The sequence below is a fragment of the Pinus tabuliformis genome, chromosome 6 (assembly GCF_031772625.1).
Source record: "Pinus tabuliformis cultivar Carrire ecotype Pingquan chromosome 6, CPIR1, whole genome shotgun sequence".
Classification (NCBI taxonomy): domain Eukaryota; kingdom Viridiplantae; phylum Streptophyta; class Pinopsida; order Pinales; family Pinaceae; genus Pinus; species Pinus tabuliformis.
Genome location: NC_142292.1, coordinates 857,484,712 through 857,556,800, shown reverse-complemented (window position 1 = coordinate 857,556,800; position 72,089 = coordinate 857,484,712). Strand labels below are relative to the sequence as shown.

General features: G+C 36.9%; 1 protein-coding gene across 1 annotated transcript; it reads left to right on the top strand.

Moving 5' to 3' along the window:
* Window positions 1-34,170: 34,170 nt before the first annotated feature.
* On the top strand, window positions 34,171-45,609 carry LOC149261595 (pleiotropic drug resistance protein 1-like). Its single transcript, XM_089422407.1, has 24 exons — window positions 34,171-34,634; window positions 34,741-34,861; window positions 37,378-37,466; window positions 37,571-37,655; window positions 37,866-38,025; window positions 38,112-38,188; window positions 38,435-38,488; window positions 38,583-38,673; window positions 38,777-39,078; window positions 39,359-39,640; window positions 39,732-40,048; window positions 40,839-40,999; window positions 41,134-41,237; window positions 41,337-41,496; window positions 41,598-41,726; window positions 42,138-42,295; window positions 42,404-42,736; window positions 42,858-43,148; window positions 43,323-43,406; window positions 43,523-43,656; window positions 43,814-44,041; window positions 44,356-44,527; window positions 44,614-44,868; window positions 45,015-45,609. Exons 1-24 carry the CDS (start codon window positions 34,288-34,290, stop codon window positions 45,279-45,281), a joined length of 4,401 nt encoding a protein of 1,466 aa, XP_089278533.1. The 5' UTR covers window positions 34,171-34,287; the 3' UTR covers window positions 45,282-45,609.
* The last annotated feature ends 26,480 nt before the right edge of the window (window positions 45,610-72,089 follow it).

Sequence of the window (72,089 nt, the reverse complement as noted above, 5' to 3'; positions counted from 1 at the left end):
GGTGAGAAGAATTACTCCAGAAGGTGTGAGAGACCATGTGGTCTCAAATATCCATGGAAACGAGACACCATTTTCTATGTGGAAGACACTAACTAAGATATTTGAAAATAATAGTGACCATAGAAAAATGGCCCTAAAAGACAAAATTTGAAACATTAGGATGTAGAAAAATGACATTATTTTGCAGTATCTCTCCAGGTTTACACAAGTTCTAGATGATATTGGAGGGGTTGTGGTGAATGTAGCAGAAGATGACCTGGTGTGCCTAGCTCTTCTAGGCCTTCCGAAATCATAGCACAACTACTAGGACTCTGTGAATGGAAGATAAAAATTACAAAATTGGGAAAGGTTGTGGTCATATTTGGTTCAAGAAGAGTTTAGGATAAATAACTGAGATGGAAAATCACCCAAAGAAGAGAATGAAGAGAATTTTACCTTGGTGGGAAAGGGGAAGAAGGGAAAAGGAAAGAAGACCCAGAGAAAACCTAAACCTAATGGAAAGAAGAAATACTTGAGCAAGCAAAATGCTTCCACTGCCACGAATACATGCACTATGCAACAAAATGTCTGCACAAGAAGTCTAAAACGAATCCTTCAGGAGGAGAAGAAGGTGAAGCACTATCTTCACAATTCAAATTAGAATTCACCCTAATAGCATGCATGTCCAACATTGTTATGGGGAGTGTGTAGTAGCTTGATTCTAGTGCCTCATTCCATATGACAAGGTGCAAGGATTTTTTTAGTAGCTTGTAGGAGAAGGATCTCCAAATACATGTCGTGTTGGGGGATGATGGGAGGTACGGTGCTACAAGAATTGGTACTATCTCCTTTGAAAGGGAGAAATCCTCCCCTCTTCACCTCAAATATGTTAAGTTTGTAACTGGGATGAAGAAGAACCTGCTATTTATATCAATTTTGCAGGATCATGGCTATGATGTTATTTTCAGTAAAGGGAAATCCTTTCTGAGACACATAGCTACCAAGAAAGTAAAGTAGATCAGGGTTTGTGTGAAGAACTTATACAAACTTGAGGTGGGTTATTGCACTGAATTGAGCAGTGAGGTTGAAAAAAGTGCAGAGTCGATATGTTGGAGAACTCTGGCACAAAGGATTAGGTCATATACACCAAGGTGCCTTAAAAATCATGTAGAAAATTACCACCAACCTCCCTAAAGGTTCCCTTGACCAGCAGGATGTCTACGAGGGCTGCACATTGGGGAAATATATCAAATTCACTTTCAATGGTCAAGATATTAGAGCAGATACAATCTTGGAGTGAGTCCACTATGATGTTTGTGGACCCTTTTCTACAACCTCCACAGAAAAAACATAAGTATTATGTTATTTTTATTGATGATTTCTATAGAAAGTGTTGGATCTTCTTCATGTGGAAGAAGGATGAAGTTTTCTAAAAATTTGATGAATTCAAAGCATTAGTAGAGAATGATACTGGGAAGAAGGTGAAGGATCTCAGGAGCGACAACGAAGGTGATTTTTTTTCCACATGCATTCAAGGTTTTATGTGCGAAATAAGGTATTTGAAGAGAGATGACAACACCCCATAACCCACAACAGAATGGGGTAGCTGAAAGGAAGAACAAGAGCATAGGGGGAGCAACAAAGGAGATGTCGCATGATCGAGGGCTTCCATTGCATCTATGGGTAGAAGCATGCAACACAATAGTCTACTTGCAGAACTAGAGTCCTCATAGAACGAAGGTGAAATTTTTTCACATGCATTCAAGGATTTATGTGTGAAAGAAGGTATTTGAAGAGAGATGATAGCACCCCTGGAACCCACAAAAGAATGGGGTAGATGAAAGGAAGAACAAGAGTATAGTGGGAGCAATAAGGGTGATGTTTCATGATTAGGAGCTTCCATTGCATCTATGGGAAGAAACATGAAACACAACAATCTACTTGCATAACCAGAGTCCTCATAGAATACTTGACATGATCACACCGAAGGAATGTTTCTCTGGGAGAAAGCTTGATGTGTCTCATTTCATAATTTTTTGAGCTTCAATTTATTTTAATGTCTCCAAGGATTCGAGAAAGAAACTTGAGTGTATAACAGAGTTGGGAATTTTTGTAGGATACACCAAAACTCCACACAATTACCGAGTTTATTTTCCTTCATTGAGGATGACATTTGTAAGGAGAGATGTCAAGTTTGATGAGGACAAGGCTATGAGATCCCACGTGAGCAGGAGTTTCTAGCTCTAAAGGAGAAGCCACAGGATGAGATTTAGGAGGTTGTGGAGCAGCCACATGCAGAGGAGCAGACATGAGGCAGAGTGGGGGCACCTACTCAACCATAATATTCCATATAGGGGAAAAAGAAAATCAGAGAAGCCGATAGATTGTTGTAGGATGCTAGGGAGAATGTGGGAGCCCACACTCACAATGCATGAAGATTATGTCACTTAATAGGTACACCGGTTACATGTCTCTCATGACAGAGCTCATTGAGATAGAGTCTTCTTCAATTGAGGAACCAATTTCTCAACCTGCTTAGGTTTATTCCATGGTGGAAGAATATGAATCCATCATGAAGAACAATGTAAGAGAGGTGGTACCAAGACCAGAAGGGAAATCAATGGTTGGTTCAAGATGGATCTACAAAGTGAAGCATGCAGCTGACGAGAGCATCAAGAAGTACAAGGTCAGATTTGTGGCCAAAGGATTCTCTCAAATAGAGGGAGTGGACTGTGAGGAAAATTTTGCACTAGTTTCAAGATATTCCTCAATTAAATCCATTCTAGCATTGGTTGTGTAGATGGGTTGGAAAATCCACCAAATGGATGTGAAGACCACCTTTCTCAAAGGTTTTGTTGAGGAGGAAATTTACATAGAGTAGCCAGAAGGATTTGAGACATATGATCTGGAGTCACATGTGTGCAGACTCAAGAGGGAATTGTATGGTCTCAAAGAGGCTCCCAGAGTATGGTACAGTAGGATCGATAGTTATCTCATTGAATTGGGCTTCACAAAAAGTGAAGCATATGTGAACCTCTATCACATTGTGGTAGAAGGTAAGTTGCTTATTCTTGTTTTGTATGTCGATTATTTAATATTGACATGTGATGAGTAGTTGATCCACTCTTTCAAAGAGGATCTTGCAAGTGAATACGAGATGAAAGACATGGGCCTCATGCATTACTTCCTCAGGTTGGAAGTATGGTAGGGTGATGGTGAATTGTTTGTGTATCATGGAAAGTATGCTATCGAGATACTTTAGATATTTCACATGGAGAATTATAAGCCCATGGACACACCTCTAGCTACAAACTAGATGAAGGAGTATACTTCTTTAGGTGAGGAATTTGATGCTACCATTTATAGGCAACTTGTGGGTTTAATGATGTATCTTGCAAACACACTACCCGACATGTGCTATGAAGTCAACCAACTTATCCAAGCTATGGTGAGGCCTACCAAATTATATTCGAAGGAAATAGTACCTCAGAGGCACTACCCATTATGGATTATGGTACAAATGGACAAAGGAGTAAAGCTTCAAGGCTTCATCGATGCAAATTGGGTAGGGTGTCCATCAGATAGGAAAAGTACATCAGATGTTATCTTTAGTTTTGGGTCCATAGTTATTTCCTAGTACAACAGGAAGTAGAGGTTTGTGGTGCTTAGCTCAGCAGAGGATGAATACATGGCTGCAAGCCAAGCAACATGTGAAGCAATATGGATGAGGAAAATACTTGTGGGACTATTCAGTTAGGAGATGGATCTGAAAGTGATATATTGTGATAAAAAGAGTTGCACTAATCTCTCTGATAATTTGGTATTTCATGACATATCCAAGCACATTCATATTTGGTATCATCATTTTCAGGATTGTGTGCAAGGGAGAATTATGTTCCTACAATACATTCCAACTGAGGAGCAAGATGTTGACATCTTGTCAAAGGAATTATCAAGAGGTAAATTTGAATTTCACAGGTGCAAGATAGGGGTGGTGGAAAATCTCTTTCTTGCTAACAGAGAGTGTTAAAAATTGTAGCAAGAAAGGCGCAATTTGACTTTAGCCTTAGTCAAATTGAGTAAATCGAATTTCCACATGAGCAAGACAACTTGGAGGTAGTTAACTAGTGTGACATGGCTGTTGTCAATTAGTTAGCTCAGTAAATTTGAGTTAGAGGGCTTGTAGTTTAGTTATGCATGTGTGATTGCTAAATTTTAGTAATCCAATTCAGTTATTTTCAGTTGTATTCAGTTAACTGACCTCTAACTATTGATAGAGTTAGTTGAAGGTCAGTGGTGTAATGTGATAGTAGTCTAACTTAGAGATATTTCAGTTAATTGATCAATCAGCCCATAATTGCAAGTGCATGAAAGGAATTTGAATTCCTTAATTGAAGTGAATATGACAAAGAAGTGTAACATCAGTGGTAAACTAGTTTGAGTGTACATGTGTTGCATGTAGCTAGTGATAAATCCTTGGGAATTGTGCAATAAATTTGGAGGAAATTCCTATCTTTTAGGGGCCAATTTAATCAGGATTTGCACAAGGAAATACGAGGCTTGGTGAGAAAATAATTGGCTAAGTGTTGGCCAGAGTTTCTCATTGAGCAGAGAGAACAATTATTTGTTTTGCAGGTTGAGCTCAGAGATGGAGCTAGAAATTGTAATAGTTTCTTTATTCATCTGATTCATAAAAAGAGGCTTGAGGGGTTTTTCAAACAATTGAGTTCCTCTAGAAATCATTGTTGTTGGGTTGTGTTATATTCTTTCCACGATTGGCCCACGTAGTTAACTAGGGGGTTAGAGGGGGGGTGAAGCCCCCCCCCTTCGTTGCATCGATTGCGTAGAGGGGGGGTCACAGGGGGTTTGAGGGGTGTAGGTAACCCCCCTCTATGGGGTCCGAGGTAGAGCCCTTTTTGGACCTTATATTAGGTTGGGCATACCTACCTATGGTTTTGTGCATGATTTTCGCACATGGTTTCAGATGTGATGGTTTTCGATCCATGGTTTTGGACGCGATGGTTTTCAGTCCATGGTATTGGATGCTTCAGCATGTATAAATACGTATTATAACATTGAAAGGAACATAATGAAAAATCAAGCTGGTAGGCCCAGTTTTGGGATCCAGGGGAAAATCTCTGTGTATATGTGTTTTATGTGTTATGCTCTTGCATTGTTTATTTTTTGTGTTTTAGAATTCGTATGCAGGGAATTTCTGTATAGGGTTAAAACCTACATTTGGTATCGAAGCTGTTTTGGCTTCAAGGGGATGCCTTTGTTGCTGAGGGGTTTCGCTCAGGCCTGTGGCAGACCCTATTCAGTGGGAGATCTACGAGATCAATTTTGGTGGTGAAAGAAGATGGCGAGCAGTGGAAAGATAGAGATCGAGAAATTTAATGGTCAGATTTTTGAGTTGTGGAAACTCATGGTGGAGGATTTGTTGGTGGATAAGATCAGTGGATCGTGGTAGATCTGGGTACTAAACCAACAGGAGTGTCCATTGAAGAATGGAAGAAGTTAGATCGGAAAGCAGAGAGAACAATACGATTGTGTGTCTTAGATTCAGTATTGCTGAGTGTATTAGGGGAAGCTACGACGAAGGCTTTGTGGGACAAGTTAGGGACTTTGTACCAATCTAAGTCTCTGTTGAATAAACTATTCCTGCGGAATAAGTTGTATAACCTGAGGATGAAAGATGGAGACTCGGTGACAAAACATCTGAATGCATTTAATACTATGGTAAGTCAGTTATTATCTGTTGATATTAAAATTTCAGATGAAGATAAGTGCATCATTTTTTTGTGTTCTCTACCAGATTCGTGGGATAGTCTGGTTATTGCAATAGGTAGTAATACAACTGCCTTACAGTTCGATGAAATAGTCTCATCCTTGTCGACGGAGGAGATGAGACAGAAAAAAATATGGAGAGCCAGAATGGTGATGCCTTGTCTGTACGAGGATGGTCCCAGAATAGAAACAAAAATAAGTCATCGAGTGGAGATCTAAATCTAAAGGGAGATCTAAATCTCCAGGAAAACCTGTAAGGGTGGAGTGCTGGAAATGCGGAAAGGAAGGGCACTACAAAAGGGATTGTAAATATAAAGCTCCCGATAAAGGAAAGGGATCTAATGATGCTCCTTCTGCAGAGGCGAAAACCACCTCAGATGAAGGTGGGGATGTGTACTTGGCTTCTTCAAGTACACATGTAGATCATGAGGCATGGTTGATTGACTCAGGTGCATCCTTTCACTTCACTCCCCATAGACAGTGGTTCTGCGAGTATGAGAAATATGATGGTGGTGATGTCTTCTTAGGGGATGATAGGAAGGCTAGAATTGTTGGTCGCAAAAAAGTAAAGTTGAAGTTGCAAGGTGGAAGGGTTAGAACACTTCCGGGTGTTCTACAGATTTATGCATTGGCCAGAAATATGATTTCTGTAAGCAAGTTGGATGGTGCAGGTGTAAAAATAGTGTTCGAGAAGGATACCTGCAAGATGGTTCGGGGAGCACTAGTATTGATGTCGGGAGTTCGGATTGGAACTCTGTACAAGTTGCAAGGTAGCACTGTTGTTGATGGGTGCAACAACTCTGTGGTTCCTGAAAGTGGAGCAGAAAATCTAGTGGTCTTTGGAGAGAAGACCATGTTGTGGCATCAAAGGCTTGGACATATTGGAGAGAAGGGCCTTCAAATACTTCATGGTAAAGGTATGGTAAAAGGTATGAGTAATAGCTCTCCGTATTTTGATTTCTGTGAAAATTGTGTATATGGGAAGCATAATCGGGTGAGTTTCCCCTCTGGTGGTAAGAGGGCGAAACAAATATTAGAACTTGTGCATAGTAATGTGTTTGGACCTGTGAAGGTTCCATCACTAGGTACGTCTGTGTACTGTGTATCATTTATAGATAACTTCTCAAGGAATACATGGATATATTTCCTTAAGAATAAATTTGAAGTCTTTGACAAGTTTAAAGAATTTAAGGCACTAGTGGAAAACCAGAAAGAGAAGAAGATAAAGGTGTTGAGGACAGATAACAGTGGAGAGTTTTGTAGTAAGGAATTTGAAGAATCTTGTAAGAAGTGTGGTATAGCATGGAAGAAGACTACTCCATACACACCTAAGCAAAATGGAGATGCAAAAAGAATGAACAAGACATTGATGGAAAGGGCAAGAAGCATGCTCAGTGGTGTCGGGTTAGGACAGGAATTCTGGGCAAAGGCGGTGGAGACAACATGTTACCTGGTCAACAGACCACCTTCATCAGCGTTGGAGGATAAGACTTCACAAGAGGTATGGACTGGTAAGAAACCATCTCTTTCACATCTGAGGGTATTTGGATGTGATGCATATGTACATGTTCCAGAGGAGAAATGAACCAAGTTAGATAGTAAATCTGAAAAGTGCATCTTTATTGGGTATAAGGATGGTTTAAAGTGTTATAAGCTTTGGAACCTAGTAAAAAGGAAGGTTGTGTATAGCAGAGATGTGGTGTTCAAAGAGGTAAATGATGTTATTAAACATGAAGTCCAACCAAAGGAACCTGAGATATAGAGTTTGATCTTAAGGAGGAAGAAATAGACCCTACAACAGAGGAGGAATCAGAAGATGAAGAGCCACAAACTCCAGGTGTGAGAAAATCAGTTCGAGAAAGAAGGCAGCCAGAAAGGTATAGTCCATCTACTTTTTGTTCAAATTTTGCTTTATCTATTACTAATGATGATCCCAGAACTGTGAAGGAAGCAGTAGATTCAGAGGATGGCAAACTCTAGAAAGAGGCCATGGTTGATGAAATGGTATCTTTGCACAAAAATGAGGCTTGGGATTTGGTGGAGTTGTTGGGTGGAAGGAAACCCATTGGCATCAAATGGGTGTTCAAGAAGAAGACAAATGTAGAAGGAAAGGTGGAGCAATACAAAGCTCGGTTGGTAGCAAAAGGATTCCTAGGTGTCGGGAATTGATTTAGGTGATATTTGTTCTCCTGTTGCAAAGGTAACTTCTATTAGATCACTTTTATTTGTTGTTGTTGCTTTTGATTTTGAGGTAGAACAAATGGATGTGAAGACAACATTTCTTCATGAGGAACTGGAAGAGGAAATCTACATGAAGCAACCTGAAGGTTCTGCGGTGAAGGGTAAGAAAGAATTGGTATGCAAGTTAAAGAAGTCTCTGTATGGGTTAAAACAGTCACCAAGGATGTGGTATCAACAATTTGATACATTTATACGGGGGATTGGCTTCACCAGAAGCAAAGCAGATCACTGTGTGTATTTTAAATTAATTGTTGACCGTGTTATTTATCTGGTCTTGTATGTGGATGATATGTTGCTGGTTGGAAATGACAAAGAAATTATCCAGGATTTGAAGACCCAATTTTCCTCCAAATTTGACATGAAAGATCTTGGTGCTGCAAACTATATTTTGGGCATGGAAATTAAAAGAGATCGGGAAAAGATGAAGCTCTGGTTAAACCAGAGGAAGTATGTCGAGACAATACTGCAGAGATTTAATATGCAGGATAGTAAACCGGTGAAGGTTCCTATTCCTATAGGTGTGAAGTTATCTGCTGAACAGTGTCCCAAGACACAAGAATAGGAAGAGGACATGTCCCGTGTTCCATATGCAAGTGCAGTCGGTAGCCTGATGTACGCAATTGTCTGTACTAGACCAGACATTGCACATGCAGTGGGAGTATTGAGCAGGTTTATGTCAAAACTAGGGAAGGAGCATTAGACAACAGTGAAGCGAGTTTTCATGTATTTGCATGGCACTAGTGATTATGGTTTGTGCTACCAAGGAAGACCAGGATTGGATAGAGTGTTGGATATCCGTGGCTGTGTTGATGCAGACTAGGCTGGAGATTTGGATCAGAGAAGATCTACAAGTGGGTATGTGTTTGTTGGGTCCCTATAATACTAGTGATCACCCCATTACTATTGTAGTTGTATCCCTTATTAATATTGTTGTGCCCCTGTTGCCCCCATATTGTTATTACTGTGCCCCATAGAATCCCTCTATTGTTATTTTTGTGGCTTTATATTATTATTATTAGGTCGGCTGGGTTATATTGTGACTCTTTAGACTCCTATATATAGAAAGGAGGTTTTTTCATTTGAATCATCCAAGAATTGTTCATTTATGCAATGTAAAGGAGGTTTCCCCCTCGAAGAGGCTGAATTCTAAGGCGTGGATCTATCTTTTCTATCTTTTTCTTGAGTTGATTTCATAACATTTGGTATCAAAGCTTTGGATTCTAGGGTTTCGCTGCTCCAAACAGGTCATCGTGGCATTTTCGCTACAACTTTTTTTCTGCGACGTTTCAGAAGCTTAAAAAAACCCATTGGAGAAGAAAGTGCACTGAATCTTGGGTCTAAATTTTAGATCTTTTCACGCTATATTTGTGGAGATATGATCTGAGGAAGTTGGTCTTTTTGCAAGACTCCTGAATTACATTCCAAACAGGTGACCTGGGGAAAATCATCATAACTTTCTCTCTGCGCATCGGATTGAAATTTCGTAAGAAGGTACAGAAAGAGGACGGATTGTAGTTTCTTGTATATCTTTTTTAGAGCCAAAGGTAAAAACAGGGACACGTGGCACGTTGTACAAGTTCACTCTACTAAACTAGTCTACAATTAGGTCACTGTGGGAGATTTGACATAAATCTTCCTTGGAGAATCCAATTGGGATCAGACTGGTGGCATTGGAAAGAGGACACACAGAGCTACTATTGACCACAATTTTAGAACTGGATGATGTTGAAAAGTGTGCAACAAGAAATGCTTGTTGAGAATGCAACAAGATGATGGAGCTTAGTGGAAAGGAGTTGCCTTCACTAAGTGGGCCCGCAGGCAAATTATGGCGCAAGTTATATTTTTGATCCCAGCAGGGATGATCACAGTATGGGTGATCACAGTATGGGTGATCACAGTATGGGTGACCACAGTATGGGTGACCACAGTATGATTACAGTACGATGATCACAGTATGAGTGATCAAAGTCTATTTTTAGACTGGCTGTCAAAAATAGAAAAGTCAAATATTATTGTCTCATAATAATATTTGGACTATAAACTTGATCTTATTCTCTTAGAGCACTTCAGGATGAGCTACGGATGTGGTACATGCAGATCCCAGAAGGAAATACGTGGTCACCTATGGGATGACTAATATTTGCATGCAGGACTTCAGTTAGAACTCAAGTGAGTTGAGTTTAGTGGACTGGAGGTGCAGTTGATGGAGTTGTGTTCAGTTTAGCTTTGTTAAACTAGTTGTATTTATTCTAACTGATCAATAGACTAGAGATGAGTTGGGTGAATTAGTTATTAATTAATTCACAAGTTATTAGCTCATAATGAAACTATAGAATACATCAGTTAACTTAGTTGCATGTTAGTGCATGTTCAGTTTAGCAGGGACAGGTGTTAGAGGATCAGATTGCTATCAGTTGTGACTATAGCTATGCATGATGATTTGCACAATGAGAGGGATTGAGTATGCCAATGAATTGGCCAATACCAAGAATTTTAGCCTATGCTCATGTCCAACACAGTGTGAGTGATTATTTTCAGGTGAAATACGAGTTTGGTAAACCATTCTCATCAATTCTTGAGCAGTTATTGAGCTGTGGAGGCAGGCAAGCAGCGGGGGAGATTTGGAGATCAAATTTGAGCTGTATTGTGTGTAGCATGTGGAGATAGTACTGAGTACTTGTGAGGAGTATTGTACTATTTATTGTTACATGATTCAATCACTATAATATACAGATAGTTTGGGTTTTTAGCGAGATGCTTTCCCTGGGAAAATACTGTGTTGATATGTGTGATTGATGCTTCTATGTACCCCTGTGAATGTTTCTGCTTCTGTAAATTGATGATCAATGTAGAGGAGGTTATGTATTATGCATGTTCCGCTTATAAGTGTATAATCAGGATAATCTCTGTGAATATGTGTCATATTATTCAAAATTTCTGCATGGTATCAAAGCTACTTGATTTGTAGAAGATATTTTTACAGGATATCAAGCGAGGATTGATCATCGGATCTATTATTCAGGAAGTGTTTACATTTTATTTCTTCAGGCAGAGTCTGTAATCAGGCCAGGTAGCCTCTGGATTCATCCTTCTTTTGGAAGGTGAGATATCCGGTGAATGCCCATACAGTCGATCTCTGTACAAGAAATACTTTGTTCTCACGAATTCTAGATCGGAAGTGGTTGAGATTTTGAGCTGGTGGAATTCGAATTTAATTCCAAAGCAAGAGATAAAACTCAGAAACATTAAGTGTGAGAATGGAGACAGTATGCCCCGGTATCTCACGAAGTTCACCCAATGCCGGGATGAGCTGGGAAGTGTGGGGGTGACTGTCGGATGAGGATGGTGAGTCTAGCACTCCTTGACCTTTCTAAGAGTTGGCATAGCTACCAGGACTCGGTGAATGGAAGGGAGAAACTGCCAGGATGGAAGATACTTTGGTCGGATCATGTGCAGGAGGAGATTAGATGGCGCACCAGAGACAGTTCTTCATCTATGCATGATGAGGAGAACTGTGCCTTAGCGAGTAAGGCGAAGAAGGGGAAGGGGAAGGTTTCTCTTTCTGAATCTAGTTCTTCCAGTGATGGGAAGAAGGTTGACAAGTCGAAGGTGAGATGCTTTCGTTGTCATGAGATTGGTTCATGGGTCAGGAACCTGTATGCTCTTGAGGTTCAAGATGCATGCGAAGCCTTGAGTAGCGAGGCAACTGATGGAGACTTGGTGGTTGAGAGGGAGCGTATATTACCTCTCAACATGCAGAGCCAGAAGAAGTCTCAGACGATTGTGGACGAGCCACGATTGGTGCAGCAACTTCAGGAGGTTGTGGAGGAGCAAAAACAAGGGAAGCTGAGAGGAGATCGAGTAGAGACATCTACTCATCCAAAGACCTCCAGTAGGGGGAAACTTCGAGCAAGGTGGGCCGAGGGATCGCATGCATCCATACCTCCAGGTAGGAGGTGGGGTGATGTGGATTGATTGTCCCAAGGAGGAGGGGCAGGATCCTTGAGGTACCCAACCTCTTAGATGAGACCTTGCTACGGGAGACCCAATGTGTAGTAGTAGGAACTGATTGATTGGGTAGAGACAGATGCGGATGGAGCGGCAGAGAGAGCAACAGTGCAGGGAATCCCAGGATAGCGCATAGCTAGCAGGCTGTAGCAATGCGAGAGGCACAAGTGTTTTGCATAGTGCTAGGTGGCACAGAGAGGTGTGCAATGGTGCGAGATGCATGGAGATGTTGCAGTAGTGCAGATGTCAGAGAGGGAGCACTTGTCAGCAGCAGGTATAGCTTCAGCATCAGAGGGTGTTTCTAGCCCAACAGGGAGGACAGTTGGGAGGTGCAGTGCAGATGCAATGCTAGGAGATAGAACCAGCAACAGCACGGATGCAGTCAGAGATCAAAGTGACAAATGCTAGAGCAGTCAGATACTGAAGAGCACAGAGATGCAGAGTCTTTAGTCTACAGAGGCAATAGCAGTCAAAAACTTTGATGACAGATCAAGTGGACCGGCCAGATGTGTTGCATGGAGAACATTCCAAAGTTACAGGATCGGGTTTGAGAGGAAGCCTTTCTTGTTGAGAGGGAGTGTTGAAAAGTGTGCAATAAGAAATGCTTGTTGAGAATGCAACAAGATGATGGAGCTTAGTGGAAAGGAGTCGCCTTCACTAACTGGGCCCGCAGGCAAATTATGGCGCAAGTTCTATTTTTGATCCCAGCAGGGATGATCACAGTATGGGTGATCACAGTATGGGTGACCACAGTATGGGTGACCACAGTATGAGTGATCACAGTATGGGTGACCACAGTATGGGTGACCACAGTATGAGTGATCACAGTATGAGTGATCAAAGTCTATTTTTAGACTGGCTGTCAAAAATAGAAAAGTCAAATATTATTGTCTCATAATAATATTTGGACTATAAACTTGATCTTATTATCTTAGAGCACTTCAGGATGAGCTACGGATGTGGTACATGCATATCCCAGAAGGAAATACATGGTTACCTATGGGATGACTAATATTTTCATGCAGGACTTCAGTTAGAACTCAAGTGAGTTGAGTTTAGTGGACTGGAGGTGCAGTTGATGGAGTTGTGTTCAGTTTAGCTTTGTTAAACTAGTTGTATTTAGTCTAACTGATCAATAGACTAGATATGAGTTGGGTGAATTAGTTATTAATTAATTCACAAGTTATTAGCTCATAATGAAACTATAGAATGCATCAGTTAACTTAGTTGCATGTCAGTGCATGTTCAGTTCAGCAGCGACAGGTGTTAGAGGATTAGATTGCTATCAGTTGTGACTATAGCTGTGCATGATGATTTGCACAATCAGAGGGATTGAGTATGCCAATGAATTGGCCAATACCAAGAATTGTAGCCTGTGCTCACATCCAACACAGTGTGAGTGATTCTTTGCAGGTGAAATACGAGTTTGGTAAACCATTCTCATCAATTCTTGAGCAGGTATTGAGCTGTGGAGGCAGGCAAGCAGCGGGTGAGATTTGGAGATCAAATCTGAGTTGTATTGTGTGTAGCATGTGGAGATAGTACTGAGTACTTGTGAGGAGTATTGTACTGTGTATTGTTACATGATTCAATCACTATAATATACAGATAGTTGGGGTTTTTAGCGAGATTCTTTCCCCGGGAAAATACTATGTTGATATGTGTGATTGATGCTTCTATGTACGCCTGTGAATGTTTCTGCTTCTGTAAATTGATGATCAACATAGAGGAGGTTATGTATTATGCATGTTCCGCTTATAAGTGTATAATCAGAATAATCTCTGTGAATATGTGTCATATTATTCAAAATTCCTACAGATGATCCAAAATTATAGAGATACATCGGAGGAAATATCGAGCTCCTACAAAGTGAAAAAAGGTGTGTAGATTTTTTTAAATTTTTGCTTAAGCTTGGTTTGAAAAGTTATTTTGAAGGAATTCAAAGGGCATAGTAAAGCATTGTTATCAGTAACTGATGCCTTGAGGAAATAAAATGCAAACACCTAGTAAGCAACCTAAAAGCTCTAGCATGTCTCATGAAGAAGAGGAAGAAATGCTACATGATATATCAAAATTACAAGACCAAGTGCAACAAATTTCACTCTCACAAAAGCTAACAGAAGCTAAGATAAATGGCGTGGAATCTAAGATAAAGGGCGTGGAAGCTAAGATTGATGATTTGAAGACATATTTGAAGAGAGACATGGCAGATTTGAAGACAGATTTGACAAATTTTCTACAAGAAATACTTACTAATGGTGAAAAGGTAGTAAAGGAAACTCATGATGCGAACAAAAGAAATGTTAATCATGATTTCATAGACTCTAATGTGGGATCGAAGACCCACCATATTCCAAAAATCGATATGAGGAAGTTTGATGGCAAGGATCCCGCAACATGGATATTATAGATGGAGCAATTTTTCGATCTCAATAATGTGAAAAACACACAAAAGGTACGTATTGCAACTTTATATTTGGAACAAAATCAGTTTGTATGGTATCAATGGCTTTGCTCTCATAAAAAAATTATCACTTGGGCAATTTTTACGGAAGAATTAACAGCACATTATGAGGATACAAAAAGCAACACTTTTTTTAGCCAATTGATAAGTCTCAAACAAAAGGGTTCAATAATGGAGCACATTGAGGAGTTCCAAAAATTGAACATAAGGGTAAAAAATATTCCAGAGGAGCATAGGATTGATGTGTTCATAGGGACTTTAAAGGATAATATCCAGCATGATGTTCACCTTTGGGAACCTGATTCATTAGAGAAGGCATTCAGGTTAGCAAGAAAAATGGAAAGAAAAATTATGGCAACCAGGAAGCATACCACTCACAACTATAAATATGGAAGTGTTGTTGCCCCTAGTCTTCCACAACCTATAAGGCTGACACCACAACAATTGGAAGAAAAAAGAGCAAAAGGGCTTTGTTACAGTTGTGATAGCAAATACACTAAAGGTCATAAATGTGCTGAGAAGAAATTATTCTACATAGATTGTGAAGAGGAAGAAGAAAAGGAGCAAGAAAGGTCAAAAGAAGAGGATATACTCCAGGAACAAAGCCTAGATAAAGAAGAAATGAATCCGACCATATCTTGTAATTCATTGGTGGGAATTACCACTCCTCAAACCATCAAGATCGAAGGACAAATCAAGAAGAAAAAGGTAATAGTGTTGATTGATTCAGGAAGTACCCACAATTTTATTCATTGTAAGGTAGCAAAAGAATTGAATTGCTTCTTATATCCAGCACCAGAGTGTCAAGTGATGGTTGCAAATGGAGGAACAATAAATTGCTCCGGAAAGTGCCATAATATCAAGCTATCCATGGGAGAATATGTATTGACTAGCCCAATGCTTTCCATTCCAATGGGAGGTGCTGATGTTGTACTAGGAGTCCAATGGCTACAATCCTTGGGTACAATAGCTTTTAATTTTCAAGAAATTTTCATGAAATTTTCTGTGGAAGGAAAGGAAGTTGAATTAAGGGGTATTGCAGGGAAACCGGGAAAGATAATCAGCTCTAACGGTATGAAAAAGCTTCTAAAAAGGGAACAAAGAGGTGTAATTGCACAATTATGTTCGCTAGATGTTTCCACATTGGAATCATCTATTTCTCCAGATCTCCAAAAAGTATTGGACAATCATTCCAAGGTATTTGAGACTCCCAAAGGTCTCCCACCTATTCATGATCATGATCATGCTATTCATCTGATTCCAGGAAGTGTTCCTCCAAACATCAGGCCATATAGATATCCCTATTTCCAAAAGAGTGAAATTGAACGTATGGTTGCCGAAATACAAGAGGCTGGTATAATTCAACCAAGTCAAAGTTCTTTCTCTGCTCCAGTAGTATTGGTGCACAAGAAGGATGGATCATGGCACATGTGTCCGGATTATAGGGAGCTCAACAAGCTCACTATTAAAGATAAGTTTCCCATTCCTGTCATTGATGAATTACTGGATGAATTGCATGGATCAATTTACTTCACCAAGTTGGATCTTCATTCAGGATATCATCAAATCAGAATGAAGACTGAAGACATTCTGAAAACAACATTTAGAACTCATGAGGGTCATTATGAATTTTTGGTCATGCCTTTTGGCCTTACCAATGCACTTTCAACATTTCAAGGTTTGATGAATTCCATTTTCAAACCATTCCTTAGAAAATTTGTGTTATTATTTTTTGATGATATACTAATCTACAGCAAGTCTTAGAAGGATCATGTTGAACATGTTGACAGGGTGCTACAACTATTGGAGGAGAAACAATTATATGCAAAAAGATCCAAATGTTTCTTTGGAGTACAAGAGGTGGAATATCTGGGTCATATTGTATCTCATGAAGGAGTTAAGGTAGACCCTAGCAAAATTAAAGCCATTAAGGAATGGAAAATCCCCACATCCATAAAGCATCTGCGAGGATTTCTCAGGTTGACAGGGTATTATCGCAAGTTTGTTAAGAATTATGGGAGAATAGAAGCACCTCTAACAACACTATTGAAGAAAGATGCATTTTCATGGACTCCAGTAGCAACAAAGGCCTTCAAACATCATAAAGAGGCAATGTGCCAAGCACCGGTCTTAGCTACACCAGACTTCACCAAAACCTTTATTGTGGAATGTGATGCTTCAGGAAATGGAATTGGTGTTGTTTTAATGCAAGATGAAAGACCCATTGCTTTTGAAAGTCGTCCAATCAAGGGAAAGTTTTTACACAAAGCTATTTATGAGAAGGAAATGTTGGCAATACTCCATGCACTTAAGAAATGGTGACCCTACCTAATGGGAAGACACTTCAAGGTAAAAATGGATCATGATAGCCTTAAATACTTTTTAGAACAAAGATTATCCTCTGAAGAGCAACAAAAGTGGGTCACAAAGATGTTGGGTTATGACTTTGAAATCATCTACAAAAAAGGGAAGCAAAATGTGGTGGCAGATGCACTCTCAAGAAAGGATGAGGATGTGGAAGCATTGTTGTGTGCCATTTCTATTATCCAACCAGATTGGATAAACGAAGCAAGGGAGGAATGGAAGAATGACGAAGAAGTGTGGGCACTTATTCGAAAGTTACAACAAGATTCCAATACGTCTGATACATTTAGCTGGCAAAAGGATTTGTTATGGTACAAAGATCACTTATACCTCTGTAAGAATTCCCAGCTAAAACAAAAGATTCTTATGGAATTGCACCCTCTCCCTTAGGAGGGCACTCAGGATTTTTAAAAACTTACCACAGGGTTAAGAAGGAATTTTTTTGGGATGGCCTTAAATCAGATATTCAAAAGTTTGTGGCGGAATGTTTGGTTTGCCAACAAAATAAAGTTGAAACAATTAAGACACCGGGTCTATTACAACCTTTATCCATTCCAAGCCAACGTTGGGAGGAGGTTTCAATGGATTTTATCACAGGTTTACCCAAGTCTGAGGGAAAGAGTGTCATCATGGTGGTAGTTGATAGACTTACCAAGTATGCACACTTTTGTGCATTATCACATCCATTTAAAGCCAGTACAGTTTCTTCTGCATTTATGGAAACAATTCAAAAGCTACATGGAAACCCAAAGATTATTGTAAGTGACAGAGATCCCATTTTCACTGGAAATTTTTGGACAGAATCATTTTCTTGTCTTGGTACTCAGTTAGCTCATAGCTCATCTTATCATCCTCAATCTGATGGGAAAACTGAGATAGTAAACAAATGTTTGGAAGGATATCTTCGTTGCTTTGTATCTGATAAACAGACACAATGGGTCAAATGGTTTCCTATGGCTGAATGGTGGTATAACACTTCCTTCCATATAGCAACAAAAATGACCCCATTTATGGCACTTTATGGATATCAGCCACCATCCATCACATCATATGTAAGAGAAAATTCTAAGGTTCAAGCAGTGGAACATCACATCGAACATCAACAACAAGTCCTCCAACTCTTAAAGGATAACCTCGTGTTGGCACAAAATAGAATGAAACAACAAGCAGATCAACATCACAACGAAATAAGTTTTGATGTAGGTGATTGGGTATTCCTATGGCTACAACCATATAAGCAAATGTCCCTCAAGTAAGCTAAGAAGGATAATAAATTATTACCAAAGTATTATGGTCCGTACAAGGTGTTGCAAAAGATTGGTACTATGGCATACAAATTGGAGCTTCCTGCAGCTTCCCGATTGCACCCAGTTTTCCATGTTTCATGTTTAAAGAATGTTATAGGCGACAAGCTCCCAGTTCAAACAATATTGCTAGAACTTGACGAGGAACGGAAAATTATATTGGAGCCAGAAGCAGTCACAGAAACAAGAACTCAGCAACTACGAAATCTATCAATTTCGGAGTATCTTATCAAGTGGAAGAACTTATCCGCTGAAGATTCCACATGTGAGGATGAGAATTTTATACAGAAGCATCCAGAACTACTCAAGCGTTGAGGACAACACTTTTTTGAAGGAGAGGGGCATGTTGGGTCCCTATAATACTAGTGATTACCCCATTACTATTGTAGTTGTATCCCTTATTAATATTGTTGTGCCCCTGTTGCCCCCATATTGTTATTACTATGCCCCATAGAATCCCTCTATTGTTATTTTTGTGGCTTTATATTATTATTATTATTAGGTCAGCTGGGTTATATTGTGACTCTTTAGACTCCTATATATAGAAAGGAGGTTTTGTCATTTGAATCATCCAAGAATTGTTCATTTATGTAATGTAAAGGAGGTTGCCCCCTCGAAGAGGCTGAATTCTAAGGCATGGATCTATCTTTTTCTTGAGCTGGTTTCATAACAATGTTTAACATATTTGGAGGTGCAGTCAGTTGGAAGAGTAAGAAACAATTTGTAGTGGCACTATCAACTACAGAGGCATAATACATGGCATCCACTCATGCAAGCAAGGAAGCAGTTTGGTTGCAGAGATTGTGTTCAAGTATGGGGTTAGTACAGGGAGCTATAAGGATAGACTATGACAACCAAAGTGCAATTTTCTTAGCAAAGAACCCTGCATATCATTCAAAGACAAATCACATTGATGTTCAGTATCACTTTGTGAGGATATGATAGAAGACAAAAAGGTGTTGCTGGTAAAGGTGGACACTTAGAAGAATACTACAGATGCATTGACAAAATTTGTGAGTTCTGAGAAGTTCTCTTGGTGTAGAGAAACAATGGGCATTGCAGGGCTAAATAAATGACTAAGCTCTCTTGTGGTCCCCTGTGGAAAGAAAACAACAAGTGGGAGAATTTTGGGTTGTGTTATATCCTTTCCAAGACTAGCCCACATAGTTAACCGGGGGGTTTGAGGGGGGCCGGTCATAGGGGGTTTGAGGGGTGCAGGTAAGCCCCCTCTATGGGGTCTGGGGCAGCGCCCCGGAAAATTTTGTTTTTTGGACCCTATATTAGGTTGGGCAGACCTACCTATGGTTTTGTGCATGATTTTCGCACATGGTTTTGGACGTAATGGTTTTTGGTCCACGGTTTTGGACGCGAAGGTTGTTAGTCCATGGTATTGGATGCTTCGGCATGTATAAATATGTATTGTAACATTGAAAGGAACATAATGAAAAGTTAAGCTGGTAGTCCCATTTTGGGATCCAAGGGAAATCTCTATGTATATGTGTTTTATGTGTTAGGATCTTGCATTGTTTATTTTCTGTTTTTAGAATTCATATGCAAGTAATTTCTATACAGGGTTAAAACCTACAATTGTGTATTTGTGGTTTTTCTTGTTGCATTTATATGCATGTTGTTCTAAATTTTGAATTTCATTCCGCAAATCAGTAGAGTAGAATTATGTCTCTTGTTTTTCAGTGTGAAATCTTAAACAGTTGCAATTTCTATCAAAATTTCTACAATCACAAGGGAGGTGAAAAGTCACCATATTTGTTATGTACACACTCTCATGACTCAAGAAAATTAATTTTCACCTTGGCTCCTATATCCAGGCATTAGAGAGGAAGATAATTCTTTTGAGAAGCAAGTGGCAGCTCTGACACTCCACTATTGGAGCTAGTGGTGTTCATTGTACCGATGTATCTTTGAACTTTTGCTTAATAATTGATGCTCATTGAGCCAACACACTTTCATGTGTATGTCATATATGTTGTAAGACTATTCTTTGAATGTTTGTGATATATGTTATTTTCATCTGTACTAAAGAGATTGAACTATTTTGGTGGCTTCGGTGCTTATCTTGTTGAAGGTTTGTTGTACTTGTTTTAATGATCATTGCTTCTATGTGAACTATTTTTCTATTTGTTCAACGATTATTCCATATATGTGCTTGTGTTTCTTTATTATATTAGCAATATTATTCTTCTCTTAAAGGCTCTTTTTTATTTCCCCTCCGATGAAAGAGCCTTGATATATTCTTCAACAAAAAATTCCACAAGGCATACTCACTTGTTCATTCAAAAGTACATGTACATTAATCTCTTGTGTTGACCATCGTAGCCAATGAAAATCTCTAAGAAAAGTGGCAGTAGGGCCTTATTTCCTGAAGGGATCTTATACTAAATAGTTCTAAGTCTAATTTGGACTTTTCATCAAGGAGACCCCTTGCATGTTGCCAGGTTCCAACACAATTAACAAGAAGCTAAGGAGAAGCTAGAAAAAAAAAAGGTACACTTGTCCAAGGCATTACAACAACTTGTGGTAGGGTTAATATGGCAACATGCAAGGTCGTAGGGTTTCTTGTAGTTGTAAAACAAGGTAAAACACAAAAAAAACAAACAATGAATGATGGACAACAAATAAACAAAAAAAGGGAAATAAACTAAATGTAAAGTAAGAATCCCTTTAAATAATGTAATGACTACAATTGTTATCATTAGATGCTAAGATAAAACATCGCTCATAAAACTATATAATTAACCATGCAAGAAAGTAACCTTCATAAATAATTTGTAGAGATAAACAAATGCATGAAAAAAAAGGTACAAGAGGGATCTTGAGCACCTAGGTTGGGCCTTAACCCAAGGAAGCTTAGAACCCTTAGAAGAAATCCAGACTAAGAGATAAAATCAAATATCACTTCCATTCAAAGTTACAAAAATTGCTTGAAATCTAAACTTCTCCCATTATTTACATGCTCTACTATATTTTTCTTCTCTACTAGGCTAGGAAAACCTCTTATTTATACAATATGGGTAGAGGGAAACCTCCATGAGGGGAGGATTGATTTCCCTCCAAAACCCCTAAAAAATAGATCTTATTTCTTAGGTCACCATGCAACAATAGGAAGGAGTATTTACTATCCTCAGCCAGTCGAGTTGGGAATCTTCTATAGCAGGGAGTATGCCCCACAAATATCTATGGCTAGATCTCCTCGAAATCTATGCAAAATCATTTTAATATCCTGCACAATAGTCATGTTAGGCACATAAAGCATGAAAAATATCTTTAACTCTCCTAAGAACTCATTAAACTAGGAAAGCATTAGTAAGTGCAAAAACGAAGGTAAAATAGCCTTTATGTGCCTAGGCGTGGTTATATGGGCCTTATGTTTTACATATTTGGGAGGCACATTAAAGTTGTTACAAGTTTAGTATGTAAGAACTGGTGCTTGATTTATCTTCTTCTTTAACTCCACAAAGGAATTTTGTTGACCCTTTCACCAATGGAAACTCTTGTTGCTCACTATTATGGCATGGAGTGGTATTTCTACTACTAAAAATGAGGCTATGAATTTCCTTGGGTATTATGTTTCTTCAGTGAAACTCTTAACCTCAGAAACATTAGTAGGAACTGGCCACTTTATGATAGCCTCCATATTGGTAGGATCTACTAGGACCTTCAAGTCATCTCCACCAATCACATATCCTAAATACAACAAATAACGTTATGTAAAATCACACTTCTTGAGAATTTCCAATAACTAGTGCTAATTTAATGTCTCTAGCACCTACATTAAATGTGAGTTGTGCTCCTCCCACGTAGAAATGTATACTAGTATATCATCCAAATAAAAAATAACAAATTAATCTATGAAAGGGAACAAAACATTATTCATTAATCTCATGAATGTAATTGGCGCATTGAATAGGACAAATGGAATGACTAACAACTCATACAAACCTTGTCTAGTTTTGAAGGAAATATTATAGGTATCTTTTTCTCTAAATTGAACTTGGTGATACGTTGACTTCAAGTCCAGGTTGGCGAAGTATTTTTCTTGTTGAAATTGATCCAGTAAACCATCTATCCTTAGTAGGGGGTACATTTTATTGAGCATAGTTTTGTTTATTTCCTTGTAATCAATAAGAACTTGACAAGTCCCATCCTTCTTTGGCATAATGTTGATGGGTAACCCACAAGGAAAGGTACATAGTCAAATGACACCCTTTTCTAGTAGTTGATACAACTAATTCTTCACCTCACTTTCCTCCATACTAGATTGCATTTACAACCTAAGTTTTGACAATAGAGAGTCCAACAACAACTAGATCTCATGCTCCATTTCCCTCTTGGATGGTATCCATTTAGGCTCCTAGAACACACCCTATAAGCTTATATCGACTCTTATAGTTGCTATTTTTTTTCTTAGTGAACCCCTCTAGGTATGACTTAGCTCTCATGGACTCCTCTACATACTGATTTTCTCTTAAAAATAACAAAACATACTTGTTAGAATTGATCATTTTTTTTCCTAGTTAGGACATACCTATGAGATATTCGACTTGCCCTTGTGCATGTTGATAAATAAAGGATTTTTTTTCCATGAAGAGGTGATACTGGTTGGCTCCTCAAATTAAGACCACATCCTACATATACATATAAAGAATCCCAAACACAATTCCACATACATCAAGTGGAACTACATCCAACTTTACTTCATCAATAAAATAAACACTAATAACAAATTCGATAATGCATTATTCATTTACCTTTATATTTGCCTACTTTTTGACCTAACCTAGTGGATATGGGATAGGATGATCATGGGTCTTGATCAAATTTGTTGCTATGAGTTTCATGTGTAATCCTGAGTTGAATAGAGCATCAATTTTCATATAGACTTGTGTCTTTATATGGAAGAGTCTAGTCATTTCCTTCTCTTCTCTTTTCTAAAGGCTACTAAAATTAACTACCTTATTCACTTATGTATAAAAAAGTATTCTCAACCATGTATGAGCTTCTTTCCACCTGATTACTGAACCTGTGGCCATGATATTTTTCTTCTTAACATCTTTATTTCTATTCTTCAAGTTGAGCTTTGGATGCAACTTCTAGCACTTCCCCTCTATATGACCATCAATGTTACAGTGGTTGTAGGAATATTTGCATTAATGTTATTTGGTTTTTGTATTTTTGTCTTTCCCCTTTCTACTTCTTCTTCCCTTCCTTGGAAGATTCATAGCGCTCCTTCTTCTTTGACCCACTTTATTGCCCTTTCTTCTAGCCCATTTTCTCCAAGTATTGTGCATATACACAAGCTTCATCCATTGTTTTAGGTTTGAATAACATCACTTGATTATGTAGATGGTTGTGTATACCTCATAGATAATTGAAGGGTGTATCTGGGTTCTTTGGGGAGACACCCAACATTATTTCCAACATCCTAAATTTTGTGGTGTACCCTTGTACGCTCTGCCCCTGCCTTTGCATAAAGTAATGCCACTAGATCCATTGGTTCTATACATACTTGATAGGGTATAACTATGACTTTAGGAGAGTTTTGAAATACTCCCACTTCTTCTCTCAAGGATCTCCCTCGAATCTCAAGGTTCATGTGTGGCTTTCCCACTAGGTCAAGGCATGGCCCTCTAATTTCAACTGTGCAAATGAATTTTTCTTTTATTTCTCTATGTGGTGAACACTAAGATAAACCTCTAACAAATACAATAAATAATTTAATTTCAAATAATCAAATATATCATCTAGATATATCTTAATGTCAACCTTCACTTCCATCTTGAATAATAAATGTGAATGATTCATGAGACTTGAACTAGGTTGTTCCTTTTTAGGTTCTCTCTTAGAATTCCTCTCTAGTTCTTCATGATCCTTGGTTTGCCCTTTGATTTGACATGTGAGTTGCAACCTCCATCTTCTCTAATTCCCAACTTATTTTCTAGAGATAACACATGGATATTCATGTTACGGCTAATATATGCAACATGTTCTTCCAGCCTTGAGAACCTATCCTCTGCTCGATCTCAAGAGTTATTAATAGATTCATTGGCCACGACTAGGGTTTTATGAAGTTATACTTAAACCAATCTAGATCTCCTACAACTTCCCAAAAAATACCCAAAGAAAACCTACTATGGTACCAATATGATTTGTAAACTATCATGGATATTCCACTAGACAGTTCATTGCAACATACCTTATAAAATCATACTAAAAATATGAAATCTATATTATGATGGTTAATTTTTGCTTAGATTTCTAGATTGTTAATTATTTTGTTATGCTTATACATGCAGTAGATCAAATATGGAAAATAGAAATAGAGAAATAAAACTCACAAACCATAATAAACACAAGATATGATGTGGGAAACCCTTATGGGAGAAAACTAAACTTGTTGGTGAGTCCACTTTGCTCTCTCTTTCTATGAATGGAAATGGATGAAAGTACAAAGGAGTGAGGGTGGCCCATGAGATGATATTTACATAAATCCTATCTATTTTATTTGTCTCTCTCTATCCACTCTTATCTAGTCTAATCATTTATTGAACAAAATTCCCATGAATAGAATGGAACCCATTTTCCTAATGGCCTCATTATAACACGACATGATAGCCTACTTGTGGTTAAGTTTGATTCCTTCAGCTCTTAACTAGAGTTGAAATATTGACTCTTCTAGAGTCTTATTCGTCATCATTACATGGATAGCCCATTTACATGAGTTTACATGGAATTCTCTCAAATCATGGTGGTTAAAATAGGAAGGTCAACTTATGGGTGTCGTAACTTTTGCATATTGACCTTATTTCAGGTCTTTATTGCATTGTTGGAAAGGTATATTAGTGTAGAATAGTGTTAGGGGATGAATAACTTAAGTGGAAATTTTTTACCCTCTATAAATTCCATTTAATTCTTCAAAATACTTCTTGAAGGTTTTAGACCCCAATTTGCTAAACTGGGACCCACCGATAAAAATGGTCCTGTGAGTTGATTCCTCTAAATTTTCCACTTGGAAAGCATCAATATGGATGAAAAATAATATAACTATCTAATTTGGATCACTCCAAAGTTGACCTATCATGATCAACCATCATAATTCGAGAGGATGCCATGTCGGCCCCCATTACTCATGGAAAAGGGGTTAGGCATGTGGGCCTTATGTAGAAGACTCTAGAAGTGTTAAGTTGTAATTCATATTGATGGTTTAATATGTCAAATTTAACCCCTGTTTGGCTATCAGTTTGTGTTATAACTGGGCCATTAGGAGGAAAATGGGTTTGATTCTTTTCTAATGTATTTTTGCTCCATAATAGATTAGAGTAGTTGAGATGCACATAAATAGTGGAAAAAAGAAAGGGTTTGTGTACTCTAACAACCCATGGGTTACAAGTATCCCTTATTTGTATTTGAACCATTTTCGTTCAAAGAAATAGAGATAAGAACAACCTAACCTTCCAACTAGATTTTCCCCAAATGGGTTTCCCGTATCATATTTTGGTGTTATTATGGTTTGTGAGTGATTGTTTTTATCGATTATCTATTTTCTACATTTTTATATATTGCATGCATAAATAGAAAATAATAATTAAATAAATCCATAAATCTAAGGAAAAATTACCCTCATTATACAAATTTCAGATTCAATATTTTTTTATCAGTTCTCTTGTAACAAGTTGTCTAAAGGAATATCCATGATAGCTTATGGATCATATTGGTATAAGAACAATTTTCTTTGGGTATATTGTAGGGAGTTGCAGGAGATATAGATTGGTTTAAGTAGAAAATCATAAAACCCTACCCATGGTTGATGAATCTATTAATAAACCTCAAGATATAGTAGAGGGGATATTCATAAGGTTTGGAAGAGGAGGTCATAAATATCAGTTGTAATATGAACCTCCTCATGGTGGCACTCGAAAAATAAGCTTGGAATCGAAGAATACAAATTCTCCAACTCAGATTTTGTATTAGAGGGAAAATCGAGGAATCAAGAAGAGTCAAAGAAGGACTCAGAGAAAGAACCTAAAAAGGAACAACCCAGTTCAAGTGGTATGAACCATTCACAATCCATGTTTATGATGGAAGTGAAGGTAGAAATCAAGCCATATCATTGTGAGATTGACACTTTGAAATTACATCATTGTTTGCAGTAGTTTTAGGTTTATTTTGTTGTCCATCACATAGAGGAGGAACAAAAAATTTCATTTTCCCACTTGAAACTAGAGCGACATTCCCTGATCTAGTGCGAAAGCCACACAAAAACTTTGAGGTTGTAGGGGGGTCCTACAATAACTAAGTGGGAGAATTTCAAAATCATCACAAAGTCCTAATTCTATATTATAGAGTATGTAGAGGACCGATAGATCTGGTGGCATCACATCAGGAAGAGAAAAGGGAAAAGTGTACAAGAGTACACCACATAATTCAAGAATATGGAATAATTCTTGTTATTTCTCCTGAAAACCCACATGTACTCCTTAAGTAGCTAGGGTTTTGACATATCCATATGTAGAATAAAGTGATGCTTTTCAAACCTAGAATGGTGGATGAGGCATGTGTATAGGAATAATATGTAGAAAACATAGGTTGGAAGAAAGGGCAGTCAAGTTTCAAAGCAGAATGAACACCACAAAGCTTCCAAAGGAGGGAATAAGAAATGGGGAGGGGGGGACACAAAAATTAACAGCCAAAATCGACCGCTGTAAAGATCCCAACAACCACTGCAACTATGGTAACATTGATGGTCACACAGAGTCGAAGTGTTGGAAACCACATCCAGAACTCAACTCGAAGAACTAGAAGGAGGAACAGAAGAAGAAAAATATCACGGTCATAGATTCGAGCAATCAGGTAGAAAGTATCTTGGATTTGGATAAGAATATTTTGTATACATCAATATAGAAGGGAGTGAATCTGAGTAGCCTTCAAAAATAGGAAGAGAAGGAGATGACTTAGCTCTTTCATATAAAGATATAGGTCAAGAATACCAAAATTGATGCTATGTTCAACTCAAGATCACAGGAAAAAAACATTGCAATAGAGCAAGTGAAAAAATAGGGATTGGAGGCTTGAGATCATCTTAGCCTATATCCATTTGGATGGTTAAATAAGGATGCAAAAATCAAAGTAACAAAATAATGTAAAATAAAATTTGCTATCAACGTCAATTAATTATTGATGAAGTAAAAACGGATGTAGTTCCACTTGATGTATGTGGAGTTGTGTTTGTGAGTCCCTATATGTACATACATGATGCAATCTTCATGAAGAGAACCAAACAATATTGCCTCATTAAGGATGAAAAATTCTTCAGCATCAATGTGCACAAGGGAAAGTCCAAAATTTTGCAAGTAAATGCCAACTAAGCCAAGAAACTAATCAATTCTAGCAAGATGTATGATTTACCATTTTAAATAGAAAATCATTATATAGAAGAGTTATTGAGAGAAAATGCAATCCTGGATGGGTACACTAAGGAATAAAGACAACAATTAGGAAATTTGCTATGAGCATATAAAGAAGTGTTCCACTAGCCTAAGTGGCTACCACCCAAGAGGGAAGTGGAGCATAAGTCCAAGTATTTGTGGACTCTCTATTTCCAAATGTTGGGTTGTATACGTAGTATGCAATATAATGAAACGAGGTGAAGAATTAGTTGTTGTTGTTGAAAATGCAATAAGTAAAATCCTAATTTAATTGTGTCCTTGAATTAAATTAGGAATAAAATTGTAATTCTACATCACAAGACAACTTGTATGAGTTAATTAAGTTAATTTGAATTAGTTGGCTATGTTAATCTGAGTTGAGGGTCTAACTTGAGTCATGTAGAGTGTCTCATACTTTATAGGAGCCCTGGTTGAGTTTATATTGAGTTGCAATTAATTAATTCAGTTTAACTGAGTTAAAGTAAGTTAAACTAGTTCCAACTCATGGCAGAACTAATAGGAGGTCATACAGTGGGGTGTTGCTTCATGTGTTCAACTAGTTAACTAATGATTCACTCATAATTAACTCATGCATGTCAGATCTGAGAGTTACCCAGTTGAGATTGGAGTTCAAGGGAAGTGTACTATCATTTGTATAATCATCCGAATTTTACAGGTGGTGCATTCAATTAGAGGAAGGCCTATGGGGATTGCACAATTCATATTGAGGTATTTCCCTAATTAATAGGGGGCTAATTCCTAAGGAAACAATGCAAGGAAGCAGGGACTTGGGCAAGCCAAAGTTTGGTTAAGTATTGGCCTAGGCTTGTGTAAGAAGAAGTGAGACATATAGAGATAGTGCAGAGGTTGCTCGGGCTTGAGCAAAGCATTGTAATCTTCTCATATTTTCTAACTAATGCAATATACAGATAGTAGGGGTTTTTAGCTGTGGCTTTCCCCAGGAAATCATTATGTAACATGTTGATTGAATTCTTTCTCTTGTATGCTTCATGATTTCTCGATCGATTAATTGTTTCCATTGATGAGTAGAGTAGATCCAAGTCTTTTGTTTTAGCATATCACATAAGCAATTTGAATCTACAAGGGATTTCTACAGTTGTAGATACTAGAGCAGGGTGTCATTTGACCAAGTACCTCACAATAAGGGTCACTCATCATAATTGTGCCTAAGAAGGATGTGATTTGATAAATGTGCATTGATTACAAGGTGTTAATAATTCTCAAGAATAGGTACCTACTGCTAAGGATAAATGCCATTTATTGGACTAGTTCCAACGAGAAAAATACTTTACCGAGCTGGACTTAAATTCAAGGTATCACTAGGTTTGAATTAGAGAATAAGATGCATGGAAAAATTCCTTCAAAATATGACAAGGTTTGCATGAGTAGTTACGCAATTCACCAACGACATTCATGAAATTAATGAATGACATAATATACCCTTTTCTAGACTCATTTATTTTATTTTATTTTTGGACAATATACTAGTATACAATGCTACTTGGGAAGAGCACATCTCACATTTGATGCAAGTGCCATAGACAATAAAGAAGCATCGAATTCTAGAAAATCTCAAGAAATTTGAGTTTGCATAATAGTCTTGTTGTAATTAAGATATGTGATTGGTGAAGGAGCCTTGAAGATCGATCCTACCAAGATGGAATTCATCATGAAGTGGTCAATGCATACCAATATTTAGAAGGTTAGGAGTTTCGTTGGAGTATCATAGTACCTGAGGAAATTCATAGCCTCATTTTCAATAGTAACAACACCACTACATGCCATAACAACAAGTGGCAAGTGTCTCCATGCCATAGCAACAAGTAGCAAGTGTTTCCAGCGAGGAAAGTGTCAATAGAAAGCCTTTGAGGTGTTAAAAAATAAAATCAATCTTTCATAACCAAACTTGTAGTAGTAGTATTTTAAACAACAAACGATCACATTCTTACTTGAATTTATATGGCCAAATTCCGATGAAAAACGATATTTTGTCTATGAGTTAGACTAAACCTTTGTATACTACCAAGGAGTGTGTGGTCTCTTTACTTCTTTGAAAGAAAGCTTTTGTATACACCTAAGTGTTGTGTGGTCTCATTAATTTTCCAAAAAAGAGTAAGGTGTGTCATCTCATTAATTTACTCTTTTTATATATATTATATATATATATAATAATGGCGACTCATATTAATTAATAAATTATAAAAAAAATCTCCTCATATAATATTACCTTATATAAAACATCATTAAATTAATTTGTATTACTCTATGTAAAACATTATTTGATTAATTCATATTATTATCTATAAAGTATCATTGAATTCTCTATTATTATGTATAAATTATTATTACATATAAACTATTATTAAATAGTGTTAATTGTGGTTATTTTAAGTAGTTAAGAGACAAGAATAGAATCTTGCGCACCAAAATTCAATTTTTAGAAATAATATGATGGATGTTGAAAATATTGAATATATATAATATTTTTTCCCATTATAATATTACCATATATATTATTATTAGATAAATCTTTTCTTAACAATATTTATTTTTATAATTTTAATTTTTTGTAAGCTTGGTAGGACTCTCCGATTTTTGGGTTTACATGTTCATTATTCATGTCATTACTAGGGGAGGATAGCACAAGAGTCAAACCCAATATCTCTAATTAGATAAGACTTGAACTACCTCAAGAGAACATTTTTCATAAAATTTTAATTTATATTTAATAAATTATTTTTTAATTTAATTTAATTTATTTTATATTTTATATTTTATTATATCATTATTTTATTATTGGTGGAAAATAAATAATAAGAAAAACCATTATAGGATATGGATGGATTCATATAGATTATTCCAAAACAAAATCAAGTATTCTAAAATAATTACAAAATGTATATTAAGTAGTAAACTTTTATATTAAATACCCTTAAATCTTTTATTAACTTATTTGTTTATGATAGAAAGAAATAAGTTCTTAAACAATAAATTTAAATCAAAACACTTTTAAATTTCAAATAAAATAACATGTCTTGCTTAGTAAATTAATATCATTACTATATTAATTTTAATTTATATCCTTTTAATAAAATATAGATGAAAAATATATCTATATTATAAAATATAGTGAGTATCTTTTTCATCCTCCACTTTAAGAAAATTCCACCATAGTTTTTGTATCGGGCAAAATCATAAACTGTGTCAGGAAATATAATTTTAGGATCTCTTTTTGGCCACATAGCCTCATTGTGGGTAGGCCAAGACCATGTTAGATTTTTGGTACGATGAATGCAAAAATATTTCTCATATATTCCGCTATGGGCTCCTCCATGATACCATATGCCGGATATATCATGAAAATTTTGTTGCAAAGCTACTTCTGCAAATCTGGCTTCTCTTTTTGCTTTTTCATAAATCATATCATGTATCCACTTGCTTCCTTTTGGATACACTCTCCTTTTTGGTACAAGATGTTGGATGTCTGTATGCGCTTGCAGATTGGCATCTAGTACTTTTGTATTCCTTAACTGCCAAGTGGGTTTCCAATTTTTCTTGTATTCTTCCCATTCTTGGTTGTCAGGAATAGTGCGAAGGACCTCTTGTTTTTGGGCTTGGTCCCATTCTGTCACTATGACCATTATGTGGTCTTGAGGCTGGATGTACTCTCTGCTGAGAAAGTTTGGAAGACAATTCTTTTCTCCCTTTATGTGTTCGACCTGAAAGTCGAAATTAGCAAAGAGTGCTTGCCATCTGGAAAATTTAGCTTCTCCTGGCTTCTTGATGTCTTTTGTCAAAACTTTATGAAGTGCTGAAATAGTTCTACTCAGTTGGATTCCAAGTTCCAGATGCATATTGGACAACTTGTTCAATATCGCCAATTCTTTGTTTTAAGATGCCTCCCCATCCAATATTGCTTGCATCTGTTTCAACAATTTTGAATGCATTATCATCTGCAACATATAATATGGGAAGAGACTTTACCTTGGCTTTAATATTTTGGACAGCCTTTGTATGAACTTCTGTCCACTCTAGTGGATTCTTCTTAAGTCTCTTATTTAACACACTCCTGTCACTGGCACAATCTTGATAAAAATTACTGACATAATTCAAACATCCCAAGAATCTTTGCAGCTGATTCTTGTTTGAGATAACATCAGGAAATTGTCAGCAAATTCCAGAGCATATTTTTGGAGAGATATTTGGCCATTGAAAATGGTATGGCCGAGAAACTTGATAGTATTCTGGAAGACTTCTATCTTCTTCTTACTCAAAACAAGACCATTATGCTTGACTAATTGTTTGAAAGTATGCACATGCTTAAAATGATCTTGGATGTTCTTGGAAAAGATCAAAACATCAATCTATATATACTATAAGCCAATCAAAGTATGGCATCTGGAAGACTTCTTGTAGTCTAATATAATCAACAAACCTGGATGGGAGTGCAGCAAGATAAACTTGTTTCCACAACAGATTTTTGGAATCTTTTACCTCATAGATCCTCTGCATCCAATCTCTATGAAAGTCTTCGTACTGTGACATCTTGTGACATTTCAAATTCATAAGAATGACTTCATTCTTATCTGCTATTTTAGTTTCACTACCACACCAATGTTCAAGAATCATAGATGTGAAAGCACCAATCATATTGTTGATAATTGTGCCATCTGGATTATGGATCACATCTCTAGTCTCATCTTTTAGCACTTCTACTTCCATTTTTGCGAGTAGTTTTGGAGATGATTCCGTTTCCCACCACTTGAGTAGTGTTCCTGTAAAACACTTGATGATTGTCTTGCAGGCTTCAATTTCACTTTTCCCTCTTAAGCACACGAGTTTATACTCTGTGAACATCATATCTATCAACTACCTAATCTGGCCAACACTTAGATTATCTATATTCCATTCTCTATGAGATTCAGGGAAGAAAGTGTGAGCATCTGGAAGCTTGCCTTTACCTTCTAGATCAGGTGCAGGGTACTGACTGAACCTACTCTCAAGTGGTTCATAGATAGGAAAGATTTGGGAGTTAGGATCTTTCTTTTCTTCTTCTTCATCTTTAAACAAAGATGCGATAGTGACTTTTTCTATAGCCTCTGGTTCTGCTGCTGTGGAAGTGGCTACTTCTTTAGGAAAGAGTGCCAGGAACCTGTGTATTGGCTTAACATGATCCTAAATCTTTATATTTCTTTTGTACAGAAAAGAAGTAGGAACTGGTTTGTCAGTTTTTGACAGGTTGATCTTTTCAACTTTTTTAGTCAAACCAGATATGAGATTTTTAGTAGTATCAAGATGATCTACTAACTTATCTTCTACTCCTTCTATCTTGGATAAAGATTCTTTAGCATAAGATCTTACTACAGATGAAGTATATTGTACATCGTTGAGGTTTCTGTTAACCTCATTTATTGAAACTTGAATAGTATCAAACTATTCTTTTATTTCTGCTGCTTTTGTTGTATTAATCTCCAGGACCTTAATGGCTGTATTGGTCCAGTTTATCTGTCCACTAGCTTTCTAGGTTCTCCCATCTATGCCTAAAGCATTATCATCCTTTTGCACCAAAGGAATGGCTTTGGCTGCATTTTGATTTTCTCCAATAATAATTCCTCTGTATGGAGGAAAAGTAGATGGGGTCTCTACTCTGCTGCCATCCAAGGCAATCCAAGCATGTTTGGTTGATGAAGAAGATGAACCAGTTAAAACAACTTCAGGGGAAACATTTTTCTTCCATTCATAGAAGGAAATCCAAGAATTTGTAATTTCCATATAATGTTTCCAATCTTCAGCTAATCTCTTCTTTTCTTCAAGAGAATAACTTGAACCAAACTGCATAAACAAGTCCCAATTTAGCATAGCTTTCATCCACTTAAAACTTATTTCTGATTTTAGACAACCAAACATGAGAGTAAAGAATTTAATTTATATCTATATTATAAAATATAGATGAAAAAATAATTATTTTAATAATGTTAAATTTCAGTTTGCCATTTATTATTATTATTATTATTTAATATTTAATACTTAATTATACATTAATACAGATTACGTATTCTGTATATATTTTTCAAAAATATCCCCTGCTTAAGTATACATTAAGCAACTTCAGCTGTTCAGCTCGTTTTTAAACATTTTTTAATCATTTTCGAACCGTTATAGTACCAACCTTTATACCATGTTGAGATAATTTCAGACCGGATACATTTGAATGAATGATTGGCAGTTGGAACCCGACGGCCGAGCACATGCAACGTACGATCGATCGTGATTCAGATCTCTTAATTTGGATTTTACATATAATTATTTCTGTGTTTGTTCATCGCCGCATGGGTGACGTGGTAGACACAGTAGGCGGCTTCGCTACGCGAGCTTACGCCAAACGAATCCGCCGTCAGCCGTGAGGCCATGTCAGTAGTGGTAGCTAAAAAAAGAAATTCCATAACATATTGTCACAGTATCAGGCAGATTGTCTCATTTGACTAAAGAGCATTCTTCTAGAATACAATTTTCACTCATTACGTTAAGCATCAGGCATGGAGCATCTGTTTGCTTGTCTCATTCTGTCAGACCCCGGGCATTGGGGAGGTTGAAATATCTGTACATAGTAATGAATTTGTTGCTCTTGTCGTAGGTTTAGTTGCAGAAGTGGTTGAAGGGATTGGAGGCCAGCAAGGTCATGGCAGTGCCTGTGGGTTTGGAATCGGGTGGGTTATGGCGATCTGGGCACAGTGCATGGAGTGGCGAAGACGGTGCTTTTTCTGGTTCTTTCAGCAGGAGGAGCATCCACGTGGAGGAGGACGAAGAGGCGCTCAAATGGGCTGCTCTTGAGAAGCTCCCAACTTATGACCGGCTGAGGAAGTCTGTTCTGAACGAAGTTGCAGAGACCGGGAGCTTCAGGTATCAGCAAGTGGATGTCACCACGCTTTCCAATGAGACTCGCAAGAAGTTCATTGAGAGGGTGCTGCAGGTGGCGGAAGTGGACAACGAGCGGTTCTTGACGAAGTTCAAACACAGGATTGACAGGTAAAACAGAGTATCTGGCGTCTTGTTTGAGCTTTTTGGGATGGTAAAATTATATGAATGTCATAGAATTGCGATGATAGAGGCAATTTATTTTTTGGTTTCACAGAGTTGGGATTGTGATACCAACGATAGAAGTTCGGTTTGAGCACCTGAACATTGAGGCAGATGCTCGTGTTGGAGGCAGAGCCCTACCTACTCTGTTGAATTTTAGTCTCAACATAATTGAGGTAAAGCACTGGACAATATATTTGTGAATTGTTTGTGCTTGTCCTTGCTTTTTAATTTTTTGGTGTGCAAGGTTAGTAAAAGTAATCTTGCTTCTCAGTCCCACCTGGGAAATACCAACTCCATTGCAATTAGTTTTGAAATTACTCTTTACCTCTGAGTTACATGCCTCTGTCATGACGGAGGCCCTTGCTCATACACTTAGCATCAACGCTTGGCGCTCCTTTTCCAGAGAATCAACGCAATTCCTAACTCTGATATGATATTGGACAGGTGAAGAATGAAATCCAGGACCCTTCTGATATCAATGAAAACCAGGACATGTTTGAGCTTCAGGCATGGATTCCTATTTGAATGAAAACCAGGACATGTATGATATTCAGGCATGGATTCCTATTTCTAGTACTCCCCTTCAAGCCAAAATTCCGTCCTCTTCAACCCAAAATTCCGTCTATTGCCAATCAGTGTCAACACCTGGCTCTGGTATCATGTTGGAAATTCTACAGGTAGAAATCAAATACAGAATCTGTCCTCTGCGATCCAACCTACTCTGCCACTGATCTGTATGTCCCTTTATATTATATTAGTGTGTGGATTGTTTTCCGAACTAAGTGTCGAATCTGTTTATTTATCTTTGATAGTGTATATAAAAAGAAAAGCTGTAGTTTTCTACCCGTCAGATCCTTCTGTTGTTCATTTATTGGGAAGTTGAATGAAATACTTACTCTTTTATTTATATATATAGATTCAATGGTTGGGATGGGGAATTTTCATGCGCAATGTTTAAAATCAAATTTTGATGTGAGTAGAAGTGGTTGATGTCCAATAATCCCCTCAAGCCACTTTTTCGTTCAAACCGCCTTGCAATTGTCGATTACTCTCGCCGGGATTTCGTAGAAATAAAACGGCAGTAGTTTTTAGTGAGATTTTTTGGAAGTTTTTTTGTGGGTTTTTTTGGTCAAATTTCTCTAAAATCCGGCCGCAATTTATTAGAATCGCAAAGTTGATAGGTAATTTCTGCACAATCAAAGCATCCTTGGGGTTTTTCAGGGTGCTGAATCCAACTATGCAGTTAAAAAACCATTTTAAATAATACAAATCAAGATTTAACCTCAATTTTTTCGGCCGGATAAGTGGTGCGGGAATGTTTTTGGCATATTTTTTTCAAAATTATTTATAATTAAGTAGGGATTTGTTGGAATCATAAATTTGAATTTGAATTTGAACTATGAAAATTACATAAATTTTGTGAGATTTTTCGGAGTGTTAAATTAAAATGTAATAAAAAATTTAATTTAAACAATACAAAGTGCTAAATTAATATATGCACTCAAAAATCTGGTTTAAACAATTAAAATAAAGATTTGACACGTGAAAATCTCCAAATAAAAAACAGAACCCTTAGCCAGTCAGAGTACTCTATTACAGAGGTATATGCCTACTTTTGATATTACTAGGATAGATTCATCTTAAATACGGATCTAACATGAGCTTAGAGAGATTCAATTTCTGCACTTGCAAATTTTTTTTATGAGTAGACATTATTTAAATGTTTTTTTATAGTTTTTTTAGATATTTTAAATTTTTATTTTGGCAGATATGAGCAAAATTTCAACTTTGATGAAGGACTAACAGAGTTACACATTATACTGAACTGTAGAATAAGCTCTTAGGATCAAAAATATGATATCATACTAAACTGTAGAATAAGCCTCTAAGCTCAAAAATATGATATATTTTTGTAACCAAATATTTAATATGTTATTATTATTATTTAATTAATTAATTTTATACTAGCGTTACAAATAGATTTTAGTTATTATCCCATTAACTTTTGGATGTATATGGTGTGTACCAATACTCTTTCTCTATACATTAATTGGAATCTTAAATTTCATAATTTACATTTAATACTTCATACTTCGACTATTGCTAATTAAATTACTTAGTGCAAACCTGAATTAATTGAAAATTTAAACCTTAAACTTCCTAGTTTATATTTAGTACTCAATAACGACCATTTCTAATTAAATTACTTAAAAACTGTGTTAGATTACTTTGAATCTAAGAAAGTGTTGAATGTAATTATTTATTTTTACTACTTTATACATACAGAAAACCAATAATCTGTTCTCTGCTACCTTAAATCCGTTTATTCAAGGAGGGTGCTCTATTTTTTGCTACCTTAAATATATGTTCAATGAAGAACACGTAAAGAAATCACTATGCTATTATCATAGATGGCACTATCAGGTGGCGTTGCAGTTTGGGCCGTGGCTTAGTGGCTGTGATAGAGTGTCACCGTGCACAGAGTTGAGGTTCATATCAGCAAGCGTAAATAATGCTTTCAGAGGACATCAAATTCTATGCCTCCAGATAAGAACAGAGAGATCCGGGACACTTTAATGGCCAACGGCCTGGTTTAAGATTCAACACCCAATTAACATGGGGTAAGATTGAAATTGGCAATTTTGACAGCTTGCCGTTTGACCGTATAAAAAATGGTGTTATTGTGCAGGGATTTCTTAACTACATCAAGATCTGGAGGTCAAGGACAATGACTCTGACAATACTCCATAATATCAGTGGCATCATCAAGCCTTCTCGGTAAGCTTTTGATATGGCCTTTGTTCCTAGATAGGAGAAGTACAGCATAGGTCAGCCGTTTAGAGACTTTCTCCATTCTCATGAATCATCATTGAACTATTCAGAATGACACTTCTTCTTGGTCCACCTGGTGCTGGAAAAACCACATTGCTAACAACTCTGGCCGGAAAGCCTGATCGTGATCTCACAGTAAGTTTAGGATCTATTGAAATAAGACGATATTGTGAGAAATGTAATCCAAATTTTTAATTATGTGTCTTGACATATTCATCATTTTTGTTTACTCTCAAATGTGCCCAATTTATCTGTTGTCTGTATTTTAGTACATCAAAATTAAACAAGTTTCCTGTAACTAATTTTATTTCTTACAGAAAAATAGCTTTCTTTTTCCTTTAACAGGTCACAGGAACTGTAACTTACAATGGGCACTCAATAAATGAATTTGTGCCTCAAAGAACGTCTGCTTATATTAGCCAGCATGACTTGCATCTTGGTGAAATGACAGTAAGGGAAACATTGGATTTCTCCGGGCGTTGTCAAGGTGTCGGGGCAAGATACGGTGAGTGTTTGTTTACTTTTTTTTTTCTAGAAGTTACAGCATTTTCCCATTGAACATCGAAACCATGCTTATGCACTGCTTTCCAGAGCTGCTGCAAGAACTTTCAAGACGTGAAAAGGAGGCCGGCATCAAACCGGATTCGGATGTTGATGTCTTCATGAAGGTAGGCATTTCTGCTAAAGAGGAGTGAAGCTATTCAGTGCCTCACTTAAATCTTGATGACTGTTGCGTTATCAATGGGGTTTTGGTTTGATGGTAACGCTGGGTGTTTATTACCAAGATTTAAATCCTCAAAGACATAGTCTTCCCCCTGGTGGGCCGTTTTACCCGTTCAAGCTAAAGTTATTTTGCCTGCTGAAGCAAGCCCATGAAACTTCTTGCAGAACTTATTTTTTCTTATTGCCTACAGGAAACTTCAATTGAGGGACAACGGACTAGCCTTATCACGGACTATGTGTTAAAGGTTATTCTTCAAAAACTTATTGGACAAAAATGCATCAGGTTTTTAAGGCTTGCAGATTATTCACATAGGTTGTTGTGTCTTTGATTTCTTTCAGATTCTGGGCTTGGATATTTGTGCAGACACAATTGTTGGAAATCAGATGCGCCGTGGAATCTCTGGAGGCCAGAAGAAGAGAGTTACCACAGGTGGGCTAAGCAAGGATAATTCCTTGGCAGCACTGAAAATTTGCATTAGCATAATATGGTAGTGCCAAATCAATTGTCTGATTATTTAATAAGAACTGTGCAGGGGAAATGCTGGTCGGTCGTGCAAGAGCTCTTTTCATGGATGAAATTTCAACAGGATTGGACAGTGCTACGACTTTCCAAATTATCAAATGTCTCCGCCAAACTATCCATCTCTTTAATGCGACAGTGTTGATCTCTCTTTTGCAGCCCGCCCCGGAAACATATGAGCTATTTGATGATATCATCTTACTGTCTGAAGGAGAGGTGGTGTATCAAGGACCTCGAGAATCTGTGCTTGATTTCTTCGAGTCCATGGGCTTCAAGTGCCCAGAAAGGAAAGGGGTTGCTGATTTCTTACAGGAAGTAAGCATTATTTCTTATACAATTATGTTTTGTCTGGTGGTTTGTAAGTGGTTGTTACGAACTACCATCTAGATCTCAAAGCTGAAAGATTTACAGCATTTTCACAGATAGGATGTCTGCAGAGCTTGATAACCTTTCTGAGATCCAGCTTAACATAGTTATTTTCTATCCTTTTACAACATTAGTCATTAAATGGATTGTTTTAATCTATGGTGCAAATAAAGCTTGCTAGATTTCACTTCTTAATTACAATTGCGGTGGAGCTTCTTGAATTATACAGGTGACCTCGAGAAAGGATCAACAGCAGTATTGGGCGGTTGAAAGCCGACCATACCGTTACATACCCGTCAAGGAATTTGCAGAGGCCTTTCATTCATTTCATGTTGGCAAGGACCTTTCAGAAGAGTTATCCCGTCCATATGATAGAAAACAGAACCATCCCGCTGCTCTTACATCTTCTAAGTATGGTGTCAGTAAAATGAACATATTCAAAGCCTGCTTTTCCAGAGAATGGCTGCTTATGAAGAGAAATTCTTTTGTGTATATATTCAAAACCGCACAGGTGAGTTGGAACCCAAACTAGGAGAAGCCGTGCCATTTTTTAATTCGTTATAGGAGAAAAGAAGTATGAATCCTGACAAACAGATATGCAGATTATGGTTGTAGGGGCAGTCACAATGACCATGTTTTTACGCACGAAAATGCACCACCGAACTATTAATGATGGAAACCTGTACATGGGAGCTCTTTTCTTTGGACTAGTCCATGTTATGTTCAATGGTTTTCCAGAATTATCAATGACAGTTAGCCGTCTTCCAGTTTTCTACAAGCAAAGAGACCTTCTATTCTATCCATGTTGGGCTTATGCTTTACCAACATGGATAGTGAGGATTCCACTCTCTTTGCTAGAAGCAGGGATTTGGGTTTGTGTTACATACTATGTTATCGGTTTTGCACCAGAGGCTGAGAGGTAATTCTTATAGCCTCTGTACCTAAATGAATTTCTATATCCTTATATCAGTAAACATGAATAGAAGTATAAGAAATCTCACTGATTAATTAATCAAATCAACTAGTAAACGAATTCATTCCGTAGATATGTTTGGAAGAATGAGAACTCTGACTGATATATTTGTGAATCAGTAACACGCACAGACGTTTCAGTTTTGTACATATATAGGACTATGAAAAAAACTATTATGCTGTTATGTATAGGCCATCTTCAACTCGTTTATTATGTAATAGATACCCGGCAGAGAACTGCCAAAAAGTCAATCTCCAAAATTGCTAGCCATTTTTTTCTTTGTAGCCTCATTTTGTACGATGCTCAACATTTGCATTATTTAAAGTTGTTGTCCAATGTTGGCAACCTGCCTAATAAATCGAATTAGAAAATCTAGTTTACAGTCTATTATCTCTTCATCGATCTCCCAATTCGAGAAAGTTACAGGACTGCAGGAGAGATGGGATAGAACCAGATGAACTGGTTTAATTATAGAGATTGAATTTTTTCCCAAGGAGCCTGACATTAAAACAGCACTTCAAATCCCTTTTATGTGAAATGGTACCTATATATATACTTGGTCTCTGTTTTATTAATGTATGAATAGATAGAAGAATGGAAACAAAATGTAACATCTTCCTTTGCCAAATTTGCGCTGTGAAAAAGAAAATTAAAGCAGGCACGTCAAGATTCTTTCAGTTGTCAGAACACTAAAATATTCAATGAGTAATCCAGGAGATTGCCTTGATTGTTGCAGGTTCTTTAGGCAATTCTTCCTCCTCTTTGTGATGCATCAGATGTCGTTGGCACTTTTTAAATTCATAGCCTCATTGGGTCGAAACATGATTGTCTCACAGACATTTGGATCATTCGCTTTGCTCATTGTGTTTGTTCTTGGAGGATTTGTGGTATCAAGAGGTATTTGACATTATAGTATATGCAAAGATAATTATTTACTCCATAGAAATATGCTTTATAGCAATCTTGAGCTTTTCGACTAGAAAAACTTGGGTTACAAGAAATGCTTCATTTTATTCATGTTTCTGGAACAGAGAACATACCTAGCTGGTGGATTTGGGCATATTGGTGCTCACCGATGTCCTATGGCCAAAATGCCATAGCGGTGAATGAATTTCTGGCTCCCAGATGGGACAAAGTAAGTGTTATCATGTCCCGATAGAGTGTCCTATAATCCTAATGCCAGGAAAGAAATATTGAATATTGCCTTTCCTCTAAATATTTCATCTTTGTGCAGCCTATCAGTAACAGCTCCAGTGAAACAGTTGGACGTGCTGTCCTAGAATCTCGTGGATTATTTGCTGAAGCTAAATTTTATTGGATTGGTATTGGAGCATTGACTGGGTTCTGTGTGCTTTTCAACATTCTGTACACTGTTGCTTTAGCGTGCCTCAACCGTAAGTCGGGCATTCCATTATAAGGTTTGGTTTGCGCTACTGTTTCTCTCATCGCAAATTATCCTAAGAGTGAGATCTAATAAAACTTCTTCCAATTACAGCTTTAGGGCAATCACAAGCTGTTATATCTGAAGAGGTTATTGAAGAGAAGCAAGCAAACAGAACTGGAGAGAGCAACCAATCAAGCAAACATCGTTCTGTTCAACTGACATCACAAAGAAAGTCCAGTGGTAAGTCGAGCAATCTAGAAATACTCTGGTATTGTGAATATTCAATCTAATGCTCACAGATACAAGTACAATGTATATGGAGACGGTGCGAATTGTAACTGATTAAAATCTCCGATAGACAATTAAATGAGAAACTTGAATGGACTAAATCTAAAACTTCTCTGTAACAGCTTGTCTCAGACAATTGTAAGACAAGCTGTTATAGAGAGCTTCTGTGTTGTTCTTGATTGAGACTCGAAAGCACTGTTTTTGCTTTTGCTCGAAAGAAAGGATGAAACAATTGCACTACAAAATTTGCAACCATAAAATTCTGTAAGCTTGTCACATCCAAAGCTTTTTGAAAATAAATGAAAAAATCTGCACTATTCATTCATAGATTTAATAACTTTGTCAGTGATGTTTACTTGTCAGAGAGGAGAGATAGTCTAACCTCTGAAGACAATTCTACACATGATGGAGAAGTCAGTGTCACTCAAGTCTCCGCACAACGCAAGAAAGGAATGATCCTTCCTTTCCAGCCATTGTCGATGGCTTTTGAGAACATAAACTATTATGTGGACATGCCACCGGTATGTGTATCTACAAATCATTCAATTGAATTTGTAATCTGCAAGTCGTTTGACATACCCAGATTCTTTCAATGGAATATCTAGAACTAATGTTTAGTTTTGTAACAGGAGATGAAAAGAGAAGGCTTGAATCAAGACAGGCTACAACTCCTTTCCAATGTAAGTGGATCCTTCAGACCAGGGGTACTTACGGCCTTGATGGGAGTTAGCGGTGCTGGAAAAACTACCCTAATGGATGTCTTGGCTGGAAGAAAAACAGGGGGCTATGTTGAAGGGAATATAAGCATATCTGGATTCCCCAAGAAGCAAGAAACATTTGCTCGCATCTCTGGATATTGTGAACAAAATGATATCCACTCTCCCAATGTCACTGTCTTTGAATCGCTCGTGTATTCTGCATGGCTCCGTCTTCCTTCGGAAGTTGACGAGAAAACTAGAATGGTTGGTCTAGATTTCCTCTTTCCATGTAGTGCTTCAGTGTGAAGATATTTCCTTGTTAATGAGACTATGCAAGCAGCTTTTAAGTTTTACTCACAGATTTTTGTTGTTACAATAACTGCAGATGTTTGTGGCAGAAGTCATGGAGCTTGTGGAGCTCACTCCTTTGGTAAATGCTCTTGTAGGACTCCCTGGTGTGACAGGTCTTTCTACAGAGCAAAGGAAAAGGCTTACCATAGCGGTAGAACTAGTTGCCAATCCTTCTATAATCTTCATGGATGAGCCAACTTCAGGACTAGACGCCCGTGCTGCAGCGATAGTTATGCGTACTGTTCGCAACACAGTCAATACAGGTCGAACAGTTGTTTGTACCATCCACCAACCGAGCATTGATATCTTCGAGGCTTTTGACGAGGTGAATTCAAAAATTTTCATTGATCAATCCACACGATGTGAAACAAAAGGACTTTTTAATGTTTCTTTGCTTGGCTTAACAAAAGGAAAGGGGTGCAAAGGACTAGAATAAGACACGGCTCTACAGGACCAACAATTGCTAAATTTTCAGTTTTGTTGGTTTGCTGAACTGCAGCTCTTACTCCTGAAAAGGGGTGGCCAAATCATCTATGCAGGTCCTTTGGGTCGTCATTCTCATAAACTCATTGAGTATTTTGAGGTAGGAGTGATTTCTTGTTCCATGTTTTATAAGCTATTTAGTCATCGATTGTGCTTGCCATTACCAATCCATGGTAGAAAATAATGTTCTTGTCTGATTCCTGTTTGTCTGATTAGGCTGTTCCAGGAGTACCACAGATTACAGAAGGATACAATCCAGCGACATGGGCCCTGGAAGTGACTTCCATAGCTGCTGAGGAAAGACTTGGCGTAGATTTTGCTGAAATCTACAGAAATTCAGCACTCTATGAGTATGTCTAACATAACTGTAGTAACTTATTTGAGAAGGAGATTTTTCAATGTGCATCTCTAATTTTGTTACCCTATCTTCAATAATATAATTTCTCCAAAGAAGAGATTGCAAATTTTTTTAAACCTTATTTGACTGTTATGTTGTTCTGCTTTCAGATGGAATCAAGCTCTTATTAAAGAGCTAAGCACCCCGGCTCCCGGCTGGCAGGATCTGAATTTTCCAACACAGTATGCACAGTCCTTCAAAGTTCAGTGCATGGCCTGCCTTTGGAAGCAACATTGGTCATATTGGAGGAATCCACACTATAATGTTGTGCGTTTTTTCTTCACTACAGTGGTTGCGCTACTGTTTGGGACCATATTTTGGGACCTTGGAACGAAGAGGTTGGACTCTCTCTTGACAGGCATGATAGGCTTGTTTGCAAAACTGGCAGTTGCCGCAGTTTGACATTTTGTTTCCTCTATTAGTGATTAGTTTATTGTATATTTACATGTTTGAAGTCAACAGAGTCATTAAACATATTGAGAAATCGGTCTGACATGTCTTCCAAGTGGACTTATAGTCTATTTGTTCTCATGAAAACATATTTTCTAGTCTCTGTAAGAGTTTACAGAGTAGGGTGAAGTCTGTGTTCTTTAAACGTCTTTTGCATGAACTGCTCGATGTTGTCTAAGTTTTCTTCAGTGTCCTTTTACAGAGGCAAACAACAAGATGTCATGAATATTATGGGATCAATGTACTGTTCTGTACTTTTTCTTGGTGTTAGCAATTCATCTAGTGTCCAGCCAGTTGTCGAGGTTGAACGAACTGTCTTTTACAGAGAAAAAGCTGCTGGAATGTATTCAGCAGTCCCTTATGCCCTTGGACAGGTAATCTAAATGTCAACAACTAGTCAGATTATAGTTTTGTTATGCAGATCAATTTTATCGAATGACCATCGTTGTTATCAATACAGGTGGCAATTGAGGTGCCCTATGTTCTGATACAGACTGTAATCTATGCCATCTTGGTTTATTCTATGATTTCTTTCGAGTGGACAGCTGCCAAGTTCTTCTGGTTCCTCTTCTTGATGTATTTCACCTTTCTATACTATACTTATTATGGAATGATGACAGTAGCCTTGACTCCAAGTTACCATATTGCTGCAATCGTTTCATCAGCTTTTTATTCTGCGTGGAATCTCTTCTGTGGTTTCATTATTCCTCGACCTGTAAGGCCATATTTTCAACTCTTGACCTGTTCATTAATTTTTTCGTCCAGCAATTATTTGAATTACAATGTAGACTACACAGTTGGCATTCCCCTCACTGAGTAATCCTAATATATAAAATGTTTTGGTTGTGTTTTAAAAAACAGAAAATGCCTGTATGGTGGAGATGGTACTACTGGGCAACCCCTGTTTCTTGGACACTCTATGGTCTGATTGCTTCACAGTTGGGTGATGTAGAAACCGAGATGGAGACAGCAGATGGGAAAGTGAAGGTGGCCACATTCATAAAAACTTATTTCGGAATGAGACACGACTTTTTGGGAATTGTAGCGCTGGTGATGGTGTGTATCCCCGTCGTCTTTGCTTTGTTCTTTGCTCTGGCCATCAAAAACTTCAACTTCCAGAAAAGATAGAAATCCCCTAAGATGCTCATCAGATATATTTTATGTTATTTTTCCTTGGATAGGGCTGCTTAATAATTCCTTGGCTGAAGAGTATACGGGCAATCGTATGCTTTAGTTGCAGTTAGATGAATGTGTCTCATCGGAAACTTCTATGCTTTATTACTATGCTGTTGTAACAGATGCCATTATTTGGGGTTTGAATTGTTATGGGGATGCTAGCTTATAGCCTGATTGTTCCTATATACATAGCAATATGTTCCAAGATATGTTGTTCCTAATACCTATATACACAGCAACATGATCCAAGATATGTTGTTTCGCCAAAGTCGCCTGAAATGAGTCCATTAGTAACTTCGCAAAACCACACTGATTATACACTAGTTTCATAAACAAAGCGCGTAAATTTATGGTTATCCTAATTTTATAAAGCTTTATTCAATCATTATTTCGTTGGAGAGGCGCTCTGTAGTACATTATAGGAATGTTGTTGCAACCCTGGTCAATAAAGAATTAAAATTAAAATTAAATAATAATAAAAAATTAATATCTGCTCCATTTGTATGACATATATTGAAGCATGTTGTAACAAAGCGTGAACTGAGATGTTGTGAGGCAGTGGATTTAAAAATAGTACAAATAACAGAGTAGAAGTAAAAAAAAGGCTCATAGAGGTTAATGGTGAATACTGATACAAGAGCATCAACCTCTAGTCAATAATTTTAGATCAGGGGATCATGAAATTCTTCAAAGGGGGAAGACGGCCAAACGGGACTTCGTAAAATTAACCAGTGTCAAACTAGTTGTTACACAGTTTTAAGACTCAGGACATGTGTCCAAATAAGAGAAGATATTCTGCTCGTAGTTATGTAGTTAGATATATATAGTTTTGAAATCCCAGAGTAAAGACTCTGAGTTCACGACATTGGCGAGAGAACAATTGTTCGAAATCGGGGTGAGCTAGATGCTCGTCTAGTCTTAGTTAGAGAAATTCTGGCAACGAAGGCGCAATAATGCCTATCCGTGGGACAAGATAGTGATCACAGAGTTCGCAGCGCAAGGTCAAAAGCTAAGTGATTTGAACACAGGACCGAAAGGCCCGAGAGACTTCGGGCACTACAAGGAAAACTTGGCGCGAATTGTTTTAATCGCAGATCGGAACCTCGAGGGGGAACCACTACTGCAAACCCCCTTTCCGCTAACGTCACAAGCGGAGGCCCCTTGCAATTTATTGGGACCGTTGATTTGTCGATCAAATTAGGACCATTGATGAGAGGGCTTATTTTGAGTGGAAGCCCTAGATCTTTAAACAGGGTCATTTGGGTGGTCGCGTAAAGCACAATCACCACGGTCATTTGGGTGGTCGCGTAAAGCACAATCACCACGGGGCTATGTCTGCAAACCAAAGGTTAAGTGTGGGGATTGAAATGAAATGAAATGGTTTTTAATGATGTCCATGAGACCTCGCGGTGTAAGGGACCATTCACTATCGCTTAATCCATATTCAGATTTTTTTCTAGGCTGGTTCTATTGTTATGGATCTTGAATAAGAAATTTATTGTTTTGTGAAGCCTTGTCTCCTCAAAAGCTCACTAAGACTCTTTATCTTTAGATTGCTATCAAACTGACGATGAATAACTTCATACGCTACACGCTCTTTGATAAAATGTCATTCTGTTTCTACCACCCCTTTGTTGCAAAAAATGCAAGTTCGTTTTTCCCAATCTTCTTTAGGGACTGCCCATCCACCAGTTTCATGGATCTTGAGTAACAAGTTTGTTGTTTTGTGAAGCCTTGTCTCCTCAAGAGCTCACTAAGACTGTTCACCTTTAGATTGCTATCAAATTGACGACGAATAACTTTATACATTGCACGCTCTTTGCTAAAATGCCATTCTGTTTTTACCACCTCTTTGTTGCAAAAAATGCAAGTTCGTTTTTCCCAATCTTCTTTAGGGACCGCCCATCCACCAGTTTCACATCTTAGGAGATGGGAGCTAGTCCTCAGTGGAGCAATTAAAATTTTAGTTGTTCCTTTGATTGAGGAACTCAAATACTCTTTATCATCATGTTTCCATGTTGGATTAAATTCTTTGACATAATATGCTTTCTTTTTGCCTACTTGCTTTGTCCACATGGCAGTCTTAAATTTTTCTAACACCCACCTTTTTATTTCCTCCTTAGTGTGAGGGCAATCATGCAGATTTATGTCCCATTTGCCTAACCACTTTTTGTTTTGTTTCATCCATGTATTTTTCTAGTGGTTTAGTTCTTCTTCAACAACTAATTTGGGCAACCGGTGCTTATCCATATTTTCGACCTTCTTCAGATAACTTAGCAGATGAATGATCAATGACACCTCAATTGGAAACTTATCAGCCTCAACTAAAAGGATATCATATGGGACCATTGATTTAACTTTGAGGCTACTTTGTGATTAGATGCTTTTGAATTCTTTCTATTTGTCGTCATTTGTGGCTTGACATGTTGCTCCCCCATATTTCCCAACCATAGAGGATAACTGGCACCATTAATATACCAAAGAGGGTTTTCTTAGTCTTCCAAACCCATAGTTCTGCTTGTCTACACCTGTTCTGAAGGAGGTATGAAGCTTTCCAACCTCCTTGGATTCTCTTTGATTTACACGTCTCCCAGCTAAGCCTATAGTGAAAGTCATTTCCTAAATACTTGTACTCATCTACAACCTCCAAGGGATTGCCCTCGAAGAGAAAAGTACCTTGATGCTTCTTTTTTTTCAAAGAAAAAATCATGACTTTAGTTTTTGCTGGTATTTACTTGCATTCCCACCTCTTAACAAAAGAGTTCCAAAGCTCTCAAGTGTTCTCTCAGGTTTGGTGTCGATTTAGCAATAAGAATAAGGTCATCTACATATAAAAGTAGTTTCACCACATATCTTGCTAGCTGTATGTATTCTCTTTGGTATTGTATATCTACTCTTCAAGCTTATCAATGTATAAACCAAATAATGTGGGAGAAAGAGAGCATCCCGGTTTGACTCCTATGTCACTGTCAAAACATTCAGACATGCCTTTCTTTGTTCTGATTCTGGCTCTAACCCTCTCATAAAGCTTATGAACAACTGCCCTATATTCCTTTGGGACCTTTAGCTCTTCCATTTTGTGCCATAGTTTGTCTTTAGGGACAACATTGAAGGCTTTTTTGAAGTCAACAAAGCAACAAAATGCTTCCCCACCTTGGTTGTCCCAGACTTTTTCAATGAAGTGTCTTAGAGTGATGCAATGATCAATGGTAGAATGTTTAGGCCTAAAGTCGCTCTGTTCCTTTGCTCTTTTTCCCTCTTCTTCTACCCATTCGCTGATTTTGTGCTCTATCATGCTCCCAACAATTTTTCCAGGAAAAGGGTTGATCATAATAGTGTCGTAGTTAGAAGGGTTACTGATATCTCTGATTCTGTGAAGAGGTATAACAACACTTGTTGTCCACTCAACCGGAAATCTATCTTGATTAACTCTGTTAAATATCTCATTGATGTGCGAGGCTAGGAGCTTCATTCCCCATTTTAAAAATTCTGCTTGTAAACTGTCAATGTCTTGCGCCTTGCCATTCGCCAGTTTCTTTATACTTTGTTCAATATCTGTGACCGAAAATAGCTTTGTTGAGGAGACAATTATGGGAGGTTTACTTTTCTTAGTTGTCCTCTCATACAACAGTTTTGCATAGTCTAACCACTGAGCCCCGCGATATTGTTTTTATTTGCTTTTTCTTTTGTCGTAGTTCCTTCCAAAAACCTTTGGGATTATGTTTTCCCAAAGAAATTAATTCCTCCCTTCTTGAAATCACATAACTTTTTTTCTTTGATTTTTGTTTATATATAATCTTGTTTTCTTTGCTTGACTTTTCTTTGAGAAACGTTTTCACATCCTTGCATTCTTTATCATACCAAAGGTTAGCTAGGAAGGTATTTGCAATCCTCTTCATAGGCCTAGATCTCTTACGCACCTTTAAAGCTTTGTGTATTAAGTGGATCAACATACTACTACCAACATATCTTTTATCTCTTATGTTATCCTTGCAGCCCTTGTTATTGTTTTTGGCCAGCTGGAGGTGTTCTTTAAGAGCAACCATAAATAGCTCCTGATTTTCTTGATTTAAGATAATTGTCCCATGATCGGACACGTTCTTGTGCAAATGGGATGTTCCCCTTTTCGATCTTCTGTATTTATACCAAGCTTAATAAGGAGAGGCAAATGGTCAAAGTCTAGTTCTATAAGGCAACATTCAATATTAAATTTCAACAAATTGGAAATAGACCTTTGAGAGCATATAACATAGTCTACTGTGCTTTGCTCGATGTATGTTTTACAAGTAATACTATTGGACTTCAGCCAAATTTTCATGCCATTACATTTAACCATGTCATTTAGGCAACAAAGGCCTAATAGTTCTGCTCCAAAGTGCGAAATCTTCTCTTTCCCATCTTGCGATGTCCTCCTCCAATAGTGTTCTTCATTCTCTCTAAGCCATAGCGGATTGTTATCCTCTCCCATTTAGCTGCACCACTGAATAGATTGATTTCTTGTTGTTCTAGCATTAACATCATCAATTAGGAATATTTTTTCCTTATTACTAAAGTTTGAAATATGTTTTTTCAACGCTGCATATGGGTCTTCAATATCTAGGTTCCTTTTTATGTAGAATTTTGAGCTTTTTGGAGCAAAAGAACAAGCCGCCAGCCATATTGTTGCGTCCTTCTTTGTTATTTTCAGCCATATAAATTGTTTTTTTGGGTCTTCTTTCTCCAATTTTATAATCTTGGTCCATGTTTCTTTTATTAGGACTATTATTCCTCCATGTCCTTTACCTGAATTTGTTTTTTCATTCCAGAGAGAGATTTTAGTGTATCCTTTGAAGTCTGGAATTCTACATCCATTGTGTTTGTGTGTTTCCATAAGAGAAATAATGTCTTTGCCCTCAGCTATGGGCCCCAACGCCGATCCCCTTCTCCATGGATAACCTTTGCAATTCCAGCTTACCATGTTTAGGTACTCCAGTGGGGCCCCAAATCCCTATTTCTTGTGTGTTACTCTATCAATGACTTGGGCTTTTCCATTTTTCAACCATGCCCACTTTCTTACCTCTCTTGCTGACTTTACTTTTTCCCATTCTTTTCTCCTTTCGTCTTGTTGGACAAGTGTTAAGTCTTCATCCAAATAGATATGAGTGCCTTTAAGTAACCCTCTATTCTTTAAGATTCTCACCTTGTCCTCCATGCATCTCAAAGTAACTCTCACGTGTCTATCCCTCCCTTCCTACTCCCATAATCTTTCCTATCCTGTTTGTTTGTTGAATCCTGCATGTCCAATGCAACTCCTCCTTGAGAAAATCCCGTGCTAGAATATTTGTTCTTTCTTTTTCACCAAAGTCTTTCAAACTTTTGATGATGATATTTGTCGTTTTTTCTTCGCTATCCCTTTCCTCTCTCATTTGTCTCTTGATTTGTTTGTCTATAAGCGCTATTTTGTGCATTTGATGTGAGTCTTGAATATCGATTCATGTGATTTGAGCAGAGACACCACTTGGCATAGCCAAGCGATATTAGAGATTTTTTAAACCAGCCAGAAGGACTGCATCGAGTGGTGGATTTCTGAGAGCAGCAAGAGAGGTTGCATCAAATATGTACATTGTTAAATTACTTGTAGCAATAGATTACTAGTTCAACTCTTATTCATCATAAAAATAAAAAAATATAAATAGATCATCTTATCATCTGTATATAGTTTTTTTTATAGGTGAGAAAACTTATCATAACTCAATAGTCAAACCAGCAGTGAGGACAACGATCTCTAGCTGCTAACTGCGAATGCAGGCTGACTCATTATTGTTATTCAAGGAAAATCACATCACTTGGAATAACCTGTTGGTGGTCCGTCATGGTTTCGCTCCTGCCAGATCCCTCTCGGTCTTGGGTCGTTAACCTATTCCCTTACGTCTGAGGAAGACGAGCTCTTAGCCAAACATAAGCAGTTTTAAGGCATACTCCAGGCCCCGTCATATGTATATAGTTATATGTATTAGGAGGGATTTAATTGAATTAAAAATAAAAATATTTCTATATATTAGATGTGAAATTTATGTATAATATAAATAATATTATAAAGAATTAATATATATTCATCTTAATCTTTAATTTATCAAGAGCAGGAAATTAATCTTTTCAAAGTGATTTTTTTTCTCAAGTTTTCCATTAAAAAATAGGTTTAATCTTTAACTTACTAAATGAAAGAGATTAAATTTCTCAAATTGCAAACTTTTTCTGAAATCTTATACTAAAAAATAAGTTTTACATCTTGATATATTTATTCCTTAAAATGTTTTATAAATTTCAAATTAAAATAGATCTATCTTGATATTATATAATTTTTGCACTAAAACTACCCGTAAACTAACCTTGTCAATTCATCCGAATCTAATTGACACATTTCATCTAAATTAAATTAATATTAAAAAAATACAATACCATACATTTTAATATAATACCTATTTTTTCCTAACAAATTTATTATCATCTAATTTCATTTTAGCTACTTCTCCAAATTAAATATTCAATTTTAAACCTGGGAAGAAGTGTGAAATAATTTCACACAGATATATGGCAACAAACTCTACACTTTGAACATTTAATTAAAATTGTAATGAATTAATTTATACTTACATATAAGTTTGACATTCTTATAATGCTAAAGCAATTCTTATAATGTTAAAAAACTACTTTAACATATTTATAAAAAATAGAATTAAGTAAAATTGGTAACCTTTAAAATAATTCAAGAAAAATAAAATTGAAAAAAAAAAAATGGAATATATTAATTAGAAAATATATTAATATAATAAATTGTTTATATAGTTTAAATTACTTATTTAATTACAATATAAAAAATTGGAATATATTAATTAGAAAATATATTAATATAATAAATTGTTTATATAGTTTACCTTACTTAATTACAATATAAGACAAAAAGTAGAATTAAGTAAAATTGACAACTTCAAGTATAAATAAAAATAAAATTGACAAAAGAAATTGCAATATATTGATTAGAAAATATATTAATATAATAAATAGTTTATAACTATTATTTAGTTTGATATAATTTACCATGTTAATATAAATTGATATGTGATGCAAAAAATGATGATAGGTTTTGATGCTATCAATAATATACAAGTACCAATTTTTTTTTCTCAATGGTTAGCTAGAGGAAATTAGTTTTTATAATTATGAATTGAAAATCATTTATGTTTGGATCCTCAAATCTTTTTCTCACAAGGTTATAATTTAAAACACAAACTATAATTCCTCATTCAAATACATTCATAGGCTCATCATTCTATTAATGAATATGTTTAGAGATTCATTAAACCCATAACTATCATAACCTTATCAAAACAAATGTAAACTATAGGATTTTAATAACTTATAATCTCAGAACCCTCACCTTGGAGTATTTAGTCCACTGCTCTTTCCTTGAAGGCTTACCTTCAAGAATCCTCTGTTCAGATCTCTGTAACCAAATCTTCATAAACACTACAAGAATCAAGCAAAAATCTCCTAAATACCATTTTGCTACTAGAATTATTTACTATCTTACCAAATTTGAACTTCATCTGCAAATTACTATTGGATTGTTCAATCATCAAGGTCACATATGTTATAGTAAATTGTCCAGCATTCACAAGATCAACATGGGCATGTAACCAAACAAATACTTCCAGAAATTTAATACCCTACACTTGAAGATTAGTGCAATTCATGATTGACTTTGGACTTGGTACACTTGCTCTAGAAACATAGCATTGGCATTCAACAATGTTTTTCCATTGGAATGTCAAACAATGACTTGAAGTGGTAATTCCAATTCTCGTTGGAATTATCTCAACTTAAAATTTGGAATCATAACACTATCTACCAACAATAATCAAATTATCATAATATTTCTCTTCAACTTTAATGACAACATGGGTGTTTTTTTCTAAACCACGATTACTATTAGTTCTGCAATCATTTCAATATCGACTTATCCATCATTTGAAATGTTCAGTAAAAGACGCAAAATGCTCACACTTTACAGAAATCAATTCAATATTAAAATTGCAAGGTTACCCATCGCATTTCAACTTGATCTTCAAAGTGATCTTGATTCTCCTAGAAATCGAGTCCCCAATGCATTCACAAATCAATACCCAAAATTTTGACTAATGTTAATGTTCTACCACCCTTAACTCTCAACATTGTCTCTAGATTTCCAACAGAGTTTTGGAATAGTGATTTCCCATCATCATTGTTTGACCATAACCAGATAAATGATTTGGTTGTTGGGTTTTTCCTCCATTACCAACACCCATTCTTAAGGGCTTAATTCACCACTTGGATCTGCTATATTTCTCAACATAGAGAAATGTTAATCCATGTTATTTAAATTCACAAATACACTTACCACTTAGAACTGATTTGGCATCAACACCATGAGCTTATCCTAAAATCAAATCCATTGTTCCATTCTCTCAAGAGGTTCTAAGTCCTCTCCACAAGAATCAAATATTCCTGCAGTCACTAACTGTTGGACACTACATTGTCTTGTCTTTAGCCTCCTTGCATTCATACCCCACTACCAGAATTATATCCAATTTCAAAATTTCATAATTAAATAACACTCATTTCACCATTGCACTCAAGCATAAACATTCGTCATAATATTAACAATAGACCTAGATGTTACATAAACATGAAAACATGTAAATATGTTTTCCATTAATCAAATTCCATTACATAGAATAATTGGCTTGATATACAATATAGGTGTACACAACCCTAGCCTCTCTTTCTTCTCCCACCCACTTTTTGCTACCTATATATATATACATAGGTTAGAAAATATCCTCACAAGAAAAAGGCTATTTGGGGATCTATCCTAACTCCTAGAAACTGCCTAACACCTCAGTTGAACATTTGACACATTTGCAATGGGCCATAAGGTCAAAAAATGCTAGCTCATCAAACACCTAACAACCTAGATTCTTCTAGAATTAGGACACATGTAATCACATTAAAACTCACTATTTCTAATGTTAAGTAATTTAATTGTGACTTAAATTACTTAGCATTAAATCATCAATCCAGGTTCATACACTTGTGAAGCAAACTTGCACAATATATGCTAGAGAATTGATCTTCAATTTTAAAAGATAATCTAATTTGTTGAAATAAATTGCAAAAGTGAAATCAAATCCTAATCATGAAATGATATCCAAGAACACACACTTTCTTATTCTATGAAAGCAAATGGTGATAAATTATTCAAAAAAGACAATAATATTTGATCTATGGAAAGCAATGAATTCTAAACTAAAAAGCAATGAGATTTTAATCTATTTGAAATGAAAGTACAATTTTATTCTACGAAGAATAAATGCAATTTTATTTTATGAAACCAATCCTATGCTATAAAAGATAATTAAATTCTTATACTATGAAAACAATACACTTATTATGTTAGATTATATTTTTATGAAAGCTTTTAAAGTTATTATCTTAAACCTATATTATGAAAGCTTTTAAAATCTCTTCTTAAGTCTATTCTTTTGAAAAACTTCTTAAGTTATGTTCTAATGAGCATGAAGGTGGATTTATTCTATGGAAGTTGTAGATTTATATTATTAATTGAAAACTTTGTTATAGGAAGCAATTAAACTCTATGTTCAAATATCTATGAGATTGAAATAATGAATTGACTGGTGTGTGTGTTCAAAGTTCAGAGCTCATTCATGTTTTTGCATTATCTATATATCTAAGACTAATTAAATGCAAGAATAAAATACTAAAATCAAGGAGCAACTAATAAATGTTTTTGTTGTTTTTAGAGGTTTATTCAAGCACTTGTATTTGTAGAAAAACAAGAATGAAATGAGCAAAAGATAATGTGTAAATAAATCAAGGCAAAGCAGAGCATTTAAACCTTGCAGAAAATGAGCATAAAGGAAACTAATTTATCTTGTAGAAATTAAACACAAGGAAAATTAAGAAACTCATACTCAATAAGGGGCCCTCCTACATCGCACGAGAGATGGAAAACTTAGGAAATCTACTGATCAAACAACAATTTCTTTCATGAAGGCATAACCATATAAAAGGATTGTATTAACTTAATAGTGTGTGAACTTCACTAGTATTCAAAAGTATTAATAACATTTAAGCATATTGAGCAACCTTCAACCTCCTTGTTTTCTTCTCAGTGAAGCAATTTATAGCATTTTAAAATAACTATTATGAGAAACTAAATGCTAAAGGCTAGATATGTAGATCAACATATCAAACTTCTAGTTCCATTAAGACTCTTATTCACATGATTCACTATCAAGAAAGTGAATCATGTGAGAAACACATCATCATCCTTCAAATTCTTCGTTATCTCACTTGCTTTATAAGGAATCAACCCCACTTGATACTTTGTTTTGATGCCTGGTGTATTTCAAATGCATCATGCCATTGTTTGACTATAAGTTTGACTTTGATATTTTGGTCAACTAGGATTCTTTTGTTTGCGCCAAATAGGTGGAAATCCATGTAGGCACTATTTGGCATCTTCCCATGTGCTTGGCTAATCTATCTCTCATGGGATCTATTCAAACCTTGGGTTTAACTACGAAATGTCAGTGAGGCTGCGAAATGTGTCAAATTTTGTAACTCATGCAAACAAAATCAAATTTACAAAGAAAAACGTATAAAATTGAGAGAATATTGGACCTTTACCTTATTGCTTATTTATGGAGCTTTGATGAATTTTGATTTCAAAAAAGTGGTGTAATGGTGTAAGGATAAGTGATAAATGAGTGAAAGAGAAGGTAATAATTTGTTAAAAAGATGCAATTCTTGTAGTTGTGGCCTAATACCTAATTTATACAAATTACATTTAAGGGAAATTTCATGACCCCCTTGGGGTCTAGGAAAAATATTTTTTCTTAGGGGTTGATGCTTTTGCATTAGACTCCCTAAGTAGAAAGTTTTATGACCTCTTGGTCATATGTCTTCAAATTTGTAATAGTCCTCTTGGATCCTAGAGTTCATGTTGTTGTATTCCACTTTCTTTGATGTTATTACTCCTTACAGTCAACCATACTCTACGATTGGTCGATTTCTACGCTTTCATGCACCCTTCTTTAGGTTTAGGTTTAGGTTTCATCAACTCCACAATGCCTCAATTTAAGTGGCCAACTCATTTCATTGCTAAAAAAAACTCATGGTGTCATTCTCTTCCAACAATGTCTTTAAAATATTTATGGCCTCAATGGCCACCTTGTTACTTTGATTACTTCTCTTCTTCCATTCTTCATTAAAGGAATTTGACAACAACCCCCATGGATATCCTATGGAAGATAGACTTTCCTCCCTTACACATGAAGTGAATTTACTACAACAATCCTTTTCTTCATTAATTGTTGGTGGCCTCAAAAAAATATGCAACAAGTTGTTTGTTTTTCTTCAAAACATTGTTTTGATCTATGCTTTGATGTTGAAAGTGAAATAAAATTTCATGAGAAGAACTTGCCTCATATTCTCCTTTCTTGTGACAACCCCAACTATGGCTCTCTTGTAAAATGCATCATAAACATTTTTACATAAATAAAATTTAAAGGGGGACTGAGTTAAGGGACACATATTCCAGAGCTGAGAGGAGGTTGCTTGCTTGGGATGTCAATGGGTTTCTTGTGCAAAAATCTAAACTATTTTTGGGACATCCATTAAAGGGCTAGTTGGTGAGCCTTAATGGATTGGTCAAGAAATTAATTTGGTTTGCAAGTAAGTACGCATTCCATGCTACCTTGAGAAACACTTACAAGGCAAGGATAACTAAATTAATGAAGTTGAATGTGCTGGTAGAAAAGGACATAAATCGATCCCAATGCATAAGAGAAGACAACAAAGAAAGGAGAGGGGGTTTGATCTCATGGAAAGACATGCTCATTATCATTTAGGAGGAGAGACAAAACACTCATTTTTTCACTCACTCAGCCATAGTTGATTTAATATTCAACAAGAAGAGAGAAGAATGATGGTGAATTGTTTCGGTTGGCAAGATTGGTAGACAAGTTGGTTCTCCTTGGTGAGGAATAATACCTCTCGAGTCCCTATAAAGCTAGAGGGTGGAGATGGTTTTCTATGGATTCCCTCTGTGGTGTGGGTGGAGGATTGTGTTCTTGGAATCCTAAAGGGAGAACCTTTAAAACCTTCTTACAGTTGATTTACAGTGGCTTCTAGATTCCCTTACGTGGGTGGAATCACTGTGTGTTGGTAAAGGGTGGAGAGGTTACTCTTTGGATCCCCTTAATGTCTTTGGGTGGAGGGAGTTGGCATATGGATTCCCTATGCTTTATTTGACTATTGAATGGTTGGTGGGTGGAGGAGGGAGGTCCTGTGGAGTCCCTGTTTCAGCTGGAAGTTGGTGTTTTTATCCATGAAAAAAGCCCCTTAGTCACTGGAATCTGGCTCAAGGGTGAAAACTGAAAGTGAGCTTGGTTGGAGCTGTTTAAGGTTGGGTGGAGAGTCCTTATCCTAGACTCAGTTGCTTAGGATATTCCAAGATAAGTGTTTCATGTATTTTTTGTGTTAATGAATATGTGTCTGCATTTCTAGATTGAAATGGTGTTGATAACTGTAATGTGAATGTGTTGCAAATACTGGATTGAAATAGTGTTTATAAATGTGAGCAACAAAGGTGTAATACATCCTTGGCATGGAATGGTTGTTAAGAAATATTTGACTGTGCTATTAGCATGCATGTTAAATAACAATATATAATGGTAGAGCATCAAAAATGGTTCCAAGAACCAGATTTAATCATTACAACCCTTGGCATAAGGATTATTTTATTATAGAAGAAGAGTTACAATGAAGGCAACCTGTTGATAGGGCCTGTACATACATTTATATTAGTCACAAGCCTATAAGGAAGTTTATGAGGCTTTTGTTGATGTTGAGGATAACTTCCTCTTGTGACTATTGTAACCCATGATCTTGCAATAGAGGCTCAAGTAACCTTGCACTTTCAGCAGTCCTGTAAGATATTCGACAAGCTTCATAATGTTGTTGGCTATGGCATTGTAGGACTAAGGGTGTGCCTTGGCCTCCTAATCAATGAGGGACATTGATATCCTCAAGATCCTTTTGGTTGTTAACAACTCCTGTGGACTCATAAGGAATCGTTCATACGTAAGCTTAGGATGGTAGCATCCGTAAGGGTTAGAAACTCATGAAGACCACGTAGGGATGTTGGCCTGAATCAAGTTGATTGCAGAAGCTATGCAACCAAACCCAGAAGGAACCCATGCTCGATGGTGGTGAAATGGATTTGCATGAAGACCTAATTTATAACCAATTAGATACACTGATACCATTGGCCGAAAGGAAAACGCGATTGGCTCACTCAGATCACACCTTATCATGAATGGGCACAGGTAGGGTGACATGGCCGAGGAAATTCCTCAAAATATCCCTCATGGACTAATCAGAGGAAAAGAGGGTAGAGAAAGGCCCACCAGAACTACGTTGTGATTCCCCTTCCCCTTAACATCATCAGAAGAGGTGGCTCAATTCTCCTTGAACGTCGAATCTAGTAGAGGAGATGTGGACTACTAGATGTGAGGTCAGAACCATGAGCCATAACCCTAACTAGGTCGGTCCCAACCTAGGTTATCGAATATGAAAATCACAATGGCACAAATCATAGATCAGGGTGCCAAGAGAGGAGAGTCGTCAGATTGACGGATGTGTGACTAATCAAGGGTGGTGACGTGGATGGAGGGGATGCCAGGTCTAGGTAGCGGGTTAATCTAATTAATATTAACAAATAAATTATTATGAATTAATTATACAAACATAAATAATAATAAAGCTCATTAAGCATAATCAAGTATAAGCAAATGTAAAACAAAATGTTATAATTATCACTTACACGAGGGAAAATAAATATTGTAACACCAATAATGGATATAACGATATAACTATAGATATATATGTAATTCAAAAGGGAAAAAACGATATATATATATATATATATCTTCATTAATTAGTATCCCATTCCTCTAACTCTACCAGAGGAGTTGGATCCTCAGTGACACCCTGTCCCATTAGGAAGTGATGGGATGGGGGTTGTTACATTTCTCTCCTTCTCTTGACATCATTTTTTTTCCTTTTTTTCGCACACTTAACTATAATCCCAACATTTTTTATATCATGCAATTTATCAAAATATTCTTATGCTTTAAGCATATTGACCTCTTCTTGCCTCTTGGTTGTGTTCTCTACGTAGTCTTATTCAATCCCAGGATTGTCCAACCAATCCTCTATAAATTTTAAATCCTATTAACATTGTAGTAGCATAACATTTGTATGATGTCCCCTCTTTCTGTGATTTTCCTCGTCATCTCCACTTCCTTTTATAACAAATTGTAAGAGTTGTTTTTCGCCTTCCACATGGTTATCTTCACAAACCAACTTTGTTATGTTTTCTTCCATGGTTTCTTTTATCGCTTGTTTGTAGGATTCTTTTTTACCTCTGTTAGGAGAAAATCTTATTTCTTCTTTCCTCCTGCCTCTGAAAAGCCAATTTTACACTTCCTTCCTTCCTTAGGACAATATTTAAGGATTTGCTATCATTTATTGAAGTCCTTTTCTCTTGATATCCTTGGGGAAATCTTGCCTTTTCTTCTCCCTTTTGTCACCTACACTAATATACAAATGATTAGTTTTAAAAACATGAGTCCTTCTAGCCTCTTTTGATCTCTACATCCTTAATTCATCTTGTTGTGTATGGATCTCCCATTGATTCCCTTTATGAGACAGTGTTGTCTCATCTTCCATTTTAACATATTTTAAATTTTGTCCTCCTTCAATTCTTTGAGGAAACATTATTTCATCTTGGTCTATCATTATGACAATTGTACGTGATTGTCCACCTTCATCAATATTGTGACCTACAACCATACACAAAATATAAGTTTTAAAATGATAAGGCTTCTTAGCCTCATTTGAGATCTTTGTTTCTAGATCTCCAAGCTGATCTGAACTTTCCTCATGGTCCATGAGACTCTCAACTAGTCTCTTCTAAATGTCTTCCTCATCCTCTTCTGTAAGGAATGCTCCTTTCTTCTGTTCACATTAGTAAACTCTCTCTTCCTCGTACTAAACTTCTCTAAGCTTGTCATCTTCCAACTGAGCACTCAACATGTTCCTTAACTTCCTTTTCATCTTCAATATGGCATTGTTTAACTTTGATGACAACGTGGGTGATTTTTTCTAAACCATGATTACTATGGTTATGCAATGTTTCAATATCGATATATCCATCATTTGAAATGTTCAACAAAAGACACAAAATGCCCACACTTTATAGAAATCATTTAAATATTAAAATTGCAAGTTTACCCAATGCATTTTAGCTTGGTCTTCAAAGTGATCTATATTCTCCAAGAAATCGAGCCCCTAATGCATTCACAAATCGATAACCAAAATTTTGACTAACACTAATTTCTAACTCTCTTGCCTCTCAATGTTGTCTCCAAAATTCCAACAAAGTTTTGGAATAGTGATTTCCCATCATCATTATTTGACTGCACCTAGATCAATGATTTACTTGCTAGTTTTTACCTCTATTACCAATGCCCATTCTTCAAGGTTTAATTCACCACTTAGGTCTATTATATTACTCAATATAGGAAATGTTAATCCATGTCATTTAAATACACATAGACACCTGGCACAAAGAAATGATTTAACATCAATGCCATTAACTTACCCTCACATCAAATCCATCATTCCATTCTTTGAAGACATTCTAAGTTATCTTCATAGGAATCACATATTCCTATGGTCACTTACTATTGAAAATTTCGTTCTCTTCAACCTCCATTCATTCATACTCCACTACCAAAGTTATATCCAATTTCCATATTTCACAATTAAATACTCACTAAGTTCACCATTGCACTCATGCAAATGCACTCATCATAATATCAACAATAGCTAGAGATGATACATAAATGAAGAAGCATGTAAATGTGCTTTCCATTAATCAAATTACATTACATAGAATACTTGGCCTGATACACTATATGGGTGTACATAACCCTAGCCTCTCTTTCCTCTCCCACCTACTTTTTTCTACCTATCTATACATGTGTAGGCTAGAAAATATCCTAACAAAACAAAGGATATTTAGACATCTGTCCCAACTCCTAGAATCTGCTTAACACCTCAACCTAACATTTGCCACCTTTATAATGGGCCATAAGGTCAAAAAGTATTAGCTCATCAAATTCCTAACAACTTAGATTCTTCTAGAATCAAGACACATTTAATCACATTAAAACCCATCTATACATGTGTAGGCTAGAAAATATCCTAACAAAACAAAGGATATTTAGACATTTGTCCCAACTCCTAGAATCTGCTTAACACCTCAACCAAATATTTGCCACCTTTATAATGGGCCATAAGGTCAAAAAGTATTAGCTCATCAAATTTCTAACAACTTAGATTCTTCTAGAATCAAGACACATTTAATCACATTAAAACCCATTGTTCCTAATGTATACAAATTACATTTGAAGGAGCTTTCATTACCCCCCTGGGATCTAGGAAAAATGGCTTTTCTTAAGGGTTGATGCTCTTGCATCAATATGTTTTCATCATTAATCATTTTAATATGATTTACAATGCTTATTTAAATGTATATAAATTAATATGTTTTAAGGTATATGTTCTAAATATTTACTTTTAAAAAAATATACAAATTGTGCATTGTTGAAATTACATATAATTTTAAAGGATAAATTGTGTAACATAAAAAAATAACAATTACTAAGAATTTATTTTATTGATAAAGTTAATATTTGTTAAGTTATTCATCATAATTTTAATTTTAATATGGTATATTAATTTAAATTGCACATTTATGTAAAGGTTTGAAGCCAAGTACAAGTTTTGGGATAATTTCAAAAACCTTGAAATCTTAACCTGACATTTAAGAAAAAGAATATCTATATCATACAATGCAATTGTTTGATGTGTATATGATCAACTTAGATACATTTAACTTTAGATCTACCAAGAGCCAAGAGGGATAAAATCTCTAAGGATGCAAACCTATTTATGTGATCCAGGTGGATATTGGTGGCCATCGACCTATTCCACTTGGATCCCTAGCATTGTTTCCTTTCAGTTTCCTATTTTCTATCACAGTTTCTTATTTTGACAATTTTACATTTTTGGCATTTTTGAGGTCCTAAACTTCCGAAGTCTTTTTGAGGGCCTAAACGACTTTTTTTAGGTAAATGGGAAAATGTGAGGCAATTTCTAATGTTTGCAATCATTTTTTTTTCCTCAGATAGACCTTTCTAATGGGATATCGTGCACACCAAACGAATATTGTATGCCAAAGTTACGACCCCGGGAAGTTGACGTTCCAACTAACTCCATTGGGACCTTACCTTTGGCACTTCATCTCCTAGGGTTAGGTTTTTGATGTTTAAGGTTTCTCAATGTTTCTTCAAGACTCCGAGCCTCATTATAGCACAATTCAGAAGGCATGTAGTCATCACATCTCTTCTTAGAGATTAACTACCATCGCCTGAGCCAGTTTATTTCCATTCTGCATGTAAAAAAAATCAACATTTACTTATTTATTAATTAAAGTTTTGATTTGGTCTCTATTTTTATGTTTAAATATGTCTTTTAGTTTGTTCCTTCATAAATCTAGATCAATAGTATCATAGTGGTATGCTCTTTCTCTATTTTTTAGTACATGTCCCTAATGAGGTTAGGGTGTAAGGATTTTGGACTTGAACTAGTTGAGCTTTTGCAAGACCAACCTCGCCGACCATGATGACCTCCTAATGAAGAAGAAAATAAAGAAGAGGGAGTAGGATATCCTTTCTCGTAGAATCCATCGAGTGATAGAGGAACGAGATGATGAATATTTTTTTCTAGATCCTTCAGTGAATACCAGTGGATGAAGCATCTTCATCCAGCAGTCACTTCGGAGGCGTTGTCGTCTTCAAGGTACACGTTAACTTTGAAATTCCTATATTTGAAGGCTAGATAGATGTAAATGATCTAGATATATGGTTAAATCTACTGGAAGGATATTTTTCAATCCATACTTTTTTCGATAGGGAAAATATTACTTTTGCACTCCTCAAGACCGCCCCCCATGTCAAGAATTGGTGGGAAACTTACTGTGAGAAAAAGGACAAGGAGGAATCCTCACTATTTTCACTCGCACCCTCTTGGAATTCTTTCTGATATGCCATCAAGGAACAATATTATCATGTTGGGAGCTACGAATACAAGTACATAGAATGGAACACATTGCAGTAGGATAGGGACCAAGAAGTGTCGAAGTTCACAAATGTTTTTCATAGCCTATGCACAAAGCTAAGTATCAAGGACTCTGGGTGACATGTGGTCCTCAATTACCATGGATGTGTGCACAAATACATCGAAGCATAAATGTAGTTCCTACACATCTCCTCACTTGGCACAACGTACCGATATGTTGTCAATATAAAGAAAAAATTTAAACAGAAGAAGTGATACTTTGGATGTGCGAATCCAAAGTAGGGCAAAGGTACCTCCAAACCGTAGAACAAAGGATAGATCCAAGGTAGAATGACCTAGGACAACTCATCAAAGCAACAAGTAAATAATATCACTAGGAAGACAAAGAAAGACACAGGAAGGTGGTGTGAGTTCCACAAGAACGCCACTCACAACATGAACAAGTGTTGCGCAAAGAAGTCACTGGTGTTCGAGCTAAAAGCTTCAGAGTCCGATGCATGTTCCGGTTGAGAGACAGAAATCGACAAGGGAAAATAGATCATTGATGTTGAACCCATTGCCAGCACCAAGTTCAAGGAGATTGAGCCCAAATATCCAAACGAGGGTGAGTGTCTCTTCCACTCATAGATGTGGGTGAAGGGCTATTTTTTGCAGTCCATTACCAATAGAGGGAGCCAAAAGAACCTCATCTTATAAAAGGTTAGCAAGCGGCTGGGCTTGCTGACAACACCAAACCTACAACCATATAACATCAAGTTACTCTACCAAGGGAAAGATCTCTGCATCAGCCAACAATGCCTCCTTCCCTACAACATCAAACCTTTCATGAATGAACTACAGTGTGATGTTGCTCCCCTTGATGTTTGTGATGTTTTATTAGGCCAACCATATTTGTGGAAGTGACATGTTATGTATGAATCCATACCTCATATTGCTATTATTACTTTGGGTAGAAAACTATATAGGATATCGAAGGTAGCCCTACCTACTACTTTTCTTTGATCTTAGCTACGCAATGCAGTAAGATCATCTCCTAAACTGGAAAATTTGTTTTCTTCTTGATTCACTCTCAAAGTGAGGGGAAGACTGTGGCGACATACATGGGTCCCAGAAATGGTTCCTCCACGTAGCATAAGCAAGTTGATAAGGTCATGGAAGAGTATTACGACATCTTCTCCTCACCCACAGGGGTACCTCTACCCTGTCAAGTCAATCATTTGAACAATCTGAATCTCAGAGCACCTTTACCAAATGGTTCAATCTACCACTACTCTCTTCTAGAAAACAAGGAAATCAAGTGACAAATCTAGGAGTTGCTACAAAAAGGGCACATATGAACAAGTTCCTCACCTTATGGGAGCCCAATTGTACTCGTACAAAAAATGACAAAGCGTGGATACTTTGCATTGATTATAAGGCAATGAATAAAATCACTATCAGGAATAGATACCAAATTCCACGAATTGATGACCTTATTGACCAACTCAAGGGTTGTAAGTACTTTAGCAAGATTGATTTGAAGTCCTACTATCAACAAGTTCCAATAGAACCCATAGATGTATGGAAGGATTCCTTCAAGTCCAAGGAGGGTCCCTTTGAGTGATTGGTCATGCAATTTGGGTTGAAAAATTCCCCGCAACTTTTATGAGGTTGATGGATGACATTTTTCATACTTTCACCAACTCGTTCATGGTTGTATATCCAGATGACATTCTCATCTTCAACAAGAGTTGGGCAGGGCACTCACAACATATTTGATAGGTCATTCAAACCCTGCGACAACATAAGCTCTATGCCAACTTGGATAAATTCTCCTTTGGCATGGACCAGGTCCAATATATGGGTTACACAATTAACGAGAAAGGAATGCATGTGGATCCAGCTAAGATCTAAGTCATTCGAGATTGGATAGCCCTGACAACTCTAGTAGAGCTTTAGAGCTTATTGGTCCTTGCCAATTTCTATTGATTATTTGTGTTGGGATTCTCTCATATGCCTTGGCTTTTGAGTTAAGTTACCAAGGGTGGAGAAAAAGCAATTTTTCTTTTTGTTCGAATCACAACAAAAGGCATTCGTTGAGATGAAACACCGCCTTTTCTCTGCTCCATTCCTCACATTTCCAGACCCGTAACAACCATTTGAGAGTGAGACAAATGCCTCTGATTGTGCTATTGATGTAGTCCTCACCCAGCAAAGGCATCCAACGGCCTATCACAGGGAGAAAATCTTTGATACTATTCAAAAATACCCCACTTATGATGAGGAGATCTATTCCAGCATGCAAGCTTACTGACAATGGAAGCATTACATTCTGGGGAAGGAGACGATCATCCATACAGATCACTGCCCTCTTTAGTTTATGTAGACGCAAGGAGAGTTGTAGAACAATTTCCATAAAAAATGGTCCACATATTTGAAACAATTCCATTTTAACATTAAATACAAAAAAGGCAACACCAATAATGTTGCATATTGCCTCAATCGGCCCTTGGTTGTGGCATTGACCACCATTCTCAACTATTGTGGGAATGAGACTTTTGGATGACCACACTATAAAAAATTGATCCAAAATTCAACCCACATACTAGATGTTTATGGATGGAAAGTAAGTTCTAGGCTTCCACCTCTAGGATGCACTGTTATGCTACCTAGGGCACCTTTGTGTTTCTTCAAGTGAGTGTGCCAAGCTAATTTGGGAGGAAAAGTATAGTCGGGTCGTAGGACTCTTTGTTGTGGAGAAGAAAGTGGCGGTATTGAAACAATATTTTTATTGGCAAAAACTCCAACAGGATGTTGGAAAATATATCAAATCTTGAACTTCCTGTGCTATCACCAAGCTAACCATTAATAAACAAGGCATGTACACTCCTCTACCTACTCCTAGTTGGAATTGGGAATCCATCTCCATGGACTATATGTCTGGCATTCCTTCTACCGAGCATGCTAATGATTGTGTATTTGTGGTCGTTGATACATTTTATAAGATGGCCATATTGGCTCCCTATAAGAAGAGTATCATAGCAAAAGCCACTACCAAACTCTTCTTTGAATGAGTGTGGGTACATTTTCAGATCCTGCAGAACATTATATCAGATCGGGATAGCAGATTCCTAAGCGCATTTTGGTCAAGCCTATGGTCATTGTTGGACACCAAGCTCACAAATTCGACTGCATTCCACCTCCAGATTGATGTTCAGACAGAGGTTGTCAACAATATGATAGTGCACATATTGTGCATGTACAACTCTAAGCATCCACGAGCATGGGATGAAAGTATTCCCTATGTGCAACAAAGCTATAATAGAGCTCTAAATAGTTCGACTAGCCATAACCCCTTTCAAGTGGGCCTAGGATGCCAACCATTGTGTCCCATTGATGTTGAAATTCCTTTTGCAACTACACAGGCAGAATCTGCACATGTTCAGTATGAAGTTGATAAAGCCACCAAGTTTATTGAACACATTTAGCACATTTGCTTGAAAGTTCATGACATCCTGGATAAAGCCAATGCCAAGTAAAAACAACGTCGTGATCAACATCATGTGCCTCATAAGTTTCAAGTGGGCAATAAGGTTTAGTTGCATTTGCAGAAGGAACATCTTGTCGGAGCCCATTGGAAGCTTCAACCACTCTGATATGAGCTTTACACCATCACCAAGACTATGGGTGATAACAATTTCAAGCTAAGTATCCCCCCATTCCTTGGATTGCACCTAGTATTCAATGTGAATCGCCTTTGACCATACTTTCCACCATTGTTGGACACATCAAACAATGTTGAGAAGATGACACCAACAAAGCTAAGCCTAGATTGCATTGAACAAGCCACAATTGATCAGATCATGGAAATATATTAAGAACACTCATAAATAGAGGATCCAACTATATTAAGTTTTCAAAGCTGACCAGCTCTTGCGCCAAGGCAAGTGGCTCACCAAGGACTAAGTTTAGCAAAAGTTTCCCCATCTCATGGAGGAACTCAATGCAATGGGGACCATTGCTTCCTAAGGGGGGATGATTGATCCAGGTGGATATTGGTGGCCACCTGCCTATTCCACTTGGACCCCTAGCACTATTTCCTTTCATTTTTCTATTTTCTAACATAGTTTCCTATTTTGGCATATATCTATTTTTGGTAGTTTTCAGGTCCGAAACTTCCGAATCCATTTTGAGGCCCTAAATGGACTTTTTTGGGGAAACGATCAAACATAAAACTTTAACTAGCGATTGTAGTCAAAATTTGTTGTCCTAAGATAGAAATTTCTAATGGGATATTGTGAGAGACAAATGGAGATCGTATGCCAAACTTACGACCCTGGGAAGTTGATGTTCCAACTAACCCCATCGGGGCCCATACCTTTTGGTGCTTCATCTTCTAGGGTTAGGTTTTTGGATGTTTATGGTTTCTCATTATTTCTTCATGATAAAAATGCCTCCTAGCATCATTGCAACATAGTTTAGAAGGCATGTAGCCATCACATCTCTTATTATGTAACCAACTCACAAATAGATAGATGAACGACTTAAAAATTATCCTCTTCGAGGGGGAAACCTCCTTTACATTAAATAAATGAACAAACATTGGATGATACAAATGAAACGACCTCCTTTGTATATATAGGGGTTGAAGGGGTCATAATATTATCAGAGCCTACATAACAATAATAATGTAAGGGCACAACAATAACAATAGTGGGCTTCTATGGGGTACAAAAATAACAATATGGGGGTACATGGGAGGGGGATACACTAGTATTATAGGAACCTAACATGCCCCTCTCATTGAAAAAAGTGTTGTTCTCAACACTTGAGTAGTTCTGGATTCCTCTGTATAAAATTCTCATCCTCCCATGTGGAATATTCAGTGGATAAGTTCTTCCACTTAATGAGATAATTTGAAGTTCATCAATTCCATAGTTGTTGGGTTCTTGTTTTTTTGGTTGCTTTAGGATCAAATATGATTTTTCCTTCTTCGTCAAGTTCTGGCAACACTGTTTGAATTAGAAGCTTGTCACCTATAACCTCCTTTAAGCATGAAACATGGAAAACTAGGTGTGCCAGGGAAGATGCAAGCAACTCCAATTTGTATGTCATAGTACCAATATTTTGCAATACCTTGTAAGGACCATAGTATTTGGGTGCTAATTTATTATCCTTCTCAACTTTCTTGAGAGACATTTGTTTGTATGATTGTATTCATAAAAATACCCAATCACCTACATCAAAACTTCTTTCACTGCAATGTTGATCTCCCTATTGTTTCATTCGATTCTACACCAGAGTGAGGTTATCCTTCAAGAGTTGGAGAACTTGTTGTTGATGCTCGATGTCATATTCCACTTCTTGAACCTTATAATTTTCTCTTAAAGATGATGTGATGGATGGTGGATGATATCCATAAAGTTCCATAAATGGGGTCATTTTTACTGCAATATGGAAGGAAGTGTTATACCACCATTTAGCTAGAGGTGACCACTTAACCCATTGTGTTTGTTTGTCATATACAAAGCAATGAATATATCCTTCCAAACATTTGGTCACTATTTCACTTTTCTCATCAGATTGAGGATGATAATATGAACTATGAGCTAATTGAGTACTAAGACAAGAAAATAATTATGTCCAAGAATGTAACAACCCTAGTGAAAATTCCATGTAATAATGTAAATAAAGGCAAAAATAAGACCAAGGGTAAGGGACACATATTCCAAGATGAATGTTGTGCAAAGATATCCTAGTGTCCATCACTGGATGTGTGTGTTTTGGCTAAGGAAATTGGCAAAGGAATTAAAAGGAAAAAAAGCATTTTTGGCAAATTTATTTATGAAAATAAAGGAAAATGGGAGAAAAGGAAGGTAAAACATCACATGTTTCATGTGAGGAGGAAATTGAAGGAAAATAATGGAAAATGAAGAAATTAGAGGCCTCATTAATGAATAGGCTTTTGAGGATCAGTTGGGAGGGTTGCTCAGTGTTAAGATGTTATTCAGTGTAAGCTCTTGGCTCAAGTTTGGACAGTGTAAGCTTTGGTCAGTTCAATTTTGGAGCTCTCTCATCACACACACTCTCTTGGTCACATAGAGTTTTCTTGGAGCACTCTAATTTGGAGCAAGGAAAGGAAAATAAAGAAAAAGAAATGAAAAGCAAGCAAGGATTAAGGAAAGGAAATAAAGATCAAGCAACTTTAGTAGGAATACTTGCAGGTAACCCTTTGCATGTGCGATTTCCCTATTGATTTGGACATTCATGGATTTTCATGTTGGTGTATAGTTGTCTTGTTGTCAGTGGCATGGTCTTGACGAGTTACGATACTAGTTTTCAGCCTAGCCTAGCCTTTTTCGGATGCCATGGAATGTTGGGATGATTATTTTGGTTTTTGAGCTTTGGTTTGCTAGATGGTTTTCGGAATTTGGGGTAGAGGTGGTCTCAATTTCCATTCCCAAAGGCCTAGGAATCCCTTGATCGATTTTGGCAGGATACATGGTAAAGCCTGAGGATAAAGTCTCGGTTTAGGGCCCAGTGATCTGGTTTGGATTGCAGTAAAGCTTGAGAGACAAGGAGATAGAAAATTCATCAAGGATATTGATGGATTCTAGATGGAATTCCAAGTTCTATTCAGTTGTGATCAGAGCACCGGTTTTGGTGTGATCATGGTTGGATGAAGGTGGAGGTGGTTTAACATCTGGATTCCCTTGATTATTCTTGGATTGTTTTTTCTATGATATCCCACATTCATTCTTGGAATATGGAACGTGGGTGACTCGCTGAAAGAGAGATTTGGTTCAGCCATGTCTATGGTTGGGTGGTACTTGGAAGTCCTAAACCTGATCAGATTTTCCTATGATTAATAAAAGCTAAGTTATTCTACGTTTGCACAAATTTATATGTGGATTTAATGGTTGTCATGTCTCTGATATTTATATGGTTTTATGCTGGTTATAAGCATGGTTGAATGACTAGTTTATGTCATGGTTATTTCATATATTTACTTGTAACTGTTAAATGGATGGATGCAAGACCTAATTGATGATGTAGTAGTTCAATGGAGAAGGAGGTGATCCTTCTGGTTATGTTTCATAAGTTGTTTCACTCATTTATGCTCTGCCTTATATCCGAGACATGTAAGTTGCATTGATGCCAAGTGTTTGACAGAATTTCAGTCCCAGTTGGGGATGCTCAGGCCTGGTCCTGAGTGTGATTTTTGATTGATCAAAATTGTTATTATGTTTTTAATGAATCTTGGGAGTTACAACAAGTTTTGGGCAGAGGCCGAGATTCTGGGCTAGAAAAGTGGCTTAAATCCCAAGGTCATTGGCACATAACTAGAAATTTTAGTCCACAGTCGCTGGAAGACAGGCCTATGAGAGCGACTTTGGGTTGTTGATCACTCCCTAGCCCATAGCATGAGAGTGACTATGGCATAAGAGATACATAATAGTAGTGGGAGCTAGGGACAAACTGTCTGGGTGGTTGGCTTGTCCCCTTAGGGTTATGTTGATGATGTTGGATGATTGTATGTGATGTTCCGTCGATTCCACTTCCTTAAGGTGACATAGGAGGTCGAATATGATCATAGTAGCATCTCTCCTCATGTTCACCCGGTTGGCATGGTTACTTTGGGTAGACCTAGGAGGGGGTGTTACAGAGTGGTATCAGAGTGTGGTTGTGCTCTCCTTGGGTGAATGTGTTGGTCATGCATGCATGTCAGTTGCATGCGTTTCTCTTACACTTACATTCCATTTGCTTGTTGCATTGCATAATGATTGATCATGGTTATAGTAAGGATTGTCATGAGATAATTGATGTTTATTTTTGGAATGCATCATTAGGAGTATATGACTGGTTACATGATTAAATGCAGCTTGATTACATCCTTGTTTGTTAGGTCACATTCTTGTATCTTTTATTACATGTATCAGTCTTGTAGGTTGGTTACAAGAATTGATCGCTTATGCTCGACTACATGCGCTCATGTGTATGTGTAGTGGTTGCATGGGGAAATGTGTACAATGGAGTAATGGTTGTTTTCATGCATGAGGTTTGTGAAGTTGAAATGGTGATGCATTGATGACGATACTCTAGCTAGAATGAGGTGTATATGGTTTTTTACTTATGTGTTATATGTCTATATGCAGTCATTATGCATGTATCGTCTTGGTTATAGTTATGCATGAATAGTACGTCAAACATACCTTGTGAAGTCATGGCATGCAACTTAGGTCATCATGGTGCTATTGTTATGTTATGATGCTAATGTGTTGAATGAGGTAAAGCAGGAGATGCAGATCATCAAAGTGAAGTTGCAACATTGGACTTTGAGGTAAGAGCATGTCATCATATAGGTTTGTATGTTGGGCATGCAGGTATGTAGGTTAAGGATTGTTATATGCATTAGGGTTATATACATTAGGTTTATGTACATGTATTTTGATGTTATGGTTATGTACA

What these genes read in the sequence shown, in the direction of transcription:
- LOC149261595 (XM_089422407.1), top strand. Translation starts at nt 34,288, where the DNA reads ATGGCAGTGCCTGTGGGTTTGGAATCGGGTGGGTTATGGCGATCTGGG. An exon ending in TTGCTGATTTCTTACAGGAA is followed by an intron (nt 39,079 to 39,358) that starts GTAAGCATTATT and finishes TGAATTATACAG; the next exon opens with GTGACCTCGAGAAAGGATCA. An exon ending in TTTGCACCAGAGGCTGAGAG is followed by an intron (nt 40,049 to 40,838) that starts GTAATTCTTATA and finishes TGATTGTTGCAG; the next exon opens with GTTCTTTAGGCAATTCTTCC.